The sequence below is a fragment of the Lutra lutra genome, chromosome 10 (genome assembly GCF_902655055.1).
Source record: "Lutra lutra chromosome 10, mLutLut1.2, whole genome shotgun sequence".
Lineage (NCBI taxonomy): Eukaryota > Metazoa > Chordata > Mammalia > Carnivora > Mustelidae > Lutra > Lutra lutra.
Window position 1 is genome coordinate 108,704,058 of NC_062287.1, and position 54,008 is coordinate 108,758,065.

The 54,008-nt window shown below is 53.3% G+C and overlaps 5 protein-coding genes across 6 annotated transcripts in view; 2 read left to right on the plus strand and 3 right to left on the minus strand.

Moving 5' to 3' along the window:
* Window positions 1-418: 418 nt before the first annotated feature.
* ZDHHC24 (zinc finger DHHC-type containing 24) lies at window positions 419-7,912 on the minus strand. The gene is made up of 3 exons (XM_047692633.1): window positions 7,585-7,912; window positions 6,018-6,295; window positions 419-3,091 (listed from the first exon to the last, which is right to left on the minus strand). The coding sequence occupies exons 1-3, from the start codon at window positions 7,863-7,865 to the stop codon at window positions 2,796-2,798; spliced, it is 855 nt and encodes a 284-aa protein (XP_047548589.1). The 5' UTR covers window positions 7,866-7,912; the 3' UTR covers window positions 419-2,795.
* An 802-nt stretch (window positions 7,913-8,714) lies between these two features.
* ACTN3 (actinin alpha 3) lies at window positions 8,715-21,896 on the plus strand. The gene is made up of 21 exons (XM_047692632.1): window positions 8,715-8,911; window positions 12,564-12,678; window positions 12,848-12,967; window positions 13,266-13,352; window positions 13,434-13,521; window positions 13,969-14,047; window positions 14,132-14,213; window positions 14,920-15,005; window positions 15,293-15,385; window positions 15,910-16,140; window positions 16,248-16,395; window positions 17,747-17,897; window positions 18,495-18,603; window positions 18,700-18,840; window positions 19,076-19,258; window positions 19,705-19,839; window positions 19,935-20,114; window positions 20,545-20,691; window positions 20,780-20,845; window positions 21,365-21,523; window positions 21,606-21,896. The coding sequence occupies exons 1-21, from the start codon at window positions 8,765-8,767 to the stop codon at window positions 21,762-21,764; spliced, it is 2,706 nt and encodes a 901-aa protein (XP_047548588.1). The 5' UTR covers window positions 8,715-8,764; the 3' UTR covers window positions 21,765-21,896.
* Window positions 21,897-22,037: 141 nt separating this feature from the next.
* Window positions 22,038-27,114, minus strand: CTSF (cathepsin F). Of its 2 annotated transcripts, XM_047693271.1 has the most exons (14): window positions 26,788-27,113; window positions 26,480-26,578; window positions 26,104-26,188; window positions 25,950-26,011; window positions 25,746-25,821; window positions 25,034-25,147; window positions 24,763-24,908; window positions 24,578-24,674; window positions 24,419-24,499; window positions 23,490-23,609; window positions 23,345-23,409; window positions 23,155-23,245; window positions 22,685-22,743; window positions 22,038-22,602 (listed from the first exon to the last, which is right to left on the minus strand). In XM_047693271.1, the coding sequence occupies exons 1-14, from the start codon at window positions 26,995-26,997 to the stop codon at window positions 22,528-22,530; spliced, it is 1,380 nt and encodes a 459-aa protein (XP_047549227.1). In that variant the 5' UTR covers window positions 26,998-27,113; the 3' UTR covers window positions 22,038-22,527. The 2 variants fall into 2 exon arrangements, with proteins under 2 accessions (XP_047549227.1, XP_047549228.1); XM_047693272.1 differs by lacking the exon at window positions 22,038-22,602 and having other exon boundaries at window positions 22,708-22,826; window positions 26,788-27,114.
* Window positions 27,115-47,550: 20,436 nt separating this feature from the next.
* On the minus strand, window positions 47,551-50,454 carry CCDC87 (coiled-coil domain containing 87). Its single transcript, XM_047692283.1, has one exon. It carries the CDS (start codon window positions 50,385-50,387, stop codon window positions 47,802-47,804), a length of 2,586 nt encoding a protein of 861 aa, XP_047548239.1. The 5' UTR covers window positions 50,388-50,454; the 3' UTR covers window positions 47,551-47,801.
* A 71-nt stretch (window positions 50,455-50,525) lies between these two features.
* CCS (copper chaperone for superoxide dismutase) overlaps window positions 50,526-54,008 on the plus strand; it is a 12,286-nt gene continuing 8,803 nt past the window's right edge. The window contains exons 1-2 of the mRNA XM_047692284.1: window positions 50,526-50,684; window positions 51,045-51,117. Coding sequence (XP_047548240.1) covers window positions 50,646-50,684; window positions 51,045-51,117 — 112 coding nt within the window. The 5' untranslated portion in view covers window positions 50,526-50,645. The remainder of the gene's footprint in view (window positions 50,685-51,044; window positions 51,118-54,008) is intronic.

Consider the following 54,008-nt stretch of genomic DNA (forward strand, 5'->3'; position numbering starts at 1 on the left):
AAAGGCAGTGGTTTAACCAACTGAGGCACCCAGGCACCCTGGAACTTTAAATAAAAAGGGTAAAAAAACTAAGAACTACAAAAGGTGATACAGATAGAAAGCACAAACTCAAGTGGTAGAAATAATGTACCAAAGTACATTAATTGCAATAAATATAAATGACCAAATGTTTTAACTGGAAGACAGTCTTGTCTAGATTTTTAAAAAATCCATCTGTGGGGCGCCTGGGTGGCTCAGTCAGTTAAGCATCTGCCTTTGGCTCAGGTCATGATCTCAGGGTCCTGGGATCGAGCCCTGCATCAGGCTCCCTGCTTGGAAGGAAGCCTGCTTCTCCCTCTCCCTCTGCCCCTCCATCCCCACACTCATGCTCTCTCTCTCAAAATAATAATAATAAATCTAACAAAAAAAAGGCATGATCTTTATAAGAAAAAGTATATAACTTTATTGAAAACATTTAATGGACATACCATGTTCATGAACTGAAAAATGCAATTTCAATTTCATATGGATGTTGATCTTTCCCAAACTGATATATATATTCAGTTGGGTTTCATTCACAATCTCAAAGGGATTTTTTATTGCTGGAACTTGACAAGTGCATTCTAAAATTTATATGGAAGAGCAATGACCAAGAGCAAGGACCAAGACTTAGGAAGTCATACAATAGAGGTGGACAAAGTAGAAAAATTAATTGTGGTATAGTCAGTGGCTCACTATACACCAAGGAGAAGGAATGCCCTACAGCTGTACACGTTCATCTGAATAAATCTCAGAAACGTAATAATGAGTGAAAAGGCAACTCACAGAAGAATAAACACAGTATGGTTCCATTTACATGAAATTCAAACATATGCAAAACCAATACAAACCTAGGTAATACAACTACAAGGCAAAGCAAGGGAATGATTCAGACATTGGAGTTTTTTCTCCACCTGGGAAGGGCACAGCGGGGGCTTCAAAGGAAGTGGTCTCTATTTCTTAAATGGGGGGAGGGAGGGAGTTTATTTTATAAATATTTTCTTGCATCTCTTTACTACTTAATAAAAACAATAGAAAGCAGAGGAGGAAACAAGAAGTCGGCCAGTGCTTCTGTGCAGCACCAAGTGCCAGGCATGCCACATTCCTAACTGTTAAGAACTAGCAATTGAACATGCTATTTGGGGAAACAAGAAGTCCTAGCAGCTCAAAGGTCTGTGGGTATGGACAGGGCCTGTCAGAAGGTTGGGCCTCTCTGAGGGTTCCTGGGCAACAAGCCTGCCGTGTCACTGGATGACATCTTCCCCACCCAAGGCAGCATCTGTAGACTTTCTCACTTAAACCCATTTTTGGTCCAGGCCCTCATCCCCCACCCTCCCCTGAGACCCCAAGCTTCTTCAGGTGGCCCCCACCTGTACCTCAGAGGGGTAGTTGCCTGGCTGCAAGGGGGCCCTGGGTGGGGAGGGGTGACCTAGCTGCTTCTCATACAGACTTTGGGTCAGTCCCTACTATTAGTTCCAAACCCTGCCTTCTTGGTGCCAGGAGTTTCTGAGCCTCTCCAGGGCTCTGGGGCGCAGTTTGGCTGCCTCTCGGCCCCTCCCTCTAGGAGTTAACTTCTAATTCTCTGCTAAGAGAGGAAATGAGCCTCCTCTTCCCATCTTTCAGAATGTCATCAGGCTCTCTGGTCTACTCATTTCCCTTCTAGTTTCTTTATCCTTGTGGATATATATGTTTTATGTCTTTACTGTCATTTTAGATTTTAAAAGGAAACAGAGGTAAACCCATATGTTTAAACCTGCCACATTTAACTGGAAGTCTGTTCACTATATTTAGTTATTTATTTATTTTTAAAGATTTTATTTATTTATTTGACAGAGAGATCAGAAGTAGGCAGAGAGGCAGGCAGAGAGGGGGGGGGGGGAAGCAGGCTCCCTGCTGAGCAGAGAGCCCGATGCGGGGCTCGATCCCAGGGCCCTGAGATTATGACCTGAGCTGAAGACAGAAGCTTAACCCACTGAGCCACCCAGGCGTCGCTGTTCACTATATTTAAATAAAAACGTATAACAGGGAGCTCCCGAAGGGCCCAGAGAGGAAGAGCTTTGCCTTCTGAGCAGGATCCTGCCGATGCCTGAACATCCCACCTGATTTCTCTGCCTCGATTTTGCTACTCACTTACCTCAGCCCAGCAAGGGTGAAGGAGAAAGCACAAAGATCTGGGTTCAAATCCTGACTCCTCCATTCACTGCCCCATGACCTTACCACATCAACTCTTGTAACTGCTGCCCCCGGAACCGGTTTAGCCCGAGAGGCACAGCCCGGTGGAGATGCTTCTTGCCGTAAAGCACCGAACCTGAGGATGTTGGATTCTCGTTCCCTGGTCACTATGCGCCACCCTGGTCTGCTGCTGCCCCAGACCCACCACACCAAAGCCACAGGAGGCAGAGCCCTAGCCCCTTAAGCTGCCAGGCATTCTGTGGTTCCCATGCGTGGCAATCAGAGGAAACCAGAAAGAGCAGCCCGGGCAATAGCGAGGGACCAGAAACCCAGAAAGATGGAGGGAGTCTGAGAACCAAGTGGGCAATTTATTAACCCAGCAAAGGGGTGACTAGGCTGGGCAAGCAGCCCCTTACCAAACCATCCACTCTACTCAGGGGGCCAACAGAGGCAGAGCTGCGGGACTCAAGCCCTGGATACCGGAGTCCAAGCTGGGCAGGGGCAAGGCCAAGGATGGGACTGGAGGCTGGAGTTGGGCCCAAAAGGAGTTAGAAGCCCCCGTCTCCTGCTACCTTCTCCCTGAACACCTCTGACTCTTCCTGGAATCAGGAAGCCACGAGGCCCATATCTGCTGCAGTCTGGAAGGTAATCCCATCCCCAGGCAGTGGGGAGGCCAGGAAGGGCCAGAGCCAGACGAGGACCCAGCGGGGCCCCAGAGCCGCCTGCAAGTTGTGGCAAGGGCCCAGGTCATAAGAGTGCTGGCCCCGAGCCCACTCCCACGTGGTCTGGCCCCGCAGCAGCAGCATCCCATGGAAGAGCAGCCCAGCCCCACACAACAGTGCGCCTGCCACACACGTGTCGGTCACAAAGGCCAGGGCAAACTGCGCCAGAGACACTCTGCCTGCAAGGAGAAAGCAAGAGGGTCAGGGGGCAGCTGCGGGCCCAACCCTCCCAAAGCCCAGCTCCTGCCCTTCTTCCACTCCCTACCCTCCGCCACAAAGCAGGGCTCATTCCTCTGCTCAGCAAACGCCGAGGGGCTCCTCCCTGGCCAGCCCACGCGGCGACCTGGGTAGACGCAGCCCCTGCCCAACACCCGACCTGCATTCGTCACAAACCTGTGAGCACCTCCCACGTGCTAGACGCGGTGGCAGACACCAGGAGGAACGCGGACACCAGCTCTGACCCCAGTGTCTTGCTCACAGACAGACAGATGGCTTCTCACTTAATTACGGATGGGATGTGTGTTACAGGGGGAAAGAGCACCTTCCAGCCCGAAGTGGGCACTACGAGGCTGCTGAAATAATGACCTACAGGCTGCTGTCATTCCGCTCAGTGAAAGAAGCCAGGCACAAAGGGCACATAAACGATGTCACGTCTGTGAAATGTCCCAAACAGGCAAATCCACAGAGACACACAGGGGCTGGGGGACTCAGAGGGAGTGGGGAGTGACTACTGATGAAAATGTTCTGGAATTAGACAGTGGTGATGGCTGCACCACATTGTGAATGTACTAAATTCCACTGAATAATATACTAGGAAGGGGTTAAAATGACGAATTTCATGTTATATGAATTCCGCTTCATTAAAAAAGAGAGGCTATGTGGGGAAATGCCAAGCGGACTTCAGAGGCTAAAGGAAGTAGATTTCATCTGTTTTTATTAAGTGACATCTTGGGTGGCGTCTGAGGACGTATTTGCTAGGCAAAGAGGGGAGAAATCATTCTGTTTGACGGTCGTAAGGCAGGATGGGGAGGGGCCTGTGAGAGAGTGTGTGGATGGTTCTGGAAGCTCCGGCAAGAAGCCCAACCCCAACATGCAGACATGCAGGTGGTTGGCATAGACGGTTCCAAGACCCGTCAGAGTGTAGAGAGGGATGGGAGCAGTGCCACGACCTCAGCATCAGGAGACCAAGACCTTTGGGACCCGATCAAGAGAAGAGAGGGAAACCAAAACTTTAGGGAGAAAACCCTGCAGTACGAGCTCCTGGAGATGTCCGGGGTACAGCCTTCCAGGAAGTGGGAGGCCAGCAGTTTTCTGCGGCAGAAAGGTCTCGTGAAGCAAAGAGACCTCAAAAGGGTCCTCTGGGCTTTGTGGGGACTGAGGCATTCTCAGGAGGGGGAGGGGGGCAAAAGCCAGTTTGGAGCAGGTACAGGAGTCAGTGGGAGGTGAGGAAAAGCAGCCTATGAGTCCGGGGAAGTCTTTCGAGAAGCATGGCTGCTAAGAGAGGAGCCAGAGGCAAGAGCTAGGGAGGAGGAGGATGTGTGGGGACGAGAGGGTTTGTACAGGTGGGAAAAGCCAGTGGAGGGGGACTGGGTCGGCAGGAGAAAAAGCAGACCACGGTGAGGCTTCCAAGCAGGGACAAAGGGCCAGACACCAGGGGAAGCTGGGGGCAGTCAGCCTGGCTTCGGATCTGAGGATGGGACAAAGGACATACCAACTGACATTTTCTCTGTGACGGATTTCAAGGGAGGTGGGGCCTTGGAGAACAGGAAAGTGGGAAGGTTGGAGCCACAGTCATTAGGGGGAGCAAGCTTATGAGAAACCAACATGGCCAGGCACGAATGAGGGCCAGCTGGGGTCAGCTGCCATGAATGTGACATGGGACCAATGGCCACAAAGTACCAGCTCTCAGCACCCAGTGGCAGCAGACAGAAGACAGAAAGGTACCGTGGGAGACAGAGCCAAGAGGGATGAGATGTTGGCAGGAGAATGGTGGAAATGAGGGTTCTATGCTGGATGCGGGGGCAGTGAAGAAGGAAGGCGTTGACGGACAGAAAGGTGAGGGCCGGGAGCTCACAGGGCAGGCGTCCTAGAGTGTAAGAGTAAGAGCAAGAGCCAGCTGGGAGAGGAGGTGGGGAGCAGAGAGGGAGGGGGACCGGCTCATGGCATGACACACTTTGGCCTCTGAGGTGTAGGGTGGATGTGGGAGTGGGTGAAGGAGATCAAATGGAGAGAAGGTCCAGAAGCTGAGCAACTGGGGCACTGAGTGGGCCATCCGCCCAGACTTCCAGCCACCCGCGATTTCTACAGGGCCCAGGGCTTGAGGAGGCAATGGCTACAGAGAGGAGGGGTGCAGGGAAGTATAGCCCGAGGGCCTGCGTCTCCGCAGAAGCAGGGGGTCATCGAGGAGGCAGAGGAGGGCTGCTCAGAGAGCCAGCGTGGTCACAGCAAGACACTGACAGCCCCACGGGGCCTCCCAAGGCCTTCCCCAAACCCCTCCCGGCTGCCGGGAGGGGCCAGAGCCAGGCTTGGAGAGGATGAGGAGACACGGCCTGTTCAGAGTGATCAGGGAGGATTAACTGCGTCATGCAGAACACGGCCTCTCAGTCAGCCTCCTGATCCCTATCTTCACCTCCCAACTTCCAAAGACTGGAGCTTCCCTCTGCCTATAACTTTCACTGGCTCCCCAGTGTCCAGGCAAGTCAGGGCTCTCTCTCCTCATACCAGCATTCAGGGATGGTCTCCACCATCCAGTCTGAAGCTACCCCCTGCCCAACCTCCATGCCTTTGTTCAGGCTGCTCCCCTCACTGAGAATGCTCCCTCCCAACCCCAACACTGCCCCCAACTCCCACCACTCCTTCCTTCTCTGCCAACACCTAGAATCCTTGCCTGATTCTCCTAGCCAGAACTCTGTACCTGTGTCAAGGCCCTGTGTTTTACGGTACTGCATAACCAGTCAAATCCCAAGGCTGCCCTCACCCCCCATAAATGACATTGAACTGGGTCCCCAGGATGTAACCAGGCAAACCAACCAGAAATCCCCTCCCCCACCAGAATGACCCACTGCAAGGGCCTCTGCCTCTGTGGGTGCCTCCCTAGGTCCCCACCTGTGAGCAGCATGAGCCAGGGCAGGAGGAGGAGGGCGGCGGTGTGCAGGGGCGCGTGGGCTCGCAGGAGGGCAGACAGGGCCGGGCCCAGCAGCACAGAGACGTGGAGCAGGACGCCTGCTGCGTGAAGCAACAGGCACAGGAAGGGCCTGTAGTTGCGGAATCCCACGCAGCGGCCCAGCAGGCGGCAGTGGTGATCCCGACGAAGGACGCAGACGCGGCAGGTGGAGCAATGCCCACTGCGCGGTGGCACCTGGCTCTGGCACTGGTAGCAGTAACTGCAGGGAAGGAACCACAGCGTCAGTTCGGCCAGCAGCTCGGAGTGCGCCCCATCATGCCCTCTCAGCCTCGAAGCCCACCCTGGGGAAACAGGCACAGCCACTGCCCTAACAACCTCAACCCCATCATCCATAAACGCAGGCCGGACACCCCTTCCTGGGCCCTTCCAGCTCGAGCTCTGAAGGTGCCAGGGCTCTTGCAGCTCGGACAGCCCAGTCTTAAGGCCTTTCTCTGGCCTCCAACATCCGGGAGTCAACTTCTCACTTCCTTCATGGTCACCACATTGGTCCAAGTCACCATGAACTCTCCCCTGGATTACCGCATCAGATTCTTAACTTCTCTCCCTGATTGATCCCAGCTCCGGTTCCTCCTGGTATCATCTCACCCTGGCAGACAGGCTGATCTTAAAAATCTAAGTCGTGGGGGCGCCTGGGTGGCTCAGTGGGTTAAGGCTCAGCTTTCGGCTCAGGTCATGATCTCCGGGTCCTGGGATTGAGCCCCGCATTGGGCTCCCTGCTCAGCTGGGAGCCTGCTTCCCTTCCTCTCTCTCTGCCTGCCTCTCTGCCTACTTGTGATCTCTGTCAAATAAAACCTTAAAAAAAGAAATCTAAGTCGTGTCCTCCTCCTCTTCTCAAAACCCTACAATCTGTCCATCTCACTGGCAGTGAAACGCAAAACCTTCAGTATCCTACAGGGTTTCTATCTCTACCCTTCCATCCCTCCCTTTCACTCCACACCAGCCATACTGGCCTTCTTGCTGTTCCTGGAACATGCAAGGCACATAACTGCTTTGCTCTTTGCACAGCTTTGCTGTTCCCTCTACTTGGGATGCTCTCCCCCCAGATTCCCACATGGCTAACTCCCCCACGTCCTTAAAGTCTTTGGTCAAATGCCTACTTTGACTACCCTATTTAAAACTGCAACCCGGACACCCTCTACCCCGCCCTACTTTTTGTTTCCATACCATCTTCTAACATTCTACTTAATTTCCTTATTTATATACCTATAGCTTATGACCTGCCCCCTACCCCGCCACTGGAATCACCTCCAGGAGGTCAGTAATCTATTCTATTGGACCTCCAGTGGCCGGAACAGCACCTTGCACATAGTAGGTGCTCACTAAATATTTGTAAGTGAATGAATGATATTTCTTCTGGATCTACCATCCCAGACTGTAAGAGTGTTCTGGCGCTAACAAGCGGATCCTATTGTAATCTGGTTCTAACAGCTTCTGGTCCTAGGCTCCTGCTTCCCCCACCCCAACCCCCAGCTCCCGCGCCCCACTCACGCCCAGCCCTGGCCCAGACCGCGGCCGGCCAGCATCACGCCCCGAATGCTAGGGTCCGAGCGCAGGAAGAGCCCCACGTTGCCCAGCAGGTTGAGCAGCTGGAAGACGGCCAGCACTAGCTGCAAGGCCCGAGCCAGGGGTCCCAGCGGGGGCGGCCCGGGACCCAGAATCAGTACATAGGCCAGCTCCAGGCCCACAGCCGCGGCCCACAGCGCGGTGAGCACGAGAGGCAGCCGCGCGGGCGCCCCCTCCGCGGTCCCCACCGCCCAGGGCTGCCCCATGGCTCGGACCCACCGGCAGTCGGATCCCAGTACACCGCCGCTTCCGTATTGGGGCGGGGATAGTGGCAGACGGACGCCTGCTACACCAATAGAAGCTCCGAACGGAGTTTAGCGTCACGGGGAGCGCCGGCAGATGCAGACATGTGATTGGACGGCCGCAGGAGCCTCGGAGAAGCTTATCTCCCTGGCGCTAGAGCCGGCAGGGGTTGCTCGTTGTGGCCACGCCCACCCACTGAGCCCCGCCCCCCCCGCAGAAGCCCCGCCTTTTGGCCTCGCTGGCTGGTTTGGAAGATTGAGTTGCAGGCTCGGTGCCGTCGGGGTTTCTCGGCTCAGCACATTCCCCCTCAGCCCCCAGCCGCCCCGATATTAATAGCCCTGCACCGGCTCATCCAGCTGGCCTGGAACCCCTCCCCGTGCTCGAGTGTCTCCATCACCCCAGAAAACATTCGAACAGGTCGGCGCCTCAGTGTTTCTGACTGTGAAATGGGGGTAGGGTTCTGTTTCCCGCCTGCGCAGCGCAGAGAGACGGTCAGGAGGACTAAGGCGCAGCTTCTAGAGCGGCCTACAGTCGCTACTATTATCGTTATCTCCGCTGTCCACGTGAGGAAGCAGAGGAGCGTGGCTTTCTCACGGTCACACAGCGCCCGAGAGGCGGCGCGGGAACGGGAACCTCGAATCTCCGCCATAGAATCCACCCCAGCGCCCCCAAATCCTGTAGTCCCTGGTCCCAGGGCAACCACTTGCCTCGTCCAGACCCGAGCACCCTCGCCCCCATCCGGCCCCTCCCTCCTCCCCCATATTTAGCGCGAATACGATCCGGGGCTGGGCCGGGCGCTACTTAACGCGGCCCCGGTGTTCCGGAGAGCGCCGAGCGGTGCGGAGCCAGGAGCCCTAGCAAGATGATGATGGTTATGCAGCCCGAGGGTCTGCGGGTAGGGGAGGGGCCCTTCGTGGGCGGCAGCGGGGGCGGCGAGTACATGGAACAGGAGGAGGACTGGGACCGCGACCTACTGCTCGACCCGGCCTGGGAGAAGCAGCAGCGGAAAGTGAGTGCTCACCCATTTTCAGATGGCAAAACTGAGGCCTGAGAAGCCGGGCGATTTGTCCCTGGCATCTCGGCAAGTTGGGGGGCAGAGCCCGTCTAGACCCAGAGTGCCACTCCCTAGCCTGGGCTCTGCCCATCAGTCCTCCACTGTCTCCCAGAGCTGGAAGAGAGGGGTGGGAGCCCTCAGGAGGGGTTTAGGATAACAAGGAGAGTTTCTCGGGTCCCCACCTCCCAGGAGTTCATTACCCTGGACGCACTGTCCCACTTCTGCTGGTGAAAAGGGGTTGGGTGAAGCCCAGGAGATCCAAGTTTGGGGAGTGTGGGGAAAATAATCTTTCTTCCCGGACCCCCAACTCTCTAGTTGAATATCTTAGACCCCACCCTGAGGACTTGCAGCGGCAACTAATGGACCTGGAGTGTGGGGGAGGAGAGAACCATCCCAGAACCTGTCCCACTCTCTCATCTCTATCCTCTCCACCCTGGGGTTCATTGCCACCCATCCCAATTGTCAAATGAGGAAACTGAGGCCCAGAAAAGGGCAGAGATAGGACCCAAATCATATACTCTCAGAAAACAGGGCTTCCCTCCCCAACCTAAGGGTCTTTGCCCCTTGCCTGCCCCACCCCCACTCCTTCCCAAGATACCCCTCTCACCGCAGGGGCCCTAAATCTGCTGAAAAGGCCACAAGGTCAAGGAAGAGGGGAGCCCGGGTCCCCTTACACAGTAACCTGACTCTCCGGCCAGATGGACTCTTTGTGCTGAGGCAGCGGCTTGGGGGAGCTGGAGTGGGGCACATGAGCAGCTGCTGCCCAGGCCCAGCCTTGTAGGGCGCTCGGGCCCCCTTCCTGATCTATTTTCACTCCCAGACTTTCCCAAGTGGAGGGGGCAGGACACCTGGGTTCCCAAAAGAGAAAATGATCCGGGCTGGAGTGAGCAGACTTTGGGGAGTGGCAGACCAGGGGGAGGGAGAACTCTGTGAAGTCATTAGACCCTGCAGAGCCTTTGCCAAGAGTGTGTGACTCCAGGAAAGGGGCAGGGAACAGGAGCGCTCAGTGGAAATTGCAGGATCTGAGAATCCTAGGATTTAGAATCAGAGCACCTCTGCTGGGTTGGATGACAGGAGATGACCCCAGAGTCCCGGAGGCTCAGCTGACTAAGCTGGGGTGCCCCCAGTGACATGCTTCCCCTTTGGCTCCTCCTGCACCTGTCTCCAAGCAGGGCTGCGGTCCTTGGGCCTGGAAGTCTCCCAGTGATGTCACCCCTGCCCCTGGCTCCCACCGCCACCTGCTCTGCAACAGCTCCTACCCCCACCCCACCCACCAGGTTGCCCTCAGATCCAGGTCCGGATGCCCTTCATGAGACACATGCTAGTCTGTAATTTGCCTGCATCGTTTAACAAAATACCAGGAATACCCTTCCAACCCAGCCTGCAGCCACCCACTTCGTCCATTCATTCAACGGCGGCACAACCTCGATGTTCCGTAAATTCATCAGCATCCCTGGAAGTTAGCCATTGTGGAGTTTCTTTCTCCTCCAGCCTGAGTATGTCTTACCCAGCTTAGCCCCGCTCTACCCCTGCCCTTCCACCCGTGACTCGGAGTGCTCCCTCCTGCTCCTGCCTGATCCCGGAGTCCTCTTGGTTCAACCTCATTCCAAAACATTCATTCAGTATCTCTTAGGGAGCTCCTCCTCTAGGCCTGGCACTGTGTCAGATGTCAAGACTTCAGCAGGAAACAAAATAAAGCCTCTGCCTCAGGAAGCTTACACTGCAGCAAGGAAGAGTGTTTCTGTCCCATCCCTCTGACCCTGCCCCATTCCCCTCCCTGAAACCCCTTCTCACCCCTCCCTGCCGCCCCCCCCCCGCCATGCCACCTTCTCATGTCTCCCTCCTGCTCTCCCAAGCCATTTGCCTCCACTCTGCCACCAGAAAGAGCTTTCTGCAACTCAGCTCTGCCCACTTCCCTCTGCCCAAAATCTTCCCTGATGCCCTGTTGCCGTCAGATCAAGTTGAAACTCCCTGGCTTAGCACCCCAGACCGTGCATGACCTGGCCCCTGCTGCCCCTCCAGCCTGCCTCTCGCCTTTTATACCCCAACACCCCCAGCTTCATTCCAGCGGCGCCCAGATAGCTGTCACCCCACAAACCTAGCAACTGTTTCTCAGCGCCGAGCACTTGGCTGTGTGGCTGCCCCTGCCTGAAATACCCTTGCCTGCCCTTCTCTGTCTAAATAATTCCTGATCTTCCTTTGCAGCTCAGATCAAATATGAGCCTTCCCCCAAGAGGTCCCCTGTCCGTTTCGAAGAACCCTTCCCTCTTCTCCCTGACACTAGTCTCTCCCAGCATTTCTCAGACCAACATGACCCTTTGATTGACCGTGAGCTCCTTTAGGGCAGGGACCCCATCTCATTAAGTCCTGTTTGTCACATGAAAGAATGCGCTTTCGTCCACCATGGAAGCCCCACCCGGTCCTGCTTTTCCCCCTGCTTTATCTAGATCCAGAGCGTCTCAGACTCCAGGGTTGGAGGGAACTACAGAGAATCCCTGCCTTCTCCCGTGCTTGGGGCCCCATCAAGTAGTGCTCAGCACTTTCTTGTACACCTCCAGTGACGGGAAGCTCACTCCCTTTCCTTAGCAATGACAGTTCTTCAAGAATTTAAAGCATTATCTTTCATGTCCAGCTTCTAGGGCAGCAAAGAAGCTGGTCTCAGGGAAGGAAGCTGGCTGAGGGAAATAATCCCAAAGGACTTCCGGGCCATCTCCCAGGATTAATTGCTTTGTGGTGGGGGAATGCTCTGAATTCTAGAATCCTACCCAACTGGAGGAAGAAAGACCTTGGGACATCATGAAGTCTGGCCAGTTAATTGTACAAATGAGCCCAAGAAAGGGCAAAGTGTATATTCCAGGTCACAGTGAGTGAGCGTCTCAGCTGGGCTTGGAGCCCAAGGAGAGACTCTACCAAGCACCTTACAGCTGATAGCAGAATGCAAGGTTTGAGGGTTCGGTAGGTTGGTGGAGCTGGTGTATCAGGCTGCAGGTCACCCTGATCCCCAATACTCACAGAGCTGCACAGCAGCCCTCACATCCCAGATGGAGGCTGAGGCTGACTCTGGGGAGGGGGGAAGGGCAGTCACCTCCGGGAACTGGGTCAGGCTGGTCCTTGTGTCCTCCATGACTTGGAAAGATCTTGTACCCTCATATTCTACTTGGAGGCCGATTCACAACAGCCCCGGGAGGTCCGTGGGGCTGAGAGCACAATAATGCAGGTGTACAGTCCTTCAGGCAAAACCCTCAGAACTGGGTGTGCTTCAGTCCAGGATAGTTCAGGCGTTAGAAGGGCAGTGTCCCCCCGCCTCGGCCCACAGAGGGTCTCACACTTTGGAGTATATGCTTTACAGTTTTCTAAAACCCCCTGCAGGGCTTAAGACTGGCCATAGCTGGCATGCCCCAAGTCCAGACTCGGACCTGTGCAGGGCCTCAAGCCCATTTCTCCTTTTCCAGGAGAACAAAGACTCAGAGAGAAAAAGGGACCAGTCCTAGGCACATAGCACGTCGGCGGCTGAGCCAGGACTTGACTCTGGGGCGAGCGCTCTCAGCTCGACCCCAATGTCCTCCAGACCCAGGGCTAGGGTCTGAGTGCTGTCCTCTGCCCCCAGACCTTCACTGCCTGGTGCAACTCACACCTGCGCAAGGCCGGCACCCAGATTGAAAACATCGAGGAGGATTTCCGCAACGGCCTCAAACTCATGCTGCTCTTGGAGGTCATTTCAGGTAAGGATGCAAATCAAGGCACAGGGACCCTAGGCCCTAGGGGAATCCAGGGAGCAGGGGGAAACATGACAGCATGCAGGGACCTTGAGGGGGAGGTGGAAGTTTGAGGACAGTGTCTTCAGCTTCTTCTTGTGACTTTTGGCCCCTGACCTCTCCCCTTGACACCCAGGAGAGAGGCTGCCCAGGCCAGACAAAGGCAAGATGCGCTTCCATAAAATCGCCAATGTCAACAAGGCCCTGGACTTCATTGCCAGCAAGGGGGTTAAGCTGGTGTCCATCGGCGCTGAAGGTGAGGAGGGGGCAGGAGGAGGCCCGGGAGGGGAGCAGAGGGCCATCCTGACATCAGCATGTCACTTCCGGGAGCCTGTCTTCTCAACTGTGGGGGTAACCGTCCGAGCCTCCTAGGAGGGACTGCTAACTGTGCCTGGGACTAGCAGGTGTTCCATGATTGAACACTGACTAGGTAGCAGCTCTGGCCTGGGGGCCAAGGGCCAAGGCATGGAGCGTGGTGTGTGGCGGGGGGTGCAGCTGAGGCAGTACAGGCCTTGAATGCCAGATGGAAGTCATGCACATTCCCCGCCCTGCAGAGATTGTGGACGGGAACCTGAAGATGACCCTGGGCATGATCTGGACCATCATCCTCCGCTTCGCCATCCAGGACATCTCTGTGGAGGGTGAGTGGCAGGGAAGCCAGGAGGGTGAGAGGGCTGGCCCAGACCCCTCCCCAGCTGACACTTGTCTCCATCCCTGCCCAGAAACCTCTGCCAAGGAAGGCCTGCTCCTGTGGTGCCAGCGGAAGACGGCGCCCTACCGCAACGTCAACGTGCAGAATTTCCATACCAGGTCTGTCTGCGGTTGGCACACGTACATGGGCCTCTGACAGGCTCTACGGCACACACCCTGGAATGGTCCTGGAATGGTGTCTGCGAGTAGGAGGACTCGGTTGATGTTGAACTGAATCTGGGCGGGGAGGGAGGATCCCTGAGGGAGGGCTCCTTGGAGACATCCCTAGAAGGGCGTTTCATTCACAAGGAACTATGTGAGCAAAAACCTGGAGCCCCACAACATCCAACTAGTGGTGTGACCCAGGCAGAGGGTATGGGAAGGAATCATGATGAGCTTGGAGGAGATGGTCCAAGTCTGGTAATGAAGGGCCTCTGGTGCCAAGCCGACGAGCTGAGACTCTACTTCATCTTACTGATGAGGCTGTCCTGATGGGGACCCTCCTGGAGTAAGGGGAGGACGGGCATCAGCTTGAATCCAGGCCTGATCCCCCTTCTCTCCGTCCAGCTGGAAGGATGGCCTGGCCCTCTGTGCTCTCATCCACCGACACCGCCCTGACCTCATTGACTACGCCAAACTGCGCAAGGTGGGCCTCGGCCACCCCTAGCCCCGACTCCCCAGCCTCTGTCCTCAGCTGACATTTCACCTGTCCCTGCTCCAACCCACCTAGGATGACCCCGTTGGCAACCTTAACACTGCCTTCGAGGTAGCGGAGAAATACTTGGACATCCCCAGGATGCTAGATGCAGAAGGTGAGACAAAGCCCCGCCCAGGCAAGGACTCCAGTTACAGACCAGAGGCACCCTCTACCCCAACCCCCTCCCCCTGCCCCTGCTCTTCCCTCCTCAGTCCGCCCTCTAGTAAAAAAATCCTTCCTGTCCCAGGCCGCCCTCCCCAGGAGCCCTCTCTCCTGCCCCCTGCCCCTCTCCAGCCAGTTGAAGCAGCCCCTCCTTCCCCTTCCCTGGGGCACCACCCTTTGGTTCATACCTCCATCACCTGGCTCACCTGGGAGCATGGGAGCTCCTTAGGGGCAGGTACCGCCTCTTGTCCTGCCCAAGCAAGGCTCTAGTCAACTGAGGCAGCAAATATTTTCTGAGCACCGACTGTGTCTGGTGCTCTAGATGTGTGGGCACCAATGGCTGAGAACTTGGGGAAAAGACAGATGGATGGACCCACAGAGCGATGGGATGGTTGGAGACACGAGGCAGTGTGGGCTGCTGCTTCTCGAGGCCTGCCGCATCTGCTCACTCACCCCATAGAGGACAGATTCCTGGGCCCTGGGGCAATCAGAGAGGGCTTCGGGGAAGAGGTAGATACTGGGTTTGGGGTAGCTGGCAGCTGGTGGCTGTGACTAGATGTCTCCACCCCTCCTGTGTCCAGGGAGCTCTCTGCCTGGTTAGGGGTGTGAGCCCATTCCCCAAGCCTGGCTTTGGCCAATACATACCCCACATCCCCTAGACATCGTGAACACCCCAAAGCCTGATGAGAAGGCCATCATGACCTATGTTTCCTGCTTCTACCATGCCTTCGCCGGGGCTGAGCAGGTAAGGGGGCTCTGGCTGCTGTTGCCTGGGCTGAGCGTGTGGACCGAAGGGCCCAACCCTGGTGGCATCCCAACATTTGGAGGTGCTGGGCCCCACGTGGGTGGGAGTGCCACTGTCCCAGCTGCCTAGACAGTCTCTGGGGAACCCAGGAGCAGAGGCATCTGGCCTGGAAGCTCCCTTCTCATCTAAAAAGACGTGCTGCCCTATTTGCACAGACCCAGGTTTTGAGGGTTGGGGTGCCTGCTGCAGCTTATTCTAGTGCCCACCTTTTCCGACTCCCACGACAGGCAGAAACAGCCGCTAATAGGATCTGCAAGGTACTGGCCGTGAACCAGGAGAATGAGAAGCTGATGGAAGAGTATGAGAAGCTAGCCAGTGAGGTGAGATGAGGCCAGAGAAGGCCCTTCCCCTTCCCACACCGGTGGTCCCCCAACCCTGGCTGTCCTTCCCCCACTTCTGGCTGTCCAAGCTCCTGGTCATTCACAGATTCACTCACCGTTCATTTGTTCACTCTTTCCTTTATCCATTCACCCATATTTAGGCATTCTCCTGGCCCTTTGCTCTGTGCCAGCCTATATTGGTCCCTGACCAGGCTCAGAGGTTGACATCTGGCTCCTTCTCTGATTAGTGGGGACCCCCGTTCTGCTTGTTCATTTGTTCACTCTTTCCTTTATCCATTCACCCATATTTAGGCATTCTCCTGGCCCTTTGCTCTGTGCCAGCCTATATTGGTCCCTGACCAGGCTCAGAGGTTGACATCTGGCTCCTTCTCTGATTAGTGGGGACCCCCGTTCTGCTTGGGGCCTGGCCTTCTGGCCACAGCCCGGGTGTGGGTGGGTGAGAGCCGGGGCGGGGCGAGCTGGCCAGCTCTGATCTCTGCGCCGCACCTGCCTGGCCGTGGCAGCTGCTGGAATGGATCCGCCGCACAGTACCATGGCTGGAGAACCGCGTGGGCGAGCCCAGCATGAGCGCCATGCAGCGCAAGCTGGAGGACTTCCGGGACTACCGGCGCCTGCACAAGCCGCCCCGGGTGCAGGAGAAGTGCCAGCTGGAGATCAACTTCAATACGCTACAGACCAAGCTGCGGCTGAGCCACCGGCCTGCCTTCATGCCCTCCGAGGGCAAGCTCGTCTCGGTGAGCCACCCCCACTCTGCCCACATCCTCCGGGTGACATAGGGCTCTGGGTCCCCATCTGTACAATGGGCAAACCATGCTGGAAGGCGCCTCTGCCTGCCCCACAGGACATCGCCAACGCATGGCGGGGGCTGGAGCAAGCGGAGAAGGGCTACGAGGACTGGCTGCTCTCGGAGATCAGACGCCTGCAGCGGCTCCAGCACCTGGCGGAGAAATTCCAACAGAAGGCCTCCTTGCACGAAGCCTGGACCCGAGGTAGGTACACCTCATGGGGCTTGAGTCTGTCCCAGGGTGGAAACTGGTATGCGGGGCGGGGGGAGGTCTGACAAAATGCACAGGTCAGGAACAGGTGTCCTGGCAGGAAGGTGGGGACCTGTTTTCTAGAACCACCCTGACTTGCTGTGCAGCCGAGTCACGGCTCCTCTTTGGGTCCCAGTTTCTCCATCTGTAAACTTGGGCCCCTGTCGCCAGGCTCCAGCCTTCTGTAGGTCTGCTCTGATTCACTGGTCATGTAGCATTTTGTTTGTACCGGTGACAGATGAGTCCCCAACCCTAACAGCACTTATGTTGGACTCAGCATATCCATGGCAGGATACTGCGGGGGTTAAATACATCACTCCGTATGAAAGCGTTCATTCTGTCTTTTATCAGGGATTAATCCTACAGATAAGTGAGCCCTGCCTAAAAATAACAAACAAACATTAGTAATGGGGCGCCTGGGTGGCTCAGTGGGTTAAAGCCTCTGCCTTCGGCTCAGGTCATGATCCCGGGATCCTGGGATCGAGCCCCGCGGCGGGCTCTCTGTTCGGCGGGGAGCCTGCTTCCCTTCCTCCCTCTCTGCCTGCCTCTCTGCCACTTGTGATCTCCGTCTGTTTAAAAAAAAAAAAGATTTTATTTATTTATTTGACAGACGGAGATCACAAGTGGCAGAGAGGCAGGCAGAGAGGGAGGAAGGGAAGCAGGCTCCCCGCCGAACAGAGAGCCCGCCGCGGGGCTCGATCCCAGGATCCCGGGATCATGACCTGAGCCGAAGGCAGAGGCTTTAACCCACTGAGCCACCCAGGTGCTGCGGTTTCTGAATCTTTAAGCCTCGTAGCATCTCTGCAAAATACAGGTGCATTCCATAAATAGTAGGGGCTGCGATTATTATTATTATTATGGTTTTATTTGTGTAATGTAATTCATTCTCATAGCACTTTCACATTCATCATTCATTCATCCAACAAGTATTCCTAGAAGGTCTACCAAGTGGCAGGCACTGTGCCAGGCTCTGGAGAACCTGGTGAGCCGAGGAAACCAGGTCAGGGGCTCCCTGGGCTCAGAGTCTTTGGGAGGTAGTTCACGATCCTGGAAGGCCCAAAGTGTACCAAGGGCCACCGTGAGATGTGTGGGATCAGGGACGCTGACGTCATTTACAGGATTGCCCAGGACCTTCACTTTATCACTCTGGCATGGCAGAACAGACCCCTAGGATGAGCTGGGCAGGTGTAACCACCTGCATTTCGCAGATGAGGGAGGACTCTGCACGGTCACCCAGACTGCTCCAAAACCCAGCTCCCGCCTTGGCTGCTGCTGGGTGACCCTAGCCGGGCCTCTCTCCGAGTAGGGAAGGAGGATATGCTGAGCCAGCGCGACTACGAGTCGGCCTCCCTGCAGGAGGTTCGGGCGCTGCTGCGGCGCCACGAGGCCTTTGAGAGCGACCTGGCTGCGCACCAGGACCGAGTAGAGCACATCGCAGCGCTGGCTCAGGAGCTCAAGTAGGTGCAGCCTGCCTCTGGGCCTGCCCCCCAGGGGGACAACTACCTTACCTGGCTTTGCCCCTCTCTGCCCTGCTCCCCACTGCCCTACGCAAGACATCGTTCTTCCCAGTTCAGGAACCCTGCCTGGGTGCCACGTCTTTCCCCATCACCACTTGCTCTGCTCCTCCTCCCCTAACCCTGTCCCCCATGTGGCCCCCACACTCTTCCCTCCCCGTTGCCCTACCCCCACGGCCCTAACCTGGTGGCCCCCTTCAGCTGCGGTCCCTGGCCTGCTAACTCAAAATCTCCCCACCAGCCCTGGCTTCCCCACCTCCTCCTCTAAACCCGCCCCTTCTCGCATCGTAGCACCCCCCACCCCCCACTGACGCTCCACAAGGGACTGGAGCTCAGGACCCCCGCGCGCCCCCTACCCAACGAAGGCACTGGAACCCCCACCTCTACCCCCCAGGAATGAATGCCCTGTTTCACCCACACCTGCCTGCCTGGTTCCCTTGCGCCCTCACCATCTGGTGCACAGTTTCCAGCCCCAGGACGGTAGTCCGGGAAATCTAGGCTGTGGTCTGACCCCCTCCTCATCCCCTTTCTGGCCCGCAGTGAGCTGGACTACCACGAGGCGGCCTCCGTGAATAGCCGCTGCCAGGCCATCTGCGACCAGTGGGACACCCTGGGCACACTGACCCAGAAGAGGAGGGACGCACTGGAGGTGGGTTTGGGGGCCAGGGAGCTGGGGGCTAGAGACTAGAGGCTGGTGCGGGGCCAGGTGGGCGGGCTGCTGACTCTCCATCCCTGTGGCCCTTAGCGGATGGAGAAGCTCCTGGAGACCATCGACCAGCTACAGCTGGAGTTTGCCCGGCGGGCAGCGCCCTTCAACAACTGGCTGGACGGGGCCGTGGAGGACCTGCAGGACGTGTGGCTGGTGCACTCGGTGGAGGAGACCCAGGTGGATGCAGGGTTCCAGGTTGGGGGGTGATAGATGGGGTGACAGGGAAGTGGGCCTCGACTCCGGTCAGCCCTTTCTTTGGGTGCCTGGGGCATGGAGATGAGAGGGAAGCCCCAGTCCCCAGATGCTAGGCTGGGAGACAGGAGGCCCGCTGCAGACCCCCTGGGGCGCCTGCAGCACGTGGGCTTCAGGAACTAGAGGGTGCTGGCTCATGCTTCCCGCCCGCCGTGCACAGAGCCTGATGACTGCACACGAGCAATTCAAAGCTACGTTGCCGGAGGCTGACCGAGAGCGAGGAGCCATCCTGGGGATCCAGGGGGAGATCCAGAAGATCTGCCAAACGTACGGGTTGCGGCCCAGCACCACCAACCCCTACATCAGCCTCACACCGCAGGACATCAACACCAAGTGGGACATGGTCAGTGCTGCCCATGACCACTCCCTGCCTCCCACCCAGCCGTGTGTTCTAACCACCTCGGAACCTCAGGCGTCCCGAGCTATGCAGACTCTAGTCCACCTTCGGATCTGGGGTCTGTCACAGCCTCCGTGGGGCTTTGGATATATCACCCTGCCTCTCACGGCCTCCTCTGCAAAATGGCCCTAACAGCAGTGTTTTCCTGTAGGGCCTGATGTGAAGTAGAATTAAGCCTGGGGTAATGACATCTCGTTGTATCACTGGCCCCATTTTACAGATGAGGAAACAAACCTGGATGTCATGTGACTTGCCCAAGAGCTTGTCCTTATGAGCCCAGACATGTTGGCTCCTAGTAGCAGGGGCTCTTCTAGGGGATGGAGCCCATCTCCCCTCAAAGCGATCTTCTGGCTCCCAGAGCTGCCCCAGGCACATAGCACCCTTCTTCCTAGATCCGAAAGCTGGTGCCCAGCCGGGACCAGACACTGCAGGAAGAGCTCGCCCAGCAGCAGCTGAACGAGAGGCTCCGGCGACAGTTTGCTGCTCAAGCCAATGCCATCGGGCCCTGGATCCAGGGGAAGGTGGAGGTAAGGCTCGGAGGGTGGGGCCATCTCGGGGAGTGAGGCCAGGGCAGGGGCCACGGGGGCCTGGGAGTGCTCATCCTGCCTGTGTCCCCCAAAAGGAGGTGGGGCGCCTGGCCACAGGGATGGTTGGCTCTCTGGAGGACCAGATGGCTGCACTGCGGCAGCAGGAGCAGAACATCATCAACTATAAGAGCAACATTGACCGGCTGGAGGGGGACCACCAGCTGCTGCAGGAGAGCCTGGTGTTCGACAACAAGCACACGGTCTACAGCATGGAGGTGAGAGGCACCAGCTTAGAGGGGGCGGGGAGACAGCGCTGGCTGGGGAAGCCCAGGGCAACCATGGTGGGACCCAGCACGTGTGCCCCAGGGGGGACCCCAGTTCAGCCTGGCTGGGTCCCCCAGGGCGCCTGCAGGGGTACTGAGATCTAGCGAGCGAAACTGACCTGTCCAGAGTCACATAGCCATCTGAAGCCAGGCCAGGACTGGCCAGGACTGGGTGATCAACACTTAGTGCATAGTAATTTCTCAAACTTCAAGGCAGGAAGGGCTGTGGACAGTCACTCAGCACATAGGGAACCTCCAGATAGGGACAAAGGCCCAACAGAGTAGAAGACTTGCCCAGGTCACACAGAGGACTGGGAGTGAAGCTCGAACTGGTGGCCAGGCACCGGCCGCCTACTGACTTGGCTCGTCACTTGTTTTCCAGCACATCCGAGTAGGCTGGGAGCAGCTGCTCACCTCCATCGCCCGCACTATCAATGAGGTGGAGAACCAGGTATTGACCCGAGATGCCAAGGGCCTGAGCCAGGAGCAGCTCAACGAGTTCCGGGCATCCTTCAACCACTTTGACCGGGTCAGCAGGGGCCCACCTCTGTGGGGTGGTGAGCTTGGGGCCTGGTGGGGTTGGACAACCAAGTCTGATAATCACTCATGTGCCACAGAAGCGGAACGGAATGATGGAGCCTGATGACTTCCGGGCTTGCCTCATCTCCATGGGGTATGACCTGGTGAGTGCCCCCAACCTTTGTCACAGGAATCCCATCAGTGCCTCTCTCCTACACCGTGATCACCTACTGTATCCCTCCCACCTTCACATGTGTTTCATTCTCAGCATGCCCACTGAGGCTGGGCAGAATGACCCCATTTCTCATAGGGGCTGTCAAAGGCTCAGGTAAATTAACTTTCTCAAGGACGCAGCTAGGATTTGGACTTGGTTGTAGGTGACCCAAAAGCCTGAGCTTACCACATTTTTACCCAGAGAAACAGCACTACAGAGAACTCCAGAAAAAAGATCAGGACCCAAGGGCAACAGGGGGCATTGCCAGGGGCAAGAGGCAGGTTTCAGCTGAGTAGAGAGGATTCCCCATACACCCAGAGCCAAGGCTGTGGCACAGTCCAAGGAGGGAAGAGAACGCTTTGTAACCCGGGCTATCAAGCCAGAGCTAGACAGTGCCCGAAGGGGACATGAGGAGCCTTCTGGCTTTAGCACCCACGACAGACACGGTGTCTGGCCTCTGTCCCTACAGGGAGAGGTGGAGTTTGCTCGCATCATGACCATGGTGGACCCCAACGCAACTGGCGTCGTGACCTTCCAGGCCTTCATCGACTTCATGACCCGAGAGACAGCTGAAACCGACACAGCTGAACAAGTTGTGGCCTCCTTCAAGATCCTGGCAGGAGATAAGGTGAGTCCTGGTGGTGGAGGGGTCTGGGAGGCTGTGACAGGGACCAGGGTCTGTGGGTCCTCAACAACCCTTTCTCCCCCAGAACTACATCACTCCAGAAGAGCTGCGGCGGGAGCTCCCCGCTGAGCAGGCCGAGTACTGCATCCGTCGTATGGCGCCCTACAAGGGCTCCGGGGCTCCAGCTGGAGCCCTGGACTACGTGGCCTTCTCCAGTGCCCTCTACGGGGAGAGTGACCTCTGACCACAACCTCAAAGGGTCTCTGCAGGAGTCAGAGGGAGAGGGAGCTCCCTCTGGCTGATCCCATCCATGTCTCAGAGCAAGGGCCTCAGAGAACGGCCAACCATGCCCTTCTGAATAAAGACCCATCCGTGAGCCTCTCTTTCTTCTTCTTTTGGTTCCTGAAGCAGAAACTGGGCCCTTAGGCTCCTGGGCAGGACCAGCTGCCCAACCTCGACCCTCCAGGAGTCCCCACCACCCCTCTTTTCCCTTAGGTACCAAGCACTCACACCACACTGGGGCTTAGGACACCTCTTTATTGCTGTTAGAAAAAGCAGTTACAATAGTTTCTCTAGATGTGGAAGGAAACAATGTCCCCAAATCCAGGGGGAACCAGAAAATGTATAGCATCAGACAGAGGAAAGGTAGGGCAGGAAGCCAGAGCCTGCTGAGGACAAAGCTGGGTTTAAAACCACAGTATCTTCTTCCCACCTGCTCCTTACCCAAGCCCAAGGTTCTCGCCCCAGCCTCAGCTGCCAGGACACCCTCGTTCGGCTCAAGGGCCTCCTAGCTACCACAAGTCAACAAAGGTGCCGCTGGGGAACTTCAGGGTGGGGGGGGGGGAAGGGGGTAGGGGTGTTGCCCTAGCCCAGTGCCTTTTGCTCACCCTGAGGTACCCGGTGCCTGTCCCTCAGCCAGCTGTGCCTCCTGGGAAGAGGCCTGGACACGCAGGCCAGGCTGAGGAAGGGGCTGCTCTGGTCAGCACCAGGTCCCGCGCTGGTGCTCCTCAGTTCACCACTGCCGAGCTGGCCATGGTGTTCACACCGCAGGCCCCAGACCCACGATGCAAGTAGTAGTAACCCTGGCGGGAAGGCAAGGGGGCTGGTGAGGGTGCTCAGGCAGGACCCGGGTGGGTGGGCCGGGGCCAGGAAGACCAGACTCACCTCCTCGCCCCAGTCTGAGCCCCAGCTGTTCTTGATGGCCCAGAAGGGAACGCCAGAGCCTGGGGAGCAGTGCGGGGTGCAGGTCAGGGCTCCCAGCCCTTTGCACTCTCCCAGTATCTGCTGTGGTCTACTGGGACAGGTACTAGGAAAAGAGCAGAAAGCCAGACAGACCCACCTACCACCCTCCCGGAGACCTGGTGTGGCTCTGGGGTCAGCAGAGGACACCCAGCTGTCTCCCCACCAGCAGGTTACTTATCTGAAACAGTTCTACCTCCCACTGCCTCAGCATTCCCATCGGAGAGGGGACAGAGGACTCCTGCCTGGCCCAAGACCCACAGCGGGGTAAGGACAGGGTTCCCAGGCACTCCCTCCCTTTCCCCATCCAGAGGTCCTGAGAGGCTGTGGCCCAACTCCTGCCCATGACCCAAAGTGGCTGGGCAGAGGATGAGGGGGTGGTCAGTGGAACTCACGGTTGCCGTAGCCCACAAGCAACACAGCGTGGTCGATGAGCCAAGGGCTGCAGAGGGGCCGCAGTGGGTGCGAGATCCCATGGCGGTAGAACTGGAGGTGGGGAGAATAAAGAGTAGGGGGCCACCTCCAAGGAGAGGTGGGAAGGGAGCCGGCCAGGGATGGGCGGAGGCAGCAGAGCCGGGGCCTTACCTGCATGCCAAAGGCATTGATGGCAACGGAGATGGGGCCCTTCTCGGCCAGCCAGGCCGCTAGCTCTGAGACACATGAGGGACCGCGTCAGGGACAGCCAGGCCGCAACCGGCCTGCCCCCACCCTCTCCCTGGCCGTTACTCACTCTCCTCATTCTGGCTCAGTTCCACTGAGTCATTGATGTAGACCCTCGCCTTCTTTGGAGAGAAACCGCAGGTCTGCATGCGGCCGCGGTAACTGTAGTCGTCCTCCGTCTCCAGCCCCCCTGGGGAGTGGCGGGGTCGGATGGCGCCGGGAGAGAAAATAGAGACCCCTGTGTGCCACACACTCGTCTTCTCCAGGCCAGGGGCCACACTCAGCCCCTTCTGCGAGGTCTCAAGGTCCTCGCCCACCCCAGACCAAGGCTGGCCTCTGACCAACAGCCTCCCTCTAGAGATGACGAAACAGAGACTAAGGGGGCTGAGGGAGGAACCAGGGAGAAATATGGCTGAGACGAGACTCGATGCCCAACTTCTGATCCTTACTCATCCCAGAACTCCTCCCATCCAAGTACTAACCAGGCCCGACCCTGCTTAGCTTCCGAGATCAGACGAGATCGGGCGCGTTCAGGGTGGTATGGCCGTAGACACATCCCAGAACTCCTAGGGCTCTTTGCCTAGGCTGGCTTGCCCTGCTCAGTCTGCTCCCAGTGTGGCCCAGACCCCTGCTGGGCTCCCAGTCTCTGCACAGCCACTCCAGTCCCTCAGACTTTCATCCCTGGGCCGCTGAAGCCCACCACAGAACTGAATTGCCAGTTTAAGTTAATACCTCCTCAAGGATGAGCTATGTTGTTACAGAAATACAGACCTCCAAGCAGCAAAAACACCAAGACCCCTGGTGTGCACCAAGGACTTTACGTATCATCTCCTCACTTGATACTCAGAGCAACCATGTGAAGTGGTCAAGATGAGCCCCATTTCACAGATGAAATCAGAGTTGACTTGCTGAAGGTTTTCATTAAGGCTCAACATCAACACCCGAACCCAGTGAATTGCACTGACCCCCACTGCCCCTCCTGACCCCATGAATGCATACCCAGAGTCTTTATGGCCGAGTAGGCGTTGGAGGGCAAGCCACCCAGGCAGGCCTTGTCCACCTTGTCACAGTCCAAGAGCTCTAGGAGACAGAAGCCTGGTCCTGAGGAGCCCTCTGGAGGGGCTGGCCGGGGGCAGGGGCGTTGAGTAGGATGCTCACCCTGCTCGGAGAGGGAGAGCAGGGCCCCCTGTTTCAGGAACCACTGGCCCTCCACATTGCCGGTGACTGAGAAAGCCCAACAGGAGCCACACATGCCCTGCAAGAGAGGGGCAGAGTCAGACCGGAGCCCCCTCCCCACCCCAGTGCAGTCCTCATGTCCCACCATTGCCTCTTAAAGGTCCGACCTGGTTCTTGACTTTGGTGACAGCCCCCTTTCTCCTCCAGTCCCACTCGGATGGGGCAGAGTCGCCAGTGGACTTGTCTAGGCGCATCTTCTCGCCATGTTTCTCTCTTAGGAGGGGATTCAGGTAGATGGTATGGAACTCCTCCTCTGTGGGCAAAGGTGGGCAGGGGATGGGGGGTATGGGGAAAAGTATAAGGCAGCCCTGATCGGGGGCCTTGGGAGGAGACCCTGACTCTTCCAGGCTCCATGAGGGCTCTGGCCACCACTGCTACCTGTAAGGTCACTGAACTTGGTGACCCCATACTGAGCTGTGCCACGGTCCAGTGCCTGGATCTTCTGTGCTCGAATTATGTTGTTGGAAAAGACAGACATGCGCCACTGGGTTTCTGAGAAACAAGGAGCAGGAAAGGAAAGGTTTGGACCCCAGGCAGATGATAAAAGGCACTTGGGACTAACAAGCACAAGGTTTCCCTGGGGAGTAGTTGGGCTCTGGATCAGGCCTCAAGCTCTTTTCAAGGACAGAACTCTGGGGAGGTCTGGAGGTGAGGAGAGGTCCGGACCTGTGAGTGATGAGTGGGAGGTGGGAACAATCTTTTGGGTCACACTGAATTGATGGTATCCCAGGAGTGAAGGCAGAAGCAAAATGGGCTCCAAAGGGTATCCTCAGACAAGGGGTCATGGGAAAAGACTACCATGCTGGGGAGATGGGGGTACCAGCAGAGAAAATCTGGCCTTTGCCCCTTCCCATTCTACCCAGAATGATGAAGACCCATGCTTTCTGATCAAGAAAAAAATATGGGAGAAGGGGATAAGTCCCTGAGGCAGCTGTCCAGTCCTATGAGGCTGGGCAAGAACTTGGGGATTTAAGGGGTCCCTGAATGGATGCACTGCCTCTTGTGTCCTTCTCCTCCCCAACACCAAGGTACCAAAGGGGGTAAGGTCCTCATTTGATTGGGACAGGTACAGCCAAGGCAGGGTCCTCACCCTCCTTCGACTCATACGTCCGATTATAGGTGGTAACGAACTCCTTGAAGATTGAAGCCATTTTCACAGAAAAATCCTGTAAGAGGCACAGGGGTCTTTACAAGGAATCTTTCACAGATTCACCAGGGAGCCCAGGCCAGGGGGAGGGAAAGAGAAGAGGAAATAAAGCAGCAGCCCCCTGCCAGATAGAGCTGGGCTCCTCACCTGGGGCAGGGGTTCCTTGTTCAACAGTGGAAGGACTGAACTCAAAGTCTCGTTTTTGTCATCTGGATAGGGTTAGAACAGAGAAGAAATCAAGGCTGAACCCTGAGTGAAGCCTGGTCTGAACTACACCAGCATCCTTGGGCTATCCCAGCACCTGTGACCTTGGTATCCACTGGGCCGCAGTCCCGTCTCAGTAGCATGTGTTTTCCAAGCTCGTCCAAGACTTCGAAGCTGCAGAGCTAGAGAGAGAGGAGGAAGCCAGTCTGGGGGCTGGGAACGAAGCAAGAACTTGGCAAGATGGAGCTGGAAGCGCCTCATGTGAAGATCCCCTCCAAGGCAATCACCCCCCCCCCCCCACAGTGCACAGTGAGGCAAAGTGAGCACCCTGTCATGCCCACTCTTAAGTGCATTTTGGTTTCTGGCCCGCAGAACCTTGGGAAATGACTCAGGGTGGGGTAGTTGCTGCCTCTTCATCACTTGACCCAAACTCATCACGCAGACTGAGGAGTCACAGGAGCCCTACCACTCACCAGGGTCTTCTTGGACACAGGGAGCTGGCACACCGTGGGGTCGTTGCAGGGAGGCTCCTCTAGGGTCGCCCTCAGGGAGTACAGCGACCCCTGGCCCGCCTGGATGGAGGAACGGGTGAGGCGGGCACATCCCTCGCTCCTCAGCCTGTCCCTCCCACAGCCCCGCCCTACCCCCTTCTTTTCCCGATCACCAGAATTCGTCCCTCGTCCCGCGCCCCCCACCCCGGGCCCAGGCCAAACTTCCCAACCCTCCGACCAGGGCCCCCGCGCACCAGGACCAGGAAGCCCGCACCCCAGGCGGTCCTCACCCGGCGGACGCGACCGCGCACGGCCCCCAGCGTCGCCCGCGTCCCGGCTGCCCGGCCGCGGTTGTACATCTCCAGGGCGAAGCGGGCGGGCCCCAGCAGCTCCGGGTACGCCGCCTCCCGGGTCTGAGCGTCGGCTGCTCGGCGGGGCGGGGCGGGAGCGGCGCCCAGGAGCAGCCCCAGCAGCGACAGCAGCGGTAGCCAGCGTGCCATGGCGAGGGCGAAGCCGGAGGCCCGGACGCACCGACCGACGGACGCGCGGACCAACTGACAGGGCGGCGCAGCCCGCGGCCAGAGGGGCCGACGTCCCTCCCCCTGCTCCCGGGGCGGGGCGCGGGCCAATGGACGCAGGCCCGGTGCGCCTGCGCACTCGCTTATTTACGCGAGGCACGTGGTCCGCGCCTGCGGTGCAGGCGAGTCTTTGCCAAAGCGCGAGGAGGAGGGGGAGGGGAGGAGGGGGAGGGGAGGAGGGGGAGGGCAGGCGGGGGAAGGTTAGGAGGGTGGGGATGGTTGCCTTGCCTCCTCGCAGCAGATCGGTCAGTCTGTGGACACGTGGCCCACCCAGCTGCAGTCTTGGAATAATCCTCTTAGATCTTGGAGACCTTTAGGGAGGGGAAGGAATGCTGGCCTGGAAGTAACAATAGTTAATTAACAGTTGATTTTAGAGCCTCGGTTCACAGCTCAGTTGCCCCTTTGAGGCTCCTCCGCTCATTAGCAAGATGGCACGTAATATCCCCCGGACTGGCAGTGCCTACCGCTGTCGTGGGGATCTAACACAGATCCGCACGCATTCGGTAATCACTAAAGCGAGGTGCCGCGTGTAGGACTGTTCTGTGGTTCATTCAAGCTTTCACAGCTGTGTTCCAGGGCCTTCTAGCAAAAAGATGCATGAATAGATGTATTAGGCACCGTGCTGCCTGCTTGGAGCTCTAGTGGAGAGACATGAGAATGAGATTGTCCTGCAGGGTGTTCCCAGCTAGGGAGAGAAACAGGGAAGAGAGAGTTTAAGGGAATAGAGGAAATCCCGGAAGGGGATGGAGATAGTTTGGGCTTAGAGAGCGTGGAGGACTAACACTAAATGTCGCCCGGTCCAAACCTGACCTGTTGCAGCAGCAGAGGTCTAAAAAGGTGAAGTGACTTTCCAGCTACTCAGAAATAAGTGCTGGAGCCAGACCAGAGCTGGCTTTGAGCTCCATCCTGGCTGAGATCTGAGATGCGATGGCCTGAAGGTTTCCAGCAGGTGTTTACCTCTCCCTGCTGTGCAGTTTAAGCTCTTTGGGGCGCCCTCTGTGTCTCTTACAGGAGACAATCCCAGGTCCTTAATGCAGCATCTAGAGCCCCTCCAGTGCCGACCAGTCAGTCCTCACCCTGTGCTGTGCACTTGAAACGTCAGACAAACGTCAACCTCTGTCCGTCTGTGTCTCAAAAGTTCAAGCTCTTGCACACTTCAGGAACTTCCCACTGCTCTTCCCTCCACCAGACACCCAGACACTTTTCATTTTGCAGTGCAGAGGACACTTCCCCAGGAAGCCATCCTTGAGCCACCCCCACTGCCCCTGGCTGGGCCAGCTGCCACTGCTCCTGTACTCGTAGATGCCTAGCCCCTGAACTTCCTCTCACACTGGGCTGCAATTTCTGTGTCACTTGTGGCTGTCCTCCGGAAGGCAAGGAGCGGGTCAGGGCAGGGACCTTGTCCTGCTTGCCGCCGCTTCTTCCGTACCTCGCAGAGTACCAACACACTTAATACCTGCTTAACAGATGTTTGTTGATTGAATGCATGACTCCTTTGGCGTGCCCTGGAGTGGGTGTGATGTCACCCAACTGTTATTCAATGCACAGCTGCATTTTCTAGAAGGATAAGTGATGTGAGGAATCTTGGAAATGCCTGCCTGCATCTATGGCAGGTCCCATATCCACGCTCACACGCACTTCATCTCCTGACAGGTCTGAAGGTGAAAGAAATAAAAATAGGGCAGCAGAGGCAGTGGACTTTTCTTAGATCCAGGTTTCTGGAGATCCACGTCGGCCTTTGTGGGAAACGGACATCTTTCTCAGACTTTGGTCCCTGAATGCTGGAACCACCCGAAAAGTGGCTTGTTTTCATGGCAGAGTGAGGCAGGAGAGCATAATGATAATTTATGGATCGGTAGGGCAGTGGGGTATTTTTTTAAGGTGCATGTATGTTACCTTGGGCAATTCTCGCAAAAACCTGGAAGAGAAATATTCTAAGTGAGGAAACTGAAACCGAGACAGGGAAACTAAGCAGACCCCATGAGAGAAAAATCTGAGTCTTTTTTCCTTACTCGTTTTCCTGCCTCTATTCATGAACCCCTGCCTTACACAGGCCTTAATGTATGTCCTCTGGGTGAAGGTCAAGGAGTCAGCTATTTCTTTTTTTTTTTTTTTAAGATTTTATTTATTGGGGCGCCTGGGTGGCTCAGTGTATTGGTCCTCTGCCTTCGGCTCAAGTCATGATCCCAGGGTCCTGGGATCAAGCCCCGCATCCAGGCTCTCTGCTCAGTGGGGAGCCTGCTTCCCCCTCTCTCTCTGCCTGCTGCTCTGCCTACCTGTGATCTGTCTCTCTCTCTGTCAAATAAATAAATAAAATCTTTTTTAAAAGATTTTAAAAATCTTTTAAAAAAGATTTTATTTACTTTGTGAGAGAGAGCGAGAGCACAAGTGGGCTCAAGCAGGTGGGGGTGGGTGGGAGAGGCAGAGGGAGAAGCAGACTCCCCGCTGAGCAGGAAGCCAGATGCAGGACTCCATCCCAGGACTCTGGGATCAAGACCCAAGCCAAAGACAGCCGCTTAACTGAGCCACCCAGGTGCCCAAGGAGTCAGTGATTTTTTGGAGTCTTCCAGCAAACAAGATAACATTTAAGGAGTGACTGGGTGGGGTCATAAACTTCTCCAAGACCCCTGACTGCAAACACCTTAACCCCAAGACCCCTGGCTCCAGGGCACAAGTGACTTATGGAGGACACCTGAGCGCTCATCTTTATTCCGCCAGTTCCTGATGCCTGAGATGACTTGTACGCCAGACCGCCATCCTCGATAAAGACTCCAGAACCACCCCCCCCCCAAAGACTCATGCTTCATTGCTCTCCGAGGCTCACAGACACTCCACGTGTATCTGCTTTCTCTGTATCTTCAATGAACTCTGCTTTCCCCTCCAGCTGGCTCACGTTTGATTTCCATCCTATGTGAAGCCAAGGACCCCTCCTTGCTGGTCCTGCGGAACCCCCTCTGGGTCCTTGGACCTGGCCTGTCTGCATCAAAACCAGGGGCATGCCGACATTCAGAACCTGAGTAGTAAAGAGGGAGTGACAGAGGAGACTGGGAAGATGTGGACACTGAGCGGGGAGGAAGACTGAGAAGGTCATGTTCATAAAGTGGGAGAGAAGAGGGTGTATTTCAGGGAAGAGGAAGTGACTGGCTGGGTCAAATGCCATAGGGAAGCCAAGTAAGATGAGAGAGACATGACCTTTGGATTGGGTGACATGTAGGTTACTACAGACCTCACTAAGAGTGGTGGGTTGAGGGGAGAATTTGAGAAATGTGGACAATGGCTGGAGACAAGGATCTCAAGAAGTTTTGCCATGTAGGAGATTAGAGAAACAAGGTGATAACTAGCCAGGTAAGAGGCATTGGAAGACTATTTTTTAAGACCGCAGACCCTAAGGTTACGTGTCTGACTGGCTCCCGTCATGATCCCAGGGTCCTGGGATCGAGTCCTGCATCTGCCTCCCTGGTCAGCCGGGAACCTGCTTCTCCCTCTGCCTGCTGCTCCCCCGGCTGGGCTTTCTGTCTCTCTGTTTCTCTCTCTATGACAAAATCTTTAATGGCTCAATTGCTTAAACATCTGCCCCGGGCTCTAGTCATGATCCCAGGGTCCTCACATGGAGCCCCACATCTGGCTCCCTGGTCAGCAGGGGAGTCTGCTTCTCCCCGTCCCCCCTGCTCATGCTCTCCTCTCTCTCTCTCTCTCTTTCAAATGAATGAATAAAATCTTAAAAAAAAAAAAAAAAGATGGCAGAATCTAGAGCATGTTTATGGGTCGGTGTGAGTGACCAAATGGAAAGCGAGATATTGATGATTCAGGAGAAAGGGGAGAGAGTGGCAGGAGCAAAGAGATTGGAAGGTGAGGGGTGATGTATTAGTTATCTGTTACTGTGGGAACATCACCACAAAATGAATCACGAGGCTGCAGGGTCCTGGGAGACTGGCCTGGGGAAAGCTCTGCTTGGAGGCTCAGTGGTTACTGGCAGCGTCAGGCCCTTCAGGGTTGCTGGACTGAAGCCTCAGTTCTTTGCAATCTGACTGGCAATCAGTTGCCCTCAGTTTTTTGCCACATGGGCCTTCCAACGTGGACTTTCTTCCTCAAAGCTGATGTGGTTTTGGAATATAGGTGAGGTTCGGTGGGGTGAGGTCTGGAGCCAACAACCAAGAAGGAGTTCCTGAGATGTCTTTGGCGCAGAATGGCGGTTTATTAAAGCTCAGGGACAGGACCCGTGGGCAGAAAGAGAGAAGGAGCTGCGGCTCGGGGATCTTGAGAAATGGTGATTACATACTCGGGAGTTGGGAAAGTAAGGCAAAGGGAGGTTTCAAAAGACTTTCAGGAGACCTGCAAGATACCAGAGGCCTTGCCCTTGTCAGGTTAAGGTTGTTTTCCTCTCTAGCAAGGCATTAACAATAAGAGAGTTGGGAGGTTCCCGGAAGAATATCACCTGTGCCCCACCCAGGAGTGGGAGGCAGGTGTCAGCTTGTCCTTGGTCTTTTTTTTTTTTTTTTTAAAGATTTTATTTATTTATTTGACAGAGAGAAATCACAAGTAGGCAGAGAGGCAGGCAGAGAGAGAGGAGGAAGCAGGCTCCCCGCTGAGCAGAAAGCCCGATGTGGGGCCTGAACCCAGGACCTGGGATCATGACCTGAGCCGAAGGCAGGGGCTTAACCCACTGAGCCACCCAGGCGCCCCTTGTCCTTGGTCTTCAGCTAGGCTTCTGCTCACTCATCAATGCCAGTAAGGGGAAGTGAGGATATTACAACCTTGTCGGAAATAATCACTTACACATTATCATATATCTTTCACCTGTGCCCTGCTGTGCTGTACGTTACTGGTTTTAGAAGCCCGCCACAGATCCTTCTCCTACACCCAACGGAGGGGAGAATGTCCTGTCTCTCCCTATCAGAGAGGGGCCTCCAAATGGGGAGTTACTGATCGGTGGAAGCCGGGGTATGAGCCGTGAAAGGATTCACCCCAGGCAGAACAAAGGAGATAGAAGCGTATTGAATACGGCAAAGGAGCAGAGGACAGGACAGAGCAGCAGTGGGTGGGGTGGTATTTAAAGGGGGAAAGTGAAGGGCGCCTGGGTGGCTCAGTCTGCCTTTGGCTTGGGTCATGATCCCAGAGTCCTGGCATTGAGCCCTACACTGGGCTCCCTGCTCAGCGGGAAGCCTGCTTCTCCCTTTCCCACCCACCCTGCTTGTGTTCCTTCTCTTGCTGTCTCTGTCAAATAAATAAATAAAATATTTAAAAATAAATAAATAAGAAAAAAAATAAGAAAAATAAGGTGAGGACTTATGGGGACTTCTCCCTATTTTGGTAACCGTGCCTGGTTGTAAGTAGCCCGTTGGTCACTTAGGGGCCTGTGGATGTTTTGAGGTGGGTGTGTTCAGCTCAGTGGTCGGTGGTGATCGCTGTGGGCCGTTTCTATATTCCTTTGCTCAAACCTGTTGCCTGAAAGCAGCTTCTACAGGGGAGACTACACAGAGATCTGACTCCCAGGAGGCTGGGATCGTGGGGGTCACCTTAGTGTCTGCCCGCCACAGGCGTTCACCAGGAGAGTGCTCGGCACACCAAACTATGAACCACAGTAAAAATAATGCCTAACATTTTGTGAGCACTAAGTACATGCTGGGCCCTCAGTGTCCTCACCACGTTCATGCATTAGCCCATGTAACCCCCACAATCACCCCCTTGAGACAGGAAACACAAACAACAGGAGAATCAGGAACTTCCCCAAGTTGCAGAAATGGTAAATAAGGGAAGCCGGGTTTGAATCCAATTCTTTTTTTTTTTTTTTTTAAGATTTTATTGATTTATTTGACAGAGACACAGAGAGAGAGGGAACTCAAGCAGGAGGAGTAGGAGAGGGAGAAGCAGGCTTCCTGCTGAGCAGGGAGCCCAATGCAGGGCTCATCCCAGGACTCCGGGATCGTGACCTGACCTGAACTGAAGGCAGACACCTAACCAACGGAGCCACCAGACACTTTGGGTTTTTTAAGCCTTGGCGCCCCACGATGACAGAAATCTTCTGGGACTGGGAGATGGAAGACAGTGATGAGGGATTAGAAAAGATGCCAAAATCCCAGGCTTTACAGTCAGATTGATGGACCTGGATTCTAATTCTGCTTCCCCCACTTCAAATTGGCTCTGAGACCATGAGGAATTTACTTCACCCCGGAGTCTTTTGTAGAAATCAGAATTTAGAAATGTACCTCATTTACGATGAGGGAGCAGAAGGCAAGCTGAGAGCGAAGCACAAGGCGACACCTCACCATCAGGAGATTGTGACTCTGGAGCCACTCAGTTCACCACAATCGCTTACCTCAGTTACATCTTCTCATGTAATCCTGACTGGACACGTACAGGTGGAAATGCAGATTTCTATAGCACAAATTACTTCCATTTTACTTTCCCTTGATTTCTAAAATTACGTGGGTAAGTAGGATAGAATCTATAAATTTCATTTCGTTCATTTGACAAACATAGGCCAAGTGCATGTTATGCATGAGACACTGTCTAGATGCTGGGGGGAGGGGCCGGGCATTGCAAAGTATCTGTCGTTCAATGGCCTGTTGGATCTGACACGGCTGAGATCCACTGGTAGGCTAAGCTGATGACTACGTGACTTGAGACACATATTTCCACCTCTCTGAGCCTCAGCGTCCTTGCAGACTGAATGAGATCACGCAGCCTCTTGTAAGTGCTCCTTGAACGGTAGCCGTCAAATTCATTTACTATAAATGCATTTCTCTACGGCACAGGTGTACTAAAACCCTTGCATCTTTCTTAAATAATTCCTCAAACTCCATTGCCTAACTATGGCTGTATTTTGAGGCTCGTCCTCTCCCTCCCAGCTCTAGGTCGTCCAGAATCCTCACTGATTTATTCGGTCCGAAATAGCGAGTAGTGGGGCCTGGTACTTGAGGCGCCGGCTGTGCGCGGATCTCTCCCCGCACCGTTCAGGGGCCTGGAGGCTCGGACTGCCGTTGTGACTCATCACGGCCACTCGGTGGCGCTGTTGAGGCGCGGTCCTGGACTTGGCGCGTGTCGCGATCCTTCCGAGGAGTTTCGGGACACCATCCCTGTGCCCGCTCACTTCCTACGCAGCCGCTGTCTTCCAAAGCCCAATCCCTGAGCCAGGGAGGCAGGGCCAGAGAAGTGTCTGGCATCACTGGATGAAAATTAGCCCCAGGGGCGCCTTGCTGGCTCAGTCAGTGAAGCGGCTGCCTTCAGCTCAGGTCATGATCTCCACGTCCTGCGATGCTGCCCCGAGTCTAGTCGGGTTCCCTGCTTAGCAGGGAGTCTGCTTCCTTCTCTCTCTCTGTCCTTCCGCTCTCTCCTCCCTGCTCGTTCTTTTTTTTTTTTTTTTTTTTTTTTTTTTTTAAGATTTATTTACTTATTTGGCAGAGACACGGGGAGAGAAGGAGCACAAGGCGAAGCAGGCTTCCCGGAAGCCCAGCAGGGAACCCAATGCGGGGCGCTATCCTAGGACAGCAGATGCTCAAAGACTGAGCCACCAAGATGTCCCTCTCCCTGCTCGTTCTTTCTCTCTCTCTCTCAAATAAATAAATAAAATCTTTAAAAATAAATAGTCCAAATTCACATCCCCTACACGCATCTAAAAATTAAAGCAGCGTTTCTGGCTTCACAGTAACCTTCTTGACGTCAACTCTCGGATCTCAAACTTAGCCCAAACTGCATCTGGTTTTAATCCCCACCACACTCTGGAATCCTCTATCTTAGCATAGGACATCACTATGCCCCCAGTGGTTCAGTCCGCAAATGGGGAGTGTCCTTGATTCTTCCCTTTCCTTCATGTCCCACCTCTAACTCGTTTTCAAGTGCTCTGGATTCACCTCCCGATATCTCCCAATTCATAACCAAACCACGATCATTGCTTGCCGGACTGGACCTACTCCTGCCTGTGGTAATTTACTCTCCATGCAGCAGCCAGAGGGACCTCCTTGAACATAAATGGGACCAAGTGTGGGCTATGATGTGCAGACCAGATTCCTCCTTTGTGAATGAACTTGGTGTCCAGCTACTGTGGGAGTGCTGCCCTCACGTGTCAGCTCCCTGGGGATTGTCATGCTCCCCTCCTCCAAGCAACTGCTATCTAATGACAAATCTTAAGGGTCACCCTGGCTTCAGAACCCCCTGCAGGGTCAGGAACATTATCCATTGAGATGGCATAGCAGCTCAACCTCTCTCTCTCTCTGTCCAGTCTTGCCTCTTTTCCCTCTCTTTCCTTGGCGTTGATCCTGAGAGCATCTGCTAACAGACATCCTGCCTGCCAATATCCATCTCAGAATCTGCTCACCGGGGAGCCCAGCCTAAGTGACATCCCGCACCTAGAATTAAATCCAACCTCCATCCCACGACCTGGTAGGCTGGGTGTGATCTGGTCCCTCGCTCCTGTCTGAATTCATCTCATGCCTCTCTTGCCACCCCTCTCCATGCCCCTGCCACAGTCACCCCTTCATGTCCACAAGCTAAGTGCTTCCCTGTTTCAGGGCCTGTGCACTGACTGTTCCCTCTGTGTAGAGAAACTTCTGCTCTGTAGACGTCACATTCATTCCCAACTGTCCAGTCTTTGCCTAAGCACTATTTCTTGAGAGTAGGACCACCACCATATCTAAAGGAGCCCCACTCCGTCTCTCTCAGAAGCTTTTACTGAACCCAAACTTTTTTAAAAAGTAAAAATTGCTATTTAACTGAATGCCCATAGAAAAAAGTCATTTCATGAACTTTATTGTTGAACCTGATATTCATAAATATTTTGATATAACTGAGAAGGATATTTGAGTTATAATCTCTCTCAACCCAAGACAATCTAGAGTATATAGGATACTGCTTAAAAACATAACCACACGGGCTGCCTGGGTGGCTCAGTGGGTTAAGCCTCTGCCTTTGGCTCAGGTCATGATCTCAGGGTCCTGGGATCCAGCCTTGCATTGGGCTCTCTGCTCAGCAGGGAGCCTGCTTCCTCCTCTCTCTCTGCCTAATTGTGGTCTTTGTCTGTCAAATAAATAAATAATATCTTTTAAAACAAAACAAAACAAAACAAAACAAAAAAACAAGATATGAGATGAGGAACTAAGACCAAAAAAGGTCAGAATATGATGCTACCTTGACCCTTAGTGTGTTTGCTCTAGTCTTTGTTGAATGACCAGATGGCTGGCTGGCTGGCTGGAGATTCTGGGCCCCAGCTCTTTTCCTGGAGGCAAATTCATCTCAGGGGCCATCTCTCAGCCTTGAGTGAGCAGCTATGGTCCACTTCCGGTCTCCTTGGCTGAATCATGAGGCTAAGGGTCAGGGTACCGACCTTCCACGCCTCTACCCCCAAGGGCTCCAGATCCTCGTGCATACATTGATTCATATCTTCCCTGCTTTGTGGCCAAAACCTCAGGCTACAGCAGCTTTGGAGAGCCTCAAAGGATTCCTGCTGCACCCTAACACCAGAATGACCTTGACTCACTCTTGTATAAGCAAGAAGAGTCATCCAATCACAGGGATAATAACACTGCGTAGCTAGTGCTTACTCTGTGCCATGTGCAACACCTTCTCAGGAATTATCTTTTCATTTAAAAAGGTCATCTCCAGGTGATCTGAGACCTTTGGGTCCAGAAAGAGAAGCTGACATCTTAAGGACTTCCTCAACGGAAACCACTTAAATCTGTGCTTTAACCAAGTTGTTATTTTGGAGGATTTGGTCAAATGAAGTATAGCAATTTAAAATCTGAAACTAGGGTGTCTGGCTGGCTCAGCCAGTTAAACGTCTGCCTTTGGCTCAGGTCATGATCTTGGGGTCTCGGGATGGAGGCCTGCATCTGGCTCCCTGCTCGGTGGGGAGTCTGCTGCTCCACCCCGCCCCCCGGCCCAAGGTCATGCTCTCTATCTCTCTCTCTCTCTTTCTCTCAAATAAATAAAATCTTAAAAAAAAAAAAAGTGTTAAAAAAATCTGAAACCAGACCCGAGTCTAGGCCAGTACCACCATTTGTGGGGCAGAGGTTGGGGGAACAAGTGTGGGAGTCTGTGTGCAAGGATGGCAGGAAACCAGTTTGTCCAAGGAAAGCCAGCATCTGACAGGATGGTGGGACTGGTCATAAACCGTCCACAGGTGGTGTGGGGTTGGCTGGCAGAGAGACTCTCCTGGGGTGGGGGGGTAGGGAACACACATACCCATGCAAAATGGCAGTCACTTGGTGTCCATCTGCTGGGGAGAAACACAGAGCACAGCCATCCCCAAGTCCTGGTCCAGAGACTCGGGGGCCGGGTTCCCTTGCGTGCCCACAGGGTACCTCAGTGCCAGCCTCCCCCCGCCCCCCGCCCCGGGGAAGCCCCCGGCCATGCTCCTCCCTGTCCCAGTCCTCAGGCGGGCTCCAAACTCCAGGCAGCAGTCTCCTTCCCCAGGGGTCAAATCCTGGTCCTCCGCGGGCATCTCTTTTTTCTTGTTTTTTAATTTTAATTTTTATTATTATTTTTTAAAATTTTGTTTATTTATTTGACAGAGATACAAGTAGGCAGAGAGAGGCAGGCAGAGAGAGAGAGAGGAAGCAGGCTCCCCACCGAGCAGAGAGCCCGATGCAAGGCTGGATCCTAGGACCCTGGGATCATGACCTGAGCCCAAAGCAGAGGCCTAAACCCACTGAGCCACCCTGGCGCCTGCCCCCCTTTTAAATTTTGTTTCGCGGGTGTCTTTCTATAAACAGATTTCCAAATAACACTTGAGCCAGCCCTGGGCTTCAGGGAGAGTGCCTCTGTCACCAGAGCCTAGCTCCTCTGAGCTCCTGTCCTGTGAGGCTGAGAGATTAAGCTGGCTGAGGTTTACAGCAGAGCTTCCCTAGACCCTGTGTTCCCGCCCTGAATCATGCTGTGTACACTAGAACCCGACTCTGGGCACCTCTCCTCCTCGCCTCTAAAGCAGGGGCTGATGTTGGTATGACTCAGCTTAGAAAGAGTTCACGCCCGAAACACCGTCAGAACAGGGCCTGGCGCGGAGTAAACCCTTCAACACCCTAGCTGTGGTGTTAGGAATCCTTCACACTTTGGTGAGTGGCTTTTACTGACTTGTTGACAGAGACTGAGCAGGTCAGAGCTGGGGCAGACCTCGGAGATGGTCCACAGCCACCATTTCAGCTGACAGCTGAAAAGCAAGAGAAGAGATCTGCTCAAGTTTCTACATGGCAGACCTAGAAATGAGGTTCAGGCCACGGCCTTTAAGGCAGCTTGACTCGGCAAAATGAACACGAGCCCTGAGATATAGGGGATCCTGGCGAGCATCACGTGAGAGCATTGTGGGAAACTCCGCACCTGACACAGTGACTTGTCCAGCACATAGTTGATGCTCCGTAAGGTTGTGTTCCTTCTTCCTTCATACACCAGTGCTCTAGTCTCTTCGCTGACAGAAATTACGAGACTGGTGGACAGTCCTGGGGAAGGGGGACCGCAGTGGATAGTGGGGACCTCTAGACAGCCAACGAGTACCAGGTCCTGGCAGAGGGAAGTGGGCACCAATGTCAAAAAGGACCTTCTGGGGATGCCTGGGTGGCTCAGTCATTAAGCATCTGCCTTTTGCTCAAGTCATGATCTCAGGGTCCTGGGATCAAGCCCTGCATCCAACTCTCTGCTCAGCGGGAAGCCTGCTTCTCCCTCTCCCGCTCCCCTTGCTTGTGTTCCCTCTCTCGCTGTGTCTCTCTCTGTCAAATGAATAAATAAAATCTTAAAAAAAAAAAAAAGGACCTTCTGGTGTCTCGTTCTCCTCTCCCCATGTAGTGACAGAAGGACAGGCTCTGGAGTTGCCCGATCTCTCCCACTTTATTTTTTTTATGTGACAGCTTTCTTGAGATGTAATTCACATACTATCTGAGTCACCCATTTAAAGTATATAACTCAGTGGTTTTTAGGATATTCTCAGAGTTGTGTCACTATCACCACAATAATTTTTAGGATATTTCCATCATTCCGGAATTAGCCCCACACCCATTAGCAGTCATTCCCCACCTCCCCCATATTCCCCCAGCCCTTGGCAACTACTAATCTACCTTTCCCCTCCCCCCTCTGAATTTGCTGATTCTGGATATTTCATATGAATGGAATTATATAAGATGTGTCCTTTTTATTTGAGAGAGAGAGAGAGAGATTGAATGCACAAGCAGGGGGAACAGCAGGCAGAGGGAGAAGTAGGTTCCCCACTGAGCAAGGAGCCTCATGACGGACTCAATCCCAAGACCCTGGGATCATGACCGAGCCAAAGGCAGGCACTTAACGGATTGAGTCACCCAAGCATCCCATGCCTGGCTCTTTTCACTGAACATCATGTCTTCAAGATTCATCCATGATATAGTGTCAATGCATCATGACTTCTTTTGCTAAATAGTATTTGATTGTATGGAGACACCCTATTATAATATATTCTTATTCAAATTCAATTAACTAACATATGCATAATTAGTTTCAGAGGTAGAGGTCAGTGATTCATCAGTCTTATATGACACCCAGTGCTCATTACATCACGTTCCCTCCTTAATGTCCATCACCCCGTTACCCCATCCCACCACCAACCCTCCAGCAGTTTGTTTCCTATGATTAAGAGTCTCTTATGGTGTTTCTCCTTCTCTGATTTCACCTTGTTTTATTTTTTCCTCTTCCCTTCTCTGAAGGACTTATTTTGCTTAGCATAATACCCTCTAGCTCCATCCATATTAATCTAAATGGTATTTGTTTTTCTGATGGCTGAGTAATATTCCATTGTATATATCCATATTTTCTTTTTCATTCGTCAATGGACATCTGGACTTTTTCCGCGGTTTGGCTCTTGTGGACATTGCTGCTGTAAACATTGGGGTGCCAGTGCCCCTTTGGATCGCTACGTGGAAATGCCCCATTATAGATAATGCTGCCATGAACATTCATGTGCAAATTTCTTTTTTTTTAAGGATTTTATTTATTTATTTGACAGAGAGAGAGATCACAAGCAGACAGACAGGCGAGCAGGGCAGGGCGGGGGGCAGGGGAAGCAGGCTCCCCGCCAAGCAGAGAGCCCGATGCAGGGCTCGATCCCAGGACCCTGAGATCGTGACCTGAGCTGAAGGCAGAGGCTTAACCCAATGAGCCACCCAGGCGCCCCTCATGCGCAAATTTCTGTGCAGACACATGTTTTATTTATCTTGGGTGTCCCCACGAGTTGGAACTACCCGGTCACACGGTAACCCCGTGTTTAACACTTTTAGGGAACTGCCAGACCGTTTTCCACAGCAGCTGCCCTGCTTCACCCTCCCACTGGCAGGGTTCGAGGGTCCCAGTTTCTCCATATCTCTGTCAACACTTGTTGCTGTCCCTTTATTATTGTAGCCATCCTCCTGTTTGTGAAATGGTCTCTCACTGTAATTCTGATTTGCATTTCTCAAATGAATAATGATATCGAGCATTGTTTCATGTGTTTATTGGACACTTCTAGCTCTTTTTTGGAGAAGTTTTTCTCAAATGCTTTGCTTATTTAAAAATTGGGTTTTGGGGTCACTGGGTGGCTCAGTCAGGTAAGCGTCTGCCTTCAGCTCAGGTCATGGTCCCAGGGTCCTAGGATCGAGTCCTGCATTGGGGGGTCTCCCTCTTCCTCTGCCTACTGCTCCCCCTGCTGTGCCTGTTCTCTCTCTCTCTCTCCTTGTCTCAAGTAAATAAATAAAATCTTTTTTAAAAATAAAAACTGCAGGGCGCCTGGGTGGCTCAGTTGGTTGAGCGAATGCCTTCGGCTCAGGTCATGATCCTGGACTTCTAGGATCGAGTCCCGCATCGGGCTCCCGGCTCCTTGGAGAGTCTGCTTTTCCCTCTGACCTTCTCCTCTCTCATGCTCTCTCTCACTCATTCTCTCTCAAATAAATAAATAAAATATTTAAAAAAAAAACAAATAAAAAATAAAAATAAAATGTGCATTGTCTTTTTATTATCGAGTCATAAGTTTTTTTTTTTTTAATATATTCTAGACACGATTCCCTTAGCAGGTATGTAATTTGCAAATATTTGCTCCTATTCTGTGAGTTGTCTTTCACTCATCACCCCATCTAAACCTAATTATCTTCCGAAGGCCCCTCCTCACAATACCAGCACGCTGGGGGGTAGAGCTTCAATATACAGGTTGTGGGGAACACATTTAGTCCATAGCAATGCCTAACTCAGTGGTATTAGATATTAGGAGAACTTTGTATTTAGAAATTAATAGCTTTTTAAAAAAAGATTTTATTTATTTGACACAGAGAGAGATCACAAGTAGGCAGAGAGGCAGTCAGAGAGAGAGGGGGAAGCAGGCTCCCTGCTGAGCAGAGAGCCCAATGGGCTTGATCCCAGAACCTGAGATCATGACCTGAGCCAAAGGCAGAGGCTTAACCCTCTGAGCCACCCAGGTGCCCCTAGAAATTAATAGCTTTTTAAAAAAAGTGTAGCCTTGGTAAAATTTTAATCCAATTGTTTCTACATGTATTTTGGGTTCCAAATTGATACTTTCACTCTAAAAATAGCCTAGAAAATTACAGATTTGAGATGAGAGGAGCTACACAAGACATGTGGATAAGCATGCTGTTCAAAGAGAATTCCTATCTTTTTTCTTTGTTTTAGATTTTATTTATTTATTTGACAGAGAGAGAGATCACACTGAGCCACCCAGGCATCCCAAGAATTCCTATCTTTAACAGAGTTTCTGTCCTAGTCTATTAAAACACACATGCCCGTGGATCTCCACTTGGATGCCCTGCGGGTACCCACAAACTTAACCTTTTCAGGGCTGAACTCATCATCTTCTCTTACCCTGTCCCACCCCACTCCCACCAAACTCTCCTTCTCCCCATCTCAAGAAGGGCCCCACCAGACGCCCAAGCCAGACAGATCCTTTTCCCTCTGCCATTCCCCCTTTTTGTGCTCTCTGGCTCCTTCTATCTCTCTGTCACATAAATGAACAAAATCTTTAAAAATTTATTTGAGAGAGAGCGAGCACAATGCGGGAGGGTGGAGAGGTAGAGGGAGAAGCCTATTCCTCACTGAGCAGGGAGCCCCATGCAGGTCTTGATCCCACCCGCTTAAAGGACAGTCACCCAGGCGTCCCCACCTGTCTGTATTGTTTTTGTGGTCGCAGGCATCTGCTGCGGAATGCACGGCTTCTGGCCCCCCACACAGCAAAGCCCAAACTCCACCGGGCCCCGCCGCCGCCTCTAGCCTCACTCCCTTCCAGGAACTTTAAAGGCTGTTAATGCCTTTAATGCCAGTGTTCTTGTACTTCTTCCAAATACAGCATGCTCATGGCCCATATTTTGCTTATTCTGGACTTAGAAAGCTCTCCTCTCCTCTGCCACCATGTGCTGGACAACTCCTGCTCAACCTTCTGGAAACTAGATCCTGCCTGGGTGTAGCCTCCTCTGGGAGGCTCTCCCTCATCTCTCCCATCTCTCTCATCTCTCCCATCTCTCTTATCCCTCCCAGCTCTCTCGAATGCCCTCTTCTTGGGGTCCCACGTGCCCTTTACTTGCTACCTTGTTGAAATTGTCTTCCCCACTAAACTTGAAACTCCTCAGCAACAGGGACCAGGTCTCTCTGGTTTCCTCCAGTTTCCCACCTCCCTCTCCCCAGGAAGAGCATCTGGCCCTCCGGAGAGGCTCAGGCAAAAGGCTCTAGACAGGAAAGAATCAGGCCGAGGGCCTCAATCAGAGTCTTTTCTGGGAATTAGGTTGGCTGAGAGCCTGATTTCCTCAGGGTACAGGCAATAATGGAAGTCAGAAATTTGATCATATGCAGAATCATCCTATGGGCTCCAGCTGCGCAGACTTGTTTTCTAGATCTTATAATAAGAAACAGTATAATGGTTAAAAGCGTGTGTTTGGGGGTGCCTGGGGGGCTCAGTGGGATAGATAAATCCTCTGCCTTCAGCTCAGGTCATGATCCCAGGGTCCTGGGATCAAGCCCTGCATCGGGCTCTCTGCTCAGCAGGGAGCCTGCTTCCTCCCTTCTCTCTCTCTGCCTGCCTCTCTGCCTACTTGTGATCTCTGTCTGTCAAATAAATAAATAAAATCTTAAAAAAAAAAAGAGCATGTATTTGGGAGTCAGACCCCTGGGTCTGAATTCAGACGACTGTGTTCCTAGTTGCGTGACGTTGGGCAAGTTCTAAAACCACTCTGCTCCTCAGTTTCCTCATCTGGACCTTGAAATAATTGTAGTACCTGCCTCATTGCATTGCCATGAGGACTAAATGAATTACTGTGTGTACAATGATTAGAACGGAGTCTGGTGCTTAATAATCACTATATAGATATTAGCTAATATGATTTAAATTGCCCTTTTTTCATTTTGAAAAGATTTATCCATTTTGGGGAGAGAGAGAGTGAGAGAGCACAGTGGGGAGGGTTAGAGGGAGAGAGAGAGAATCCCAAGCAGACTCCCCGCTGAATGAGGAGCCTGCACAGGACTTGATCCCACGACCCTGATATCATAACTTGAGCCAAGATCAAGTTAGATACTTAACCGACCAAGCCACCCAGGTGCCCCTCTTTTTTCTTTTTCTTTTTTTAAAGATTTTATTTATTTATTTGACAGAGAGAGAGAGACAATGACAGAAGGAACACAGGCAGGGGGAGTGGGAGAGGGAGAAGCAGGCTTCCTGCTGAGCAAGGAGCCTGATGTGGGGCTCAATCCCAGGACCCCAGCATCATGACCTGAGCCAAAGGCAGACACTTAATGACAGAGCCACCCAGGTGCCCTTTTTTTTCTCTCTTTTTTTAAAAAAAAATATTTTATTTATTTATTTGACAGACATCACAAGCAGGCAGAGAGACAGGCAGAGAGAGAGGAAGGGAAGCAGGCTCCCCGCTGAGCAGAGAGCCCGATGCGGGGCTCCATCCCAGGACCCCGGGACCACGACCCAAGCCGAAGGCAGAGGCTCAACCCACTGAGCCACCCAGGGGCCCCAGAGAGATCACAAGTAGGCACAGAGAGGGGGAAACAGCCTCCCTGCCAAGCAGAGAGCCCAATGCGGGACTCGATCCCAGCACCCTGTGATCATGACCTGAGCTGAAGGCAGAGGCTTAACCTACTGAGCCACTCAGGCGCCCCTCTGTCTTGGGTTTCAAGACAGCTTTTTATGCCACTTGAAACCCAGATATCCCAGCTAGGCCTGTGTGTCTAGGAATGTACCCTCCCTATCCTATCTCTGGGCACTGACTCTATTTAGAACTGCCAATGAGAATGCCAAAGGACTAATTCACAATGAGATACTGTTTCCCAGAACTTATTTCCCGGTAACCATAATGGCTATCAACGAATAAACGGCTCTTTGGTCAAAGTCAAACAAATGAATTTTTTGCAAGACCTATCAGAGCTTTCAATATGCTAATATGTATTATCAATCTCTGAGGGAATGCAGAAATGCATGTTCAGTGTTCCCCAAAATTATTTGACCATGGAACCCTCATTCAAGAACTGTTAACCCAGAAATTAGGGTACAATGCAACACACTTTGGGAAATGGCAGCACTAAGCTTCCTATCTTGCTCCTCCTGAGTGTCTCTGCTTTTTAAAGGGGCCGATGTGCTGGTGTTGGTTAGCAAACTACAGCACGGGGGCCAAATCTGGCCCTGTTTTTGCAAATACAATGTTATTGGAACACAGCCCTGTTCCATTTACTTAATGTTCTGTCCATAATTACTTTCACACAACAAAAGCAAAGTTGAGTCTTATGAGAGAGAACGTATCACTCACAGAACCTAAAATATTTCCTAACTGGCCCTTTACAGAATAAGTTTGCTGGCCCCTGCTGTAGTGTTTCTCACGTTTCTTATGTGCAATTTCTGGAGAATGCCGCATTATGCCAGGAGAGACATGAAGCCACAATATATACTAAATACAGCATAGCTTCCCGGAGGACCAGTTTAATCCAAAGATAAGTAATTTCAAGCATCATTCTTATCTAAAAAATGGACAGAGTATGGAATAGAATGCAAATTTTACATAAATTCCAAAAATAAAAGACTATAAATTTCTCAGGCCTCAAGCTAGCTAGCACTGCTTCCCTCCACGCCCACACCCTCCCTGACTCCAATCCTTTATACCTGACCAAAAGGCTTGTGTTCCTCCGTTCTAAGGGGAATTGAGGTGGAAGCGCTTGAGAAATGCTGTTTTATTGGGAAAACAAAGTGGAAGTTTATGTGTCAGCCAATGATGAGCGAAGGAAATCAGAGGTGTTCACATTATCTACACAGGCAGGAAAGGCGGGCTGTGTCTAAGAGCTCTTTTACCATATCTCACAGAATCAGTATACCAAAAAGATACCTGTAGGCTTTGGGGTCAGACAGACCTGGGCTTGGGTCCTGACTCTCCCATTTACTACCTTTATGTCCCTGGGTAAGGTACTTTACCTATCTGAGTCTTCATTTCCTCAGCACAAAATGGCGATTAAAATATGTACTTTACAAGGTAGTTGTAAGGAGTCTAAGAAATCAGGTGGGGAAAGTGTTCTGCACAAGGTAAGAGTTTAGTAAGTGTTAACTACTGACATGTTAGCTGAAGTCCCTGAATATATAAAGAGCTCTGAAAAATCAAGAAAAAGTCAAAACCAATTGAAAAGTGGGCAAAGCGCATGGGCATTTTACGGGAAAGGAAATACAAAGAGCTTTTAAACATACAAAAAAATGCAACTTCACTCATGAGAGAAATGAGAACACAACTCAAATGAGATACAATTTTTCACCTGCTGGATGGTAAAGGTTGAAAAATTTGGTAATATTCTACTGGTGAGTGGGGAAAGAAATATACTCATGCAATGTTAATGATACTGCAAATTATTACCACCTCTGTGGAGGGCAATCAGTAATATCTTATCAAAATTACAAATGTTTTTATGTAAATGCTTGTACATAATTCCACTTTCAGGAACTTAAGCTATAGAAATAGTTGCGAGCAAGGATGTTTTCTAGATCATTGTGTGTTTGTAAATGTGCATTAATGTGGGACTAGTTAAATAAAATAAAAAATATTTCACAGACCTGTACCCCTGGGGATAAAAATATATGTTTTAAAAAAATAAAATTAGGGGCGCCTGGGTGGCTCAGTGGGTTGGGCCGCTGCCTTCGGCTCGGGTCATGATCTCGGAGTCCTGGGATCGAGCCCCGCATCGGGCTCTCTGCTCAGCGGGGAGCCTGCTTCCTCCTCTCTCTCTGCCTGCCTCTCTGCCTGCTTGTGATCTCTCTCTGTCAAATAAATAAATAAAATCTTAAAATAAGATAAAATTAATAAAAAAATAAAATAAAATAAAAAATACACGCAGTGGAATACTATATAGTTATTATGATTATGAGGCAGCTCTATATGTATTGATATGGAATGAGCTCAAGGCATGTTAAGTAAAATAAGAAAGGAGCAAAATGGCAGCGTGGTGTGCTACTATCAGTGTCGCTATATACATATGCATAAAGAATATATGCATCTATGCTCTTGCATGCATAGGCTCTCTCTGAACTAGTTCATACAATAGCCCATGAGACCTGACATATTCTAACCTGCCCCTTGGCATCTTGTTATGACTGCTCTGACTGATCTCTCCCCCTTGTTCTGCTCCACCTGCTCTGGCCATCTTGCTTTTCTGGAACAGTCCAGGCACCTGCCTGCCTGAGGGCTTTGTATAATGTCAAGAAAATTATCCTCGATGTCCACACAGGGCTCACTTCTCCCTTCTTCAAGCCTTTGCTCAAACTTTCCCTTCCCAGTGAGGCCAGCACTGACCACCCTAATTGAAACACATCCCTTAGCCTGTTTCCTTACCTTAATCTCCTTTTTCTTTTGTCTGTGGTATTTAACACCTTCTAGCATTCTATTATTCAGTGTGCTTAGGTACTATGTTTATGGCTTATGGCTTAAGTAATGTAGATATTCAGTTCCCTAGGGAGGGGAATTGAGGTATGGGAGGTTGAGATGGGAAGGAGACTTTGTTTTCAGTATATACCCTTGTGTTCTCTGCACCATGTGTTTGTGTTAACTGGTAAAAATATAATACAGCAAACTGAGGGTTTGGAAGGGGGGGGGATGGGTGAGCCTAGTGGTGGGTATTAAGGAGAGCACGTATTACATGTGCATAAACAATGAATCTTGGAACACTGAAAAAATAAAATAAAAATTTTTAAAAATGTAAATACAAATGTTTAGCTCTACCAACCGGATCCTAGAAGTTGAAGTGACAACTTGGACCCAACCCCTTCATCTTATGATGGTCCAGGGGTGGAACAGTTAGGGAATTTGCCTGAGGTTACAAAGCCAGGCTTTAAATCCACATCTCCCAACTCCAGAGCCCTGGCTCTTAAGCATATCCTGTCCTAGAACCTCTTGGTTTGGGACTCTAATCAGCCACTTTAAATGTAGTGTGACAAATGCTAAGCTAAAGAGTCCAAAAGGTGAAGGTTGGCCTCTGCCTGACATCTCCCGTTACGATGAATTCCAACAGATGGTCTTGGTTTTTGGGATGTGTGAGATTTTGGCTGCTGTGTGCATGAAATAAATGGGCATACTGGGTTTCTGGGCTTGGGGAGTCTTTTATGAGCACTTTACAGTCAAAATAAAGTATTACTCTCGGTCCCTTGGTAGTTGGAAGCACAATGTTCCCGAATCCTGCACTGCCAGATAATTTGTCTTCTTAAGCAGTCAAGAGGTCTAGAGGATCTGCCAGGTGTTCGGGGGTGAGCGAGGGGTGGCAGGGCCCTCGGCCTGTCACAGAGTAATGGGAGTATTTCCAGGAGTTGTTAGAGGCTGGCTGCTGAGCTTCTTGAACAGCCCTGGCTGGTGGGAGGCCTTCTGACCCTGGGTCAGGTGGCGGACCCGCTGCCGCTGCTGGAGCCAGTAGAGCATCTCCACCTTGTCGTGCTTCATCTTGTCCAGGTATCGCCGTCCCCTGAAGGTCACTGGCTCCCCAAAGACTGACTCAATCTCCTCCAGGAGGGAAGCCAAAGGAGCCTGTAGTACACTGATCTTCCTGTGTAGACGGCTGCGGAACTGACTTTCCTCCAGGAAGCGACTCAGGTCCATGGCAGTCTTTTGGAAGAAGCGGTTGGGGTCAGAGGCTTGTCGCTCAAACCATTCTAGTCTCCCCAGCAACATCTCCCGCAGCTGAATGGGCTTCAGGGCTTGTTCCCAGGCACTCACCAATGAAGGCAGCTGCCTCAGACGGGCGTTGGAGCTGTACTTGATGGCCATGTCCAGCCGGTCCTTGTCGGGGACCTCCAGCATGGACCACAGGCGTTCCAGACGCTTCTGTAGGTTCAGGATTTTGTAGGGTTCTCCCAGGAGGCTGATCTTCTTATTTCCTAGCCTGTGCTCTAGCACTGTGTTCCAATCCCACTCTTCTGGCACAAAGTCTGGCTCTTCATCTTCCAGCAAGGGAGGTGGGTACTGAATCTTTAGGGGCTCTCTGACAGGGGCTTTGGTCTCCACAGGAACCTCCTCTTCATACATTTGGAAGATGACATGGAGGAAATCGGTCTCTTGGTTGGTGAGGTATTTGAAGTAGTCATCCACAGACAAAGTGGTTTTCCACCAGCTCATCCAGGAGACTTTGTTTGACCACTTCTCCCAGCCTTTGCTTGCTTGGAGTGATGTGAGGGAGGTTGCCTTGCCAGAGGACTGTACAATGTTTGCTCCCTGGGAAAAAAGCCCAGCTAACTTGGGATTGATGACACGATACTGTTTTTCTTGACGTAGAATGGCCGAGGACAGGAAGGCTGACCAGTCTTTACTGGCTGCAGGCTCGACCAGGGGTCCCTGGTCCAAAGAGAAGTGGTCAAGAGAGACACGGCTCATCAACTCCTTGTAGACCTCCTTGATGTTATTGCCAACAAAGCAATCGATATCCATTTCCTCGATAAGTTTGGGTTCTAGTTCACCAGCCAGGTGGTTGTATAGGACTCCGGCCCCATTGACGTGGAAGGAGTCCAGGAAGTTTCTCTCAGACAACTGCACAGCAGCTGCCTGGACCACAGCCTGATTTCTTAGCTTCAAAGTAACAGTCACTGGCTGTGGTTGAAGTGGTAAGGATCTGCGGCACTGGAGGCCCCACTGCCCACTGGCTTCCTCCTCTTCGAGGCTCTTCAACATTCTCTGCAGTTCCTGCACGCGATGTGTGGCAGCTGGGCGGCGGGTCAGGGCCCCCAGGAGTGGGGGCAGGCCCGAGTCCAGCGGGGAGTAGTGAGGCCTCTCCAGCTTCATGTTCTTTATCATCTGCTTCAGATCCTCAGCCACCATGTCACCTGCCAGCTCTGTTTTGCTTTCTGGAACCAGGACCAGTGGGGTTAAGGGGCGAGGGGGGAGTGGAGGAAGGCCCAGCTCATTTGCTAGCTTCCAGCCTTCCCGCAGAGAGGGCATGGACTGGCCCCTCTGGAGTTGGGAGTAGAGGGGTCGGTGGGGGTGGGGGGAGGGAGCTCTGCTGGTGGGAATCACGGAGTACTTGGGCGGTGACACAATCTGTGCGGAACTGAGGTTGCTCTCTCTCTTCTTCTGCATGGCAGACAGCCATTGGAGAGGCTTTTTCTTTTTCAGTTGGGGGATGGACTTCAGTTCCTTCACTGGATCCATTTCAGGCTCGCTGAGAAACTCCTGCGGGCGGCTGAGTTGGATGAGGTAGTTTAGGGTGAGGTTGCAGCTTGGTACTTGGGCGAAGCTGGTGCTGTGAAGCCATGGGATAGGGTAAAGCTTGAAAGCCCCACTAGGGCCTACCGGGCGCAGCTTATGCATGCCACCGCGGGCCTGTTCTACCTTCAGCAGGGCGAGGAAGTCAGCGAGCAGGCAACGGTAGACCTCAGGACTGGTAAGAAAGATTGTGCAGTCCCTGGCGAGGCTGGCGGTCAAACGGGTGAGTGTGGCTGATTCAGTGAAGACCCCTCTGCGAGTCGACATGGTCTTCAGCAGGTGCAGGTAGCGTAAGAAGAGCTGCTCGCTGCTGAGCAGTACGTAGGCCTGGAGCCGTTTCCGCAGTCTCTGGTTGTTCAAGTGGCTCAGGCTAGGTTCAGTGGGAGGCTCCTGCCAGCTGCACTTTAGCTCGTCCAGGATGACCTCAGTGAAACGGAGTCGGCTTTCGGTAGGCACACGCACCGCCAGCCCGCTGCTGGCCAGCCGGTTGGTCACTTGGATGCACAGCGACGCCACCGTCAGTCTGGAGACCGGCAAAGGCAACAGCATCGGAACCTCCGGCGGAAGGCGCTTCTGAGATTCTGGGCGTGTCGCCTTGCGGTGGAAGAGCGACAGAGGGCCCAGCAACCGGTGGTAAAACCGCTGAAGCTCGGGCTCTGGTTTGTACCGCTCCATCTTTGCGCTGGCGCCGCGGGAGGTCTGGCCGGAAGAGGCCAGGAGGTTACTAAGGCAACCAGGGGCCGAGGGCTCGAGTGCGCCTGCGCAGCCAGTGCCTTCCGACGCGTGACGTAAGGGGGAGGGCCTGACGTGCGCGCGCTCCGGGAGGCGGGGCAAAGCGTGGCTTCCGAAGCTCCACCTCCCCGCGACGCCGTTAAGGTTTTGCAACTGAGCGGCGGAGTAGTTTAGGTCTTACGGCCGGTGGCTGGGTCCGGGATGGCTTCGGACTCCGGGGACCGCGGGACCGCCTGCACGGTGAGCGTCGAGGCCTCGTGTGGGAGTCTCTCTGGGCAGAGAGCCTCGGCCCCTGGGGTGACTGTTAACGCAGGGAAAGGTTAACGCAGGCACCTGGGGCGGGGCCTGGGGCCTCCGCGGGAAACGGGTGCGAGATTAGCAGGGCCCTTGGCGTTAACATTGGGGGTTTGGTCTTGGACCGATAACGACTGGTAATGAGGGCCTGAGAAGGGGTCACGTGAGGGCGTTTCCCAGGGCTTTTGGGGTGGTCCTAGGGCAAATAGTTAAACAGTCACGCAAATGTGGTCCTAGGGCAAATAGTTAAACAGTCACGCAAATGGGTTCCCGAATCTCATCAGCCGGACTCTGCCGCCCTTGCAGTTGGAGTTCACAGTGCAGATGACCTGTCAGAGCTGCGTGGACGCGGTGCGCACGTCCCTGCAAGGGGTGGCAGGTAAGAGCCAGAACAACTTTTGCGGACAGTCCGGAGGCCTTTAGAAGGAGCCGGCAAATCTCTTAAACCAACAACACTATTCCCATTTACACATGTGGAAGAACGCAGAGGTAGGAAGGAACGTCTTTAGAGTCGCACAGAGACCCGGAGTCAGAGCCTAGAGTACAGATCTCAAGCCTGCCAGGCCAGAGCCCTCTGTAGGCTCTGGTGCGTCTTACATCTCAGGTGCCCAGGGAGTGAGGAGCTAGACTGGCCGAAATGGGCCCACCTCCAGAGGGTGTTTCCTGGTTAGGAAGCAGCTCTTGCTTGCGAAATGGCATAATCTTGACAAAGCCAACAGCAGCCCTGGCCATGTTCCATCCTAGGCAGCCCCCAATTCTTATGAGCCAGCTAACTGGTCTGGAGGTGACCTTGCACGGTCAGAAACATCTGAGAAGGCAGAGCCACCAGCGTGGCCCTGGGAACCGCTTGCCTTTGATTCTGTTAAATGTTCATCCAGTCACTCAGCAGGTATGGACCGGACCCTGGGGGCTTTTTTAGGGAGAAGAGTTCACAGATGTTTCAGACACAGTCCCTGCCCTCAGGGAATGATGAGCACGCAAGCGTCGTTCACGGAAGAGATGAGGTGAGATGGATTCTAAGCTGGGACAGTGGTGGCACTTGGCCGGTACAGGGCAGCGGTAGTGGATAAGGGTATGACTTCAAATCCCTTTCTTTGCATTCAGATCCCGGCTTTGCCTCTTAGCCACACGTAGACGTCATGCATGTTACTACTTTTGCCTGTTTCTTCCGAGTTTAAATGGGCATGATAATGGAAGCTACCTTGGAGGATTGTCATGAAGAGTTGGTTGGTTAATACCTGTAAAGCACTTTATTTATTTTTTTAAAAGATTTTATTTATTTATTTGACAGATCACAGGTGGGCAGAGAGGCAGGCAGAGAGGAAGGGAAGCAGGCTCCCTGCTGAGCAGAGAGCCTGATGCGGGGCTCCATGACTTGAGCCGAAGGCAGAGGCTTAACCCACTGAGCCACCCAGGTGCCCCTGTAAAGCACTTTAAAAAAATCTCTGACATGTAGTGAGAGTGCACTAAATCTTAGAAAATATGAGAGGAAGGGCTTACAGGTGGCAGTCTGATTGGGCAGAAGCATTTGGGGACAGACATTGAAGCAGAGCAAGAGATGGAGAGAAATGTTTTTAAAAAGATACTCTTTATTTATTTGACAGAGACAGCACAAGCAGGGTTAGTGGGACGGGGGAAAGCAGGCTCCCCATTGAGCAGGGAACCCAATTCAGGACTCGATCTCAGGACTCTGAGATAATGACCTGAACCAAAGGCAGCCACTTTAACCGACTGAGCCACCCAGCTGCCCCGAGAGAGAGAAATTTGCCCTCTCCAGGAGGCCTGGGAGCTTTGGGGAAGAGGGTTTTGCTCCTCTTGGAGTAAGTGGGAGGAGCTCCCAGTGCAAGGCCCACTTCCTTGAACCCTTATCACACACCCTAGAGTTCCCTGTGGCCTAATGTTTTCTTTCTTAGTGGGCTTTGAGCGAAGCAAGGGCTGGTTTGGCCGAATTCCAGACCAGCCCTGCTGAATCTTGCTCAGCTGCGGAGCCAGCCTCCTTCTTGGTTCAGGTGTGGTTCAAGAATTCTAGAAGTGCACTGTTATAGGGAGCAGCCCACTGGGGCCCTCCCACTCAAGGCGCAGAGAGTCAACTCTTAGGAGACCCAGGACAGGAACCCACCTGTGTGGAAGTCAGTCCGTCGGAAAGTCTTGTCTGCTCTGAATCTAAAATATATTCGGAATTTAGTGGCCTCTCTTTTTCCATTCTTTGGCCTTCACATGAATCCAAGCCATCTTACTTCTCCCTGACCCACACGAGAACCTCATCTTCTGGGCTTCCTCTCGCCTCTGTTGTCCCCTTCAATAGCTTTTCTTTTTTCTTTTTTCTTTTTTTTAAATTTTTATTTATTTATTTGACAGACCACAAGTAGGCAGAGAGGCAAGCAAAGAGAGATGGGGAAGCAGGCTCCCCACTGAGCGAAGAGCCCGATGCAGGGCTCGATCCCAGGACCCCGAGATCACGACCCGAACCGAAGGCAGTAGCTTAACCCACTGAGCCACCCAGGCGCCCCATCCAATAGCTTTTCCATACAGAAGCTCAAGTGATTTTAAAATTACACCTTAGGGGGCACCTAGGTGGCTCAGTGGGTTAAGCCTCTGCCTTTGGCTCAGGTCATGATCTCAGGGTCCTGGGATGGAGCCCCGCTTCGGGCTCTCTGCTCAGCAGGGAGCCTGCTTCCCTTCTCTCTCTGCCTGCCTCTCTGCCTACCTGTGATCTCTGTCAAATAAATAAATTAATTAATTAAATAAAATTACACTTTAGATAATATCACTGTCCTGTTCATTTAGGCCTTTAATAAGCCCCTGAGTTAGGTAGTAGTAGTATCTCCATTTGCAGATGAAGCAGCTGAACAGAAAACTCAACAGAAAGGATGAGTAACTTGTCTAAGGCCACAAAGGTAGTATGTGGCAGACTCGGGATTTCAACTCCAGAGTCCACTCTCAACCACTATACACTGTGCCTTCTCTCAGTGGCCTCCCAGTGCATTAAAATTGAAATCCAGAGGGCGCCTGGGTGGCTCAGTGGGCTAAGCCTCTGCCTTCTGCTCGGGTCATGATCTCAGAGTCCTGGGATCAGGTCCCTCATCGGGCTCTCTGCTCAGCAGGGAGCCTGCTTTCCCCTCTCTCTCTCTCTGCCTGCCTGCTGTGATCTCTCTCTCTCTCTGTGAAATAAATAAATAAAATCTTAAAAAAAAATTGAAATCCAGATTCTTTCCTGTTGGGCCTTGCTTGACTGGTCTCCACTTATAGCTCCCTGTCTTTATTATTCTC

Coding starts and splice junctions, on each gene's coding strand:
- ZDHHC24 (XM_047692633.1), bottom strand. CDS start 7,865: ATGGGGCAGCCCTGGGCGGTGGGGACCGCGGAGGGGGCGCCCGCGCGG. Junction 6,296..7,584: donor GGTCTGGGCCAGGGCTGGGC/GTGAGTGGGGCG, acceptor CCTTCCCTGCAG/TTACTGCTACCAGTGCCAGA. Junction 3,092..6,017: donor CTGGCTCATGCTGCTCACAG/GTGGGGACCTAG, acceptor TTCTCCTTGCAG/GCAGAGTGTCTCTGGCGCAG.
- ACTN3 (XM_047692632.1), top strand. CDS start 8,765: ATGATGATGGTTATGCAGCCCGAGGGTCTGCGGGTAGGGGAGGGGCCC. Junction 14,214..14,919: donor CAGGATGCTAGATGCAGAAG/GTGAGACAAAGC, acceptor CACATCCCCTAG/ACATCGTGAACACCCCAAAG. Junction 15,386..15,909: donor ATGAGAAGCTAGCCAGTGAG/GTGAGATGAGGC, acceptor TGGCCGTGGCAG/CTGCTGGAATGGATCCGCCG.
- CTSF (XM_047693271.1), bottom strand. CDS start 26,997: ATGGCACGCTGGCTACCGCTGCTGTCGCTGCTGGGGCTGCTCCTGGGC. Junction 26,189..26,479: donor CTGTGTCCAAGAAGACCCTG/GTGAGTGGTAGG, acceptor CTCTCTCTCTAG/CTCTGCAGCTTCGAAGTCTT. Junction 23,410..23,489: donor ACTGAGCCAGAATGAGGAGA/GTGAGTAACGGC, acceptor CATGTGTCTCAG/AGCTAGCGGCCTGGCTGGCC.
- CCDC87 (XM_047692283.1), bottom strand. CDS start 50,387: ATGGAGCGGTACAAACCAGAGCCCGAGCTTCAGCGGTTTTACCACCGG.